Below are 72,089 nucleotides of genomic sequence, written 5' to 3'. Positions count from 1 at the left end.
GGTAACAAATGTTTTCTGGAGAGCTCGTTTGTTATTGCTTGGTTGCCCTGCAGCTGAACATGGAATTGGTGCTGCAAACAAGCCAGCAGGTTTTGGGGAAAATTCTTTTCCCCAAAAAGAATTTTTTGGGCTGTCACCGTAAACCCACCCTCAAGTCTCTCAGTCCAGCAGTGTCAGTGAGGGCAGGGGACGAGGGAAGAACTCAGTGTCGAGTGCCAACAGTCTAGTTGGCACTTGAGTCAACCATTGCTGGCAGGAGTGTCTTCACCAGGCTGTTTAGTCAGAGAGGGTTTAAGCTACATACCTTTTCTTCCTCCTTAGTGTTGGTACTCACCTACATCAGGTAAGCAGGAGACAGAAGAGATGCAAAACAAGGGGGAGATGTGAGCGGGCCAAATGTTGGCAGAAATCCAGAATAGTGTAGTATTCATGAAGGCTACGGAGGAGAGAGTTTTAAGAGAGCCAGTTGTATCAATACAGAAGACAGATAGATGGATCTTCCTTTTGTTCAGGTTTGTACACAGAAAGTTAAAATGAATGACGTGAGTATGTATTTAGGTCAGGATAACTTCAAGTTCGGTCATGAAACAATACGGGTTGTGTGCTTATGTTTTCATGACTTGATAATTTTTCACAATAGGAAAAAAGAATTGTTTGGGGCCTCAAAAATAGTTGGATTATGATTATTTGAAACCCTCTGTCTCTTTCTTTTTGTAATCTATAGGAAGCAGGAAAATTACTCTAGCACTTTAAATTTCAAGTGTTCTCTATGAAAGGTGGATTCTTTTATAGGCAAGTCTTGTGTTCTTTTTCTTGTGGGCTATGTAGGTTTTCAGATTTTGGAAAAAAATTCTAGGGAAAGTCAACTCATCTTCTCACCTTAAGAAGAAATTTGGAGATTCTTCCAACATCCAGAATGGACAGGAGGAATAGAGAGGAGGAGGGGGACAGTATGATGCTAGGGAGAGGAGAGAGGGCTCCACGCTCCAGGATGCCGCATACCTTCCTCCGTTTCTGAGGAGATTGAATGAAACACAAAAGTGCTTGCTATGAGTGGGTTTCTTAGGCACAGTGAAGAAAGAGCTGTGTTTTGCCCCAGGGCAATGTGGTATAGAATGGAGGCAGTTTGTGCTAAAGGAGGAGCCCATGGGGGAGCAGGAGAAGGAAGGAGAAGGGGAAAAAGAGGAGGTGGGGGAGGAGCTAAGCGCTCCTCCAGGCTGTGGGGTCAGCACCACAGGGCTCTCCCCAGATCCTTTTTTCAGTGCTGACACACTCATCCCTCAGGGGCTGGGAGGATTTGTGACCCACAGCTGAGAGCCCAGTTTCCTCATCAGGACAGTTGTCCTCTGCTGGAGAGAGCTGTCTAGGTAGCACCCGTTCCTGAGGGCAGACCACATCCACAGACTGGCCAAAGTAGGGGTAGAAAGGTCAACTCTATTATAAAGGTATAGTGGTTGCACTGCAACCTGGTGTAACTGTGCACGGTCATTCCTCCCCAGAACTCCCTGTGGGATTGTCTGAGACCTCTGTTGAGATCATCTTCTCGCAGCCCAACTTCATGCTCTTCCCAGTACTGTTTCCTTTATTCTCTCCCAGATGTTGATCCTGGAAGCATCAAGGGGAACTCCATCTGTGAAACCTGGAGGTCCTCTCAGGATTTGCAGAAATCTAGGGGAAAAGACCCAGACCTTTATGGATTTTAGGGTTGATGAGGTGGAGTCACAGCAGTTTTACCTGGATGTAATGAGTGGCAGAAAACGCCAGGTGTTAGTTATTTACATAATTCTAACCTGGTTGCTCCAGGCAATCTATGGAATGAGCCCCAAATGCATGTAGGCAGTGTATCCTACACTTACTCCTGAATTTGCTTAGAGCAATATTCCAGAATCCTTCCCAATATAGTCACCAGATCATGGTGCTGGGCTCAGGTAAAAAAAAAAAAAAAAAAAAATATATATATATATATATATATATATATATATATATATTACAGATCTGTTTCCTTGACGTAGAACATCTTGAGTTTATATCTTGAATAAGAAAATAACAAGGACTTTTTGGGAAAAGGGTTCAGAGAATGGTTTCAAATTTAATTTGGAGTCATAACTTTTCTGGAAGGCACTGAATATGGAGAGAGAAAATAAGGAGGAACAATACTGGGTTCTCTCATCTAAAGAGTGGGTTCTGGGCTCTCATCAGAAAAATATACTTTTTGATGCAAGTTTTTGATATTTTAAGTAAAAAAAAAGCTAGATAAGCACAGGGTGTGGATTGCATCCTTTATATTGCTTCTAACAACATCTGGATATGGCTCTTACTATTAGAAGTTATAAAAATAACACATACATTAAATATGAATTCTAAATTTCTCTTCAAAGAATTAATGTCAGTATGTTCAATTCTTTGCCTTCTACTTTCAAACTTAACTTCATCGTAAAGCAACCTGTTTTGATTACCTACTCCACACTGATTCATTCCGATTACCTACTCCACCCTGACTCATTCCAATCACGTGCTCCACCCTGACTCATTCCAATCACCTACTCCACCCTGACTCATTCTGGTTACCTGCTACCTGCTCCACCCTGACTCATTATTCTCCACCTGCATAACCTTTTTTTTTTCCTGCCAAAGCACTCATCCCGTCACTCTCTTTAAATTAGCCAGTCAGAATTAGTTTAGCCTGTTCTGTCTAACCCTAGCCAATAGGGGAACGACACAGCAGCAGGGACCAAGTGTGTCAGGGATAAGAACCCCTTTTCCTCCCTTGTCCAGATGTTCACTCACCATTGCTCCATCTGTGTGAGGGCGCACCCTTCTATAGAAGTGCCTTGCCTTGCTGAGAATTAAAAAGAAATTTTGTATTCGAGTGCTATTTCTTTTGCTGCACCGAAACTTTATATATAACATATAGTTCAAGGGAACAAAAGTTAATTTTTAATTTCTGTAAAATTAGTCACCTACCCCCAGTAGTTTTAAAAAATACTTGGTTATATGAATAACAGTGGCAATTTTTATGCTTGTATGTGATAAATAGAGGAAGTGGTTATTTAGAATGTATAATTCTATGTATTAAGCACATAATGATTTATATTTTACACTGAAGATATTGTTATAAATTTTACAAAAAACTGTGGATATAAGAACATAAAAACTAAGTCCAGTGATGTGTTAATTGAATTTGATAAGAAAAAAGTTGAGAAGATTGTTGGACTTGAAAACATCCATTGGATGAGCCCCATGAGCATCACTTCGGGGTGAATGCTCACACAGGGCACAGGGGCCCTGCCTCACATGAACCATCGGGTAGTCCCTGTCAAGTAGAAGCAGCAGGAGGCGATGCATCAGATAGTCAGGAAAACATGGGGCTTGATGGAGCAAGAATTCTGAATAAATCAAAATATGAAGATACTCCATTCCTTGAGGAATTTTTTGCTTCCCACCATTAGCACTGGGCACTACTATTTGAGAACCATTGAACTGTCAGTGACGAGGTGAAGAATTCATTTTCTGCTGCATAGTGTGGGCCGGAATTTCTCTAAGAAAATATCCTGAAAGTCTGTTTTTGGGAGAAGATGAACCTTTGCAGGAAAGAAAGGATGTCTAATATTCAGAAGGGAGTAGTTAATGAGATGAATGGCTAGGGTGATAGGGGTGAGGAAATAGAAACTGGGTTTGCTTCTCCAAGGGAGGTAGAGATAAAAAAGGAAAGGATGCAGAGAAGGAAGGGAATGATGTGTGAGATGGAGTGAAGTCTGGCACTGCATGGAGTCCAGAGGAGAAATGTTCCAAGGGACAAATGACTTTTTGAATCAAAGATAATCCTTAATGACATAGCATGTTAGTATGCTGTTGAGTGTGTGTGTGTGTGTGTGTGTGTGTGTAACTGGAGTTGTTTCCTGTCTGTTTCACATGGAATATGGCGTCTTATAGCCATGGAATAATATGGCATCTTACAGCGTGGGGTAGTGAGATAATAATCTCTAAATTGAACTGGAAAAGCGGATGGTCAAAACTAAAGGAGACCATGAACACATAAGCTCCTCAGGCTTCTGTGGAAATTTCTGGAGATCTTACACTGTTTGAGGGAATCTAAGCCTATCTTATCTAAGGTTTCAGTGGACCAAGAGGTCCTCATTGACATCATAAGGACATTGCTGTGCCTGTCAAGTACACCGTTGGGTGACTCTTATCTCACAATGCTGGATAAAACCCTTACATCACCAAGCTTCATTGAATTGGTGTCATGCTCTTGGCTTTTAAGAAGAACATTCTAAGAACAACTAACTAAGAATCAGGCTGAAATAAAAAATGATGCTTAAAAACGATCCCTCTGTGACTCTATGTCTCTATCCACAGTGCCACATGAGAAATTTCCTTAGGAATTCAGTGTCGAAAAGACTGCTCCATATGGGGACCTGTTCTGCAATTGCTTTGATAAAAAGAACTGGAGATTTAGTGATGCCTTTTCAACCTGGCTGCAAGAAGTTCTGAACCCAATATTCTTATCTGTCACAACACCTTTTTGTCTGTATAGTCAATGGTTTTGCTTCTTCCTTTTTGTGATTCGTCGGTCTGGTTTCTTTTTGTATTACCCTGTTTTAATGTGCTTTTCATTGAAAGTCACTCAAATTCCCTATGGAAATATTTAGAGTAAAAATAAAATGCACCTTTGATTTTGTTCAATAAAAATTTTCATCAGACTCATATTAAATGCTAAGATACCGTAGAACATCCTGGTGGAGCAGCCAGCAGCACCACATGCTTACATGTTTCATTTCTGCACTTAGTGTCTTCTCTGAGGATTAGTTGCCCACTGGAACCCACACCTTCATTTTGTCTCCCATGGAAGTGGGGTTATAACCCTTTAGGTTTATGCCATGCTACCAGCTGCCTTTGTTCCTAACATTCATGAGTGAGTTTAAAATAAACCTTTGCTTTTCAGAAGCTTAATAGACTTGTCTACTTAGCCCCAGAAATGACACTGTCCCCCCACCCGTTTCTTTAAAACATAATTTCCCCATGAATTAGGTTATCTGGATGAAGTTCACGTGCCATGCAATTTGAGAAAGAGAGTGGGAGCACAGGAAAAAGAGAGAGGGAAAGACACTTTAGAGGTTATAAAAACTGCGAGACTGGCAATTCATTATTTAGCACAATTTACTGCAGCATTCACATAGCTTCAATGGTGCTCTTCCCTTCCTCATCTGCCCCAGGGACCCCAGCCTTGGCACTGCTGATATTTTGTACCAGATAGCTTTTTGTTGTGTGGGACTGTCCTGTGCATTGTAGGATGTTTGGCAGCATCCCTGGCCTCTACCCACTGAGTGCCAGTAGTACTCTCCTCTTTCAAGTTGTGACAATCAAAAGTGTTTCCAGACATGGCCAAATGTCCCCTGGGGATGCAATCACACTTGGTTGGTTTTTCGTTGTTTGTGTTTCTTTCTGAGACTGAGTCTCGGTCTGTCGCACAGGCTGGAGTGCAGTGGCACAGTCTTGGCTCACTGCAACCTCCATCTAACAGGTTCAAGTGATTCTCCTGCCCCAGCCTCATGAGTAGCTGGGATTACAAGTGTGCGTCACCATGCCCAGCTAATTTTTTTTTTTTTCATATTTTTAGTAAAGGTGGGGTTTCACCATGTTGGCCAGGTTGGTCTTGAACTCCTGACCTCAAATGATATGTCCACCTTGGTCTCCCAAAGTGTTGGGATTATAGGCATGCACCTGGTCCACACTTGGTTGGGAAACACTGATCTATGTCTAAGCCCAGCTTTCCTGTCATGATAGGCTACATAGCTACTTTCTGATTCATCTTGACTTCTGGAACTTCCATCATGTTATGATCATTTCCTCAGCCTTTAACCTAATTGCTTTTTTTTTTTCTTCTTTTAAATGTTTTGGGTGTAATTGCTCCTTTCTACTTGTTCTGCAGCCAGAAGTAAAAGGTGAAGCAGTAAACATATTTAATCTTTTCTGTTGCAACTCTCTCCTTACCTTTCATGGTCTTAAATAGCATCCATTTTGAGGTGGTTTTCAATGATGCTGCTACAACTGTCCTTAGGACTCATGGTATGATCATAACATCTTTATCCTCTGGGTCTCTGTGCACAGTTGAAATAAATCACACTTTTGTTTTCATTATTCCAGGTCTATTCTTCACCAAAATCTGTTGCCAAACCTGAACTCCAAACCTTAAAAGGAAATCTTTCTCAGAATATAATGTAGTTTCTTTAAAACATATATATATATATATATATATATATATATATATATATATATATATATTTTTTTTTCAAGGTTTTCTTTTTTTTTTTTTTTTTTTTGAGGTGGAGTCTCGCTCTGTCGCCCAGGCTGGTGTGCAGTGGCCGGATCTCAGCTCACTGCAAGCTCCGCCTCCCGGGTTCACGCCATTCTCCTGCCTCAGCCTCTCAAGTAGCTGGGACTACAGGCGCCGGCCACCTCGCCCGGCTAGTTTTTTGTATTTTTTAGTAGAGACGGGGTTTCACTGTGTTAGCCAGGATGGTCTCAATCTCCTGACCTCGTGATCCGCCCGTCTCGGCCTCCCAAAGTGCTGGGATTACAGGCTTAAGCCACCGCGCCCGGCCTAAAACATATATTTTAAAGAACATCATTCCGTTAGGCTGTAAGAAGTTAAAACTTTGATATGAAAATTAATTTAAGAATTCCCTTTCTCCTCCCATTTAGTAAGTGCTGTCTAAATTCTTGGCTGCAGAAAGGACCAGAGCATTTAACTAATTACTGTGACAGTTAACAGTTGTAGCCTGTTTATTTGCTAGACCCAATATAAGCTCATCCGAAATCACATTACAATAAATGTAAAATCCAGTGTTATGCTTTGTAAGATCAATTACTGCTTTCCCTTAGTGAGCCCAATTTTCAAGGACAAAGACTATTGAAATTCTATCTTGAAATCCGGTAAGATTGGTTTCAGACAAAGTAAAATAGTATTGTATTGATTCTGAGTAAATAGGCTTGGACAATATATTGGAAAGTACCTGCATGACTCATATTTTGTAATGCCATTTTCAGGGGTCGGGGAGAGGTGAGGAGCAGGAAAGCAACATAGCTTAGCAAATAAGAGTACAGATTCTGGAGTCAGAATGCCTGATTTCAAATGTCAATACCAACATTTGCTAGTCATGTTACAATGGACTGATTATGTAAAATCAGTAAGTTACTTATTTATTTATTTATTTTGGTCTCATTGGATAATAACAGAGCATGACTGGTTGTTGTGAGGATTAAATAATATAACGCATATAAACAAAGAATTCTATGCCTGTCCTATAATCAGAACTCAATAAATGATAACTATAATAATTGGGCAGAAGATTAAATTCTGGTGGATAATTTTGACAGAAAACCCATCCCCAACTTGTTAAGATAGGGAGGTCTGGAGGACAGTGCAAATTTCTAGCATAGAAAGTCAACTCTCAAATGATGTCATAAGGACTTGATTCATTTCCATTCTTTGTCCAGTCTTTCACTATGTTAGCTCCATACTTACAGTATAAATATACACTGTGACAACTTCTGGAAACCCCACCTCTCCTTTGGAGTGACAAATATTTACAATAACTCCTCACATTTACCTAGGTTCCATAGAGTGGGAAAGAACAAGCTTTTTGTCTGACAGCTGCTGGCAAAACCAGGAAATTCACCATAACTGGGTTCGTTTAGGTTATGTGCCCAACTCATTGCAGCTCGAGGAATATGATGGATTCATTTGCTGAAGTCTTCTCACATCCATGGTCCAAATCATATAGTTTGCAATAATGGGAGTTGAGCCCCTATACAAATTCTGCAGCAAGAGTGGGCATGCAAATTGTAATAGGGGACAATTTCTTGAAGAAGGTGAAAAAGATAGGGAGACTCAAGAAATAGCTATAAATAAAGGTGATATCATCAGTGGAAAGGGTTTTTTTTTTTTTTTTCTCCTACTATCCACTTACTACAAGAATTACTGAGAATAATGATTGCTTATTTGAAGAATTGCCTATATAGCCTCTGCTTAGCTTTGTGTGCATTGAGTACTGCTTAGAAACTTCTCTGTAACAGCAATGGCCGGAAGAAAGCCACCAGTCAGGACGGATCCGCATCTGTGGGTTCTTGTGTCACATGGTGCTGGCTGATTCTCAGCAGATCTGCTCTGGCGTCTACAGACACGATGCTCTCCTCTCTGCAGTGAACTCTAGGAGGGCTTATCTCTGTTGGGTAACACCAGCTGCTTTCTATCTGCCATTTTGGAGAATTGAAGCTTATTTTTTGGAAAATTATCATTTAGCAACTGTACATGTCCATATGGCACAGCAGAACTTCGTCAGGCTTGGGAAAAAGGTCTGTGAGATACATCCCAACTCACTGGGAGGTTGAGCCAGGCTCCCTATTTCTCATCTTGTTCAATTTTTCTAAAGAATTTTTATAGGACATGGAATGAATCAAGAACTGGGCTCAGGGGCATATTTGGCTCATCATCATTTGGATACTTGAAGCAAAATAATCGTAATAGCAAACTGGCTTTTAATAGTTGTAAAATTAACATCAATTTTTCATCAAATTTACATCTCTTGTGCATATAGATAAATATTTTCTTATTACACTGCTTGAGGGGTAAATCTCATGGTCTTTAAACTCATAAAGGATTATTATACAAAGCTTCCTAGTATATGAGTGATTTAGAATTAAATATTACTAAAGCTAAATTCTCTTATTCTCAGCTTCTGGAAAAAAAAAAAAAAAAAGTCTCATTTCTAATTCTGGCATTCCTGATTGTTGAAATGCATCTTTTCAACTTCAGTTATATAATTTCTCATGTAAGGTGTGTTAGCTTGGTAAATGAAGGCCTTTTCCATTGGATTTGGGCAGGTTTGGATGCTGTGCTCACTGGTTCTATCACTGTCACTGCCACTGTCAAGTAAAGAGAGGTCACTGTCAAGTAAAGAGAGCCCAGGCAACATGCAAGCCATGCATTTGGGGCCTCAAGTGGTGAGGAGTACTTATTTCCTCTCTCTGCTTATGATTTCATGGTCCAAATCATATTTTTTATAATTGTTCTTGCAACAGAAGAGTATTTTACTGCTGTGCCATCTCAGGGAGAGACCTCAGTTTACAATAATTTACAGTAGTAGATAGTATAGTAGCCTCAGCCTCCTCTCACTGTTGGTCCGTCTATATCACCACACCTCTTCCCCCTTAACACACACTATTGAATGTGCTGGCTCTTACCATCTCATAAGGAGACATATGGAAGTGGGGTAGCACTTGTGACCCCTTATTAAGATAGGGACCAATAAGTTTTGGGATGTAGACGGTATCACTCCTGCTGGGTGGCCAATAGAAGATGCGCTGGCCACTACAAAAGGGAAATTCTTATCGATCATAAGCGGGAAGAAACACTTGCAAATCTTAGCTATAGATCACTGTATTGTGGTCCCTTGATTGGAGAGGAGTGGGCAGGGATATAGCTGTACATAAGACGCAGGTAGAATCAAGGATTCAAGCATCTCCAGGGCTCTCTTGCCTTTTCTATTTACTTCACTTTGCATGCAGACTAGCTTCTTCCACGTGGTGAGAGATGTGGCTGGTTTTGGTATCAACCTTACATCCCAGAAATGCCAACACTGGGGCCAACTCTTCATCAGCATCTGTTTGAAAAATCCTCATGAAAAGCTATGATTGGTCCACTTCAAGCCTGGACCAATTAACTGTGGCCTGGGGATGGAGTTAGGTAGGAAAATGGTTCATTCTGAGGTGGTGCTTTCCCTGAGTAGGGCAGAACATTCATGCGATGAGGGGAAAATGGACACTGTTCAGATGGTTCCATGGGTGTTCACTACACAAGTAGACAAGACTGGATATAGTTACAGATGTCATATGTTAACTGACTCAGTTAAATTTTGAATTTGGAAAATTTGACTCTCTGATCATTAGCTCCAATATACAGTCATAGAGCCTGAACTCTACAAAATCCATACGGTTAGGGCTTGGCCCATACTATTCCATCTACTGTTCATGGCTTCTTCCCACCCTAATATTTGGATTCCCTCTTCCTCTGGTTGGTCTGAGTCCAGTGGATCCAACATGGTCCTGGGGCCCTGAACATCTGTGTCAGCTCTCCTATGAGGTCTGAACCCTGGCCTTGTGGGCAGTGTGTGGCCGCTTCCAGCCTCCTGTCCACTCAGTCTCTCTGTATCTCTCTTGCTTTGGATTTACTTTCTTTACCCTCAGGTATCTCACTCTTCATACCAAGTATCTGAAATTCCTTGAAACTTGTTTTCTTCACTCACTACTTTTGTGACCTGCTTCAACCTATTTTCTCTTTTTGGGCTTCCTAGAATGGCACATATTGTTGGGAAAAAATGCACCAGTATACAGAGTTATGAAACTGAAAAATCTGTGGTATCAAAACTCTGAGAGTCTTTCCATGATTTGTAATCAAGCTGCTTCTCACTTGGCTCTCCTTCAAACTGCTCACAGCAACTGAGCAACACGTTTATCCTACACACTAAACTGCTATATGTTACACAACACTTGTTACCCAGCACAGAGTAGGGAAACAATACAACACTTATTAAATCCATGAATGAGTGAATTATTAACTAAATAAAAGTCTTCAGGCTGGGTGCAGTGGCTCACACCTGTAATCCTAGCACTTCGGGAGGCTGAGGCAGATGGATCACCTGAGGTCAAGAATTCGAGACCAGCCTGGCCAACATGATGAAACCCTGACTCTACTAAAAATACAAAAAGTTAGCTGGGCATGGTGACGGGCACCTGTAATCCCAGCTACTTGGGAGGCTGAAGCAGGAGAATCGCTTGAAACCAGGAGGTGGAGGTTGCAGTGAGCCTAGATCATGCCATTGTACTCCAGCCTGGGCAACAAGAGTGAACTCCATCTCAAAAGTAAAATAAAATAAAATAAAATAAAATAAAATAAAATAAAATAAAATAAAATAAAATAAAATAAAATAAAATAAAATAAAATAAAATAAAATAAAATAAAATAAAATAAAATAAAATAAAATAAAATAAAATAAAATAAAATAAAATAAAATAAAATAAAATAAAATAAAATAAAATAAAATAAAATAAAATAAAATAAAATAAAATAAAATAAAATAAAATAAAATAAAATAAAATAAAATAAAATAAAATAAAATAAAATAAAATAAAATAAAATAAAATAAAATAAAATAAAATAAAATAAAATAAAATAAAATAAAATAAAATAAAATAAATAAAATAAAAAAAATAGCCCTCATTCACCAAGTCAACTCACCGTACTTGAAAAATGATGTCATTGAAGTCCAAAAAGATGAATTTCCACAGTGAGAAAGAGTCAGCATTAGAAATCTAACTAGGCTGTTATTCCCCCCAAAAGCTTAGAATGAGGTAAATTTTAATATTACGTATATTGAAATTTACACCTCAGAAGTGGGTGTAAATGGGTATATGTTGAAGTATATATTTCAATATAGATGTAGCTTTTGCATTCTGTTGGGCACCTAGATCTCTATGGTAAATATTTTTTTCTGTATGTATTTTTTAAATGTACCAAAAATAAGGAGTCTACCTAACCTGTAAATATGTTCATGAAGAATACACAATGGCATCCTATCCTAACATTTTGGTAAGTAGGGTCTCAACTCCAATATTAGGTTGATCTCACTGAAAACAAAAGAATAATCATCAAGGTTAGTAACATCTATTTCACAAGTGAGATGGGATAAAATCCCAATATAATTTAATGAAATTAAAATGAAAATGAGGCATGGAACATGTTATTAGCACCATTATTAACACATGATATAGGGGATATCTAAATACAATTATCTATCAGAAATCTTGTCAACTATAACGTATGAAATAGTTCAGCAAGTTTAAAATGCTTACAATCACTTGGATTAAAATGACTATTGAGCAGGGCATGGTGGCTTACACCTGTAATCCCAGCATTTTGGGAGGCTGAGGCGGGCAGATCACCTGAAGTCGGGAGTTTGAGATCAGCCTGACCAACCTAGTGAAACTCCATCTCTACTAAAAATACAAAAATTTGCCAGGCGTGGTGGTGCGTGCCTGTAATCCCAGTTACCTGGGAGGCTGAGGCAGGAGAATTGCTTGAACCTGGGAGGTGGAGGTTTCAGTGGGCTGAGATCACGCTACTGCACTCCAGCCTGAGCAACAGAGCGAGACTCTGTCTCAAAAGACAAAACAAAACAAAACAAAACAAAAAACGAACAACAAAAACAAACATACAAAAAAATCCTCAACTACTGAAAAAGAAAGAAAGAAAGAAAGAAAGAAAGAAAGAAAGAAAGAAAGAAAGAAAGAAAGAAAGAAAGAAAGAAAGAAAGAAAGTTATAAAGCTGACCTGGAGGCATTTCCTATAGGATGTTTATGCTATAATTTGGGATAAGGTAAAATTTATTTTTTTGAGGTGATCGTTTGTGAAAATAGTAAAGGACCTTTGGGATGAGTGCCTGGTATTACATTAATGAAATTAAAAATAATATAAATTATATAAGGCATATGGAACCATATTTATTCACAAAAACTTTATATTTAGGAATGTGAGAATAATGTAGTCTGCTTTGTGGAAATTCTGCACAGTGGCCAAGGCCTCTCTCTGAGGCGACACCCCCTGGCCCACAGCGACCATCAATTATTTTACGCATAACTCCAACCATTTCGCCACAGTTTATTGGGCCGTTCAGTCTGCCCTGTATGAACTTCAGGAGCTTTGACATCCTTTAGAAGAATGAAGCAACTGTCCAATGGGAGCAGAAATGTTAAAGTACAATTTTCAGGCACAATTGCATCCTGGCCCTTGCATATAGCAACTGGATCCTTATAGTAAATCTCTCTTTTCTGCTTAAATTTAAGCTGGGTGTGGTGGCTCATGCCTGTAATTCCAGCACTTTAGGAGGCCAAGGTGGGAGGAGCACTTGAGGCCAGGAGTTTTGAGACCAGCTTGGGGAGTATACTGAGACCTCCATCTCTATAAAAAGATAAAAAATATTAGCCAAAAGTGGTGGAGCAGGCCTGTAGTCCCAGCTATTCAGGAGGCTGAGGTGAGAGGATTGCCTGAATCTAGCAGTGGGAGGTTGCAGTGAGCCGAGATCACACCACTGCACTCCAGCCTGGGGGACAGAGTGAGACCCTGTCTCAAAAAAAAAAAAAAAAAAAATTAGTAAATACCCCATGCTGACAACAGGTAGTTAGAACATTAAAAAATGTTCATATGTGTATTTTAGTTGCACCACTTCTAGGAGTATGGGAAATTTCTCAGATTCACATACTTGAATGCTCATCTCACTGTAATTTATAATACTGAAAAATCAGAAAAAAGCTCAATTTTCCAGTTTGGTGACTAGTTAACTATATCAGGATATGTCCATATTTTGTAGTATTATACAAATATGAAAATGTTTTAGAAAAATATTTAATTGGGTAGGAAACTACTATGCCATGACATTAAGTGAAAAATCTGTATACAAAGTACTATACACATCATGACTTCAATATCAGGATAGACACATATATGTGTGTATAATGAATGAAAAAAGTAGAAAAAAAAGTTCCCAAATGTTAAAATAATGATTTTTGACTGGGGAAGCTAAACAGGACTTTTATTTTTATGTTATTCTATATCTTCTAACTTTCCTGCAATGATAATATATACAACTAGAAAAAATCTGTTATTAAATCACTAGTAAAATAATGTATTGTTCTAGCATTATAGCAAGAGTTAATTTTTTTCTTTGTTATGTGAAAAACTGAAAAATTCAAAATGATGTGTTTATTCCATGTCATGCAGTAGAACAAAATGTTTTTTCTTTATCGTTTCAATGTCAGGATAAAAAGTCTATAACCAATAGTATTAAACTATCAGTTGTATAAAAATTTAAATAAAAATATATTCATACTCATTCAAGGTAGTCTTATGTTAAAATAAATTAGTATCTATTTTAAGTAATGAAGATAAATACATTGCAATAAAATTATTTTATTTTAAAGTAAATATAACTTTGCCAAATTTCAATCAATTAACAGCAGTTCAGATATAGATATACACATATGTGTAGAATATATACTTTTTTAAAACAAGAAGGCATACTTTATGATATATAATCTTTTTACCACAAACTATATACACTTCTCAGATATTAAATCAAACTAATGTACTAGGAAGACACTACTACTTGGGACCCACGCAGCACCTTTACAAGTAGTTTAACTTTTATATGTGACTTTAGTAACACCATTATACAAATAGGCCATCTTACGGGCATTTTTTTGGCAGTGTAAACCTATAAGACACAGGTTGAATTTCACAAAAAGATCTGAAACTTGACAACTACTGCTTAGCAAATCTTTGTACAAAATGTGCAGTAATAGGTGCAAGTGTGGCACAGTTGCTAATAGCTAAAAACAGGCACAAAAGCTTTACTGCCCTTTGGAAATTGGACAGAACAATCTTGAACTCTCATTTCCTGTTGCTCCTTTAACAATTTAATACATTCTAAATAGCTTTATGTGGAAATAAAAAAATAACAGGACAAAAGCAGACTAGGGAGATTGCATTTCTGTCAGTAAAATTTCTCAAATCAACACATTCAATGAGTTTCTGACATTGTTCTTCAAGCAGCCATCATCTGTCTAATGCAAAATGTGGCTTTGCTGTGTCTTGTTGCAAAGGGAAAGAAAAGCTTTTGTTCAGAGCTTTAGAAAAGTCAGTTCAGTCCACATAATCCATTTTCTCCTTCAATTCTGAAAAGTAGCTAATGCTCATTTGGTAGTGAAGTGCTGCAGAGGAATGTTCTCTTGCTCCTTCTCTCACAAAATTACTTTATAGACAGGTTTCGAACATGTCACTCAACCTCAAAACATGGTGCAGGCTTCTTCGTGGATGAGCTTGCATTATCTGAGGGGCGGTAGGAAAGCGTGCTCATTTTTGTTGAAAGGTTTGAGTGGGATTTGGCTTTTGGGGGAATGTATTTTAGAAGCTGGAGAAAATATTTTTTGAATTTTTTCCCCAGGAAGCCATAAAAAAGAGGATTCAGGCAATTGTTAAAATAAGCTATACAAATGGTGATGGGCATGGCTGTGTCCACAATATCTGCAATTCTACAGTCACGTATGATGCCTAGTTGAATCAGTACATCCAGAAAAGTGAATATTTGGTGGGGAATCCAGGAAAAGAAAAAGAAAAGCACAATTGCCATAATTATCTTAAAAATATCATCATTTCTTGGTTTGTTCTTCTGGATTTCATAAGCCTTCTTTAGGGCCTTCCAAATAAGAGTATAACTTGTAAGAATGATCAGAAAAGGAAACAGGAAACCCAGTATATTTTTGGTCAGGCCCAGTCCTATCGGGAGGGTTGAATTTTGGGACTCATAATGGAAAGCACAAACTGTAATATTGGTGTTCTCAATGAAAAATACATTTCGATGGATGATAGCTGGCAAACTGGCCAAGCCTGCCAGCAGCCAAATGACAATGCAGGTGACTTTGGCTACAAGCATTGTGCGTCGAAGGCGGGACTTCATTGGGTGAACAATAGCCAGGTATCGATCAATGCTGAGACACGTGAGTAGAAACACACTAGCATACAGGTTGAAACTGACGCTGGCTGAAGCAATCTTACATAGGTAATTGCCAAAGGGCCAGCGGTATTCCATAGCTGTGTAGACAGCCCATAGTGGCAAAGTCAGTAAAAAGCATAAGTCAGCCAGTGCTAAATTCAAAAGAAAAACACTGGCCACAGTCTTCAGCTTCATGTAAAAGTAAATGACTATCACCACCAAGCTGTTTCCAAATATTCCCACCACAAAGATGATACTGTATAAAGTAGGAATCATGACAAATATGTAATTATGCCTTCCAGCTTTGGGACAATCATCTTGGATTCTTTTAATACCATCTTCGGTAGAAGAGTTGAGAATCATTTTGATCTCCTGGTTCGAATTTGTCACAAACACTATATAAAATGCACCTGGGGAAAATAAAAATAAAATGATAAAAAAAAAAATTCTTGTTGTAAACAAACAAACGAACGTTCATTTCTCAGTCATAAACGTAGTAACTCAACTTTTGTCTTAGGAAAAAATACTGGATCGTATTTCCTAAGGAAACTCTGTGAACTGATAAAGCCTAAGAATGCACATTTAAATTTTAGAACATAATTGCTTTTGTAGAAAATGGTAAATATCATCCAGAGAAGTGAAATTGGGGTTCTATGTGAATAAACCTATCCTTTTCCTTTTCTCTATAAGTAAATCTTAGTTTCCAAATTGATTAAAAACATAACCTAAATCTTAGAAAATACTACTGAATTAAATTAGTTTTTCAGAAAGACTTGAAAGTTTTTCCTGAGGTAAGCAGGACCAGTTCATTTATCATTAACCTTAGAAGTGTGACACATTCATATCGTATTCTTTAAATCATTTCTTTCCTCTCACAATCTTTACTTAGGTATAAAGATTATAAGTATTCTCCCTTAAGTGGTCAGAATAGCTGCCTTTAGGTGACTGACAAATTGGTCACTGTGGCAATTGATTTAAGAGGGGTAGGAGGTAGGGCTCAACTTTGAGGAACAGGATTTTTTCCATTGTTTTCCAGGCCTCTGCAGTCAGTAACTATGTATTCTTTAACTTCCAACTCAGTCTAGCAAAAGTGCACGAATCTTCTAACCTTCATATCTGCCAGCCATTTCTGAAGTTAACCCTGTGGTTAACCATTTGTGTAACAAAGATGTCAGATGAACAGGTTTGGCCAGGATTATCTAGAAAGCATGTCTTTACTGAGGGCTTGAGAAAGCAGCAGGTTTTCTGGAATTCTGGGAAGAATCAGATGCTCAGGAATGAACTGCACAAAGCCATGCAAATATTTGCTCTGATTTTCTACATAATCAACAGTCAAGCTATTCATTTATGTGATTTAGAAAATCAACACATTCTGTCCTGGATAAGAGTCCATCAGGAAGTCCCAGGACGGAGGCTGAAAGTTCAGCGAGAGTGACGTCACCAAATGTGGTACAGCCACACTCAGGTGAAGGTTAGCATTGGGCATAGGCCAGGACAGCTAGGTGAGCAGTGGTGCTGGGCACACAGATCCTATTGCTCTACCAGGAGCAGGTCCCCAGATGAACATGGCTGAGCATTCTCTTGTAATAGCATGCCCTGGGGAAAAAGAGCAGCAGAAATAAGACACCACTGCCATGCCAAGCATGGTTTGCTTGGCATTCAGGAGAGCTGAACACATGTTCTTAAAGTAGTGTTCACTTCGGTGCAAAGGGATGCTGTGCAAGGGATACAACTCCAGTAGTCAGCTTTAAAGAGAGAACACACGTGAGAGAGTTCTTAAGTGGCCTCTTCGCCTTCCGTGAGTAAATGAAGTTGTTCTCCCTATGTAAGTTTTTGGTTGCATGTCCTGGTTATTGGTCCTTTTTGGTATCCAGCTTATATAATGTACATCTTTTTCTTCTTTGACTCACGGGGACATTGGTACCCACAAACAGGTGCTATCTACCCTAAATGTCACATCTTTGGTAAAGCCTTCCCAACTTTTCTGAGCCCTTTGACACTTTGGATGTAGGTTTGACACTTTTTTTTTTTGAGACAGAGTCTCACTCTACTGCCCAGGCTGGAGTGCAGAGGTGTGATCCTGGCTCACTGTGACCTCTGCCTCCCAGGTTCAAGTGATTCTCGTGCTTTAGCTTCCCTAGTAGCTGGGACTACCAGTGCGTCCCACTATGCCCAGCTAATTTTTGTATTTTTAGTAGAGATGGGGTTTTGCCATGTTGGCCAGGCTGCTCTTGAACTCCTGACCTCAGGTGATCCACCCGCCTCGGCCTCCCCAAATGCTGGAATTACAGGCATGATCCACCACACCCATCCTTGACACTTTATTGTAATCATCTGTTGACATATCTGTCTTCTCCACTGGTCTGTCAGTTGCTTGTGGGGAGAGCCTGTTTAAAATCTACTAGTGTTTACTTGTTTCCTTGTTTACTGGTGTAGGTCCTGATACATTCCAGGAGGCAGATGACAAATGTCTCATGAATGAGTGACTGAATGGACAAATGAATGGGTGAGCAGCATAGAACTTACAGCTATGAATGCAGCGTATCGAGACTGATTTCTGTGAAATCACGTGTTGCTCCTTGAAGAGTTTCACAGAGAATATTCAGTGTCAACCTGGGCCTCACCTTGGAAAGAAAACAGAAACAAAAACAAAACAAAATAAACAGGGAGAAAATTCCTTGGTGCTTTTAGAAACTTGTGGTTTAGAAAACAGAAGATGAAAAGAAGAACTAACAGAAACTAAGGCTAGGCTTTTAGGGAGGTATGACTAGTTCTTCCACACCCAGAGGATTTTCCTATAGCTTGTAGATTTTCTAGTTCATCTTATTATTGTTTCTGAACTTATGCCAACTTAGAAGTATACATTCATTTATATAAACACAGATTCTTTATTAAAAATTAATTAGTCATTAAAGGGTTATGGCTAGCAGTCATTTGTGCCTTAATGTGGATTAATTTACCTATTTGCTATCCTTTTAACCATCTAGTAGAGATCAGCTGGATTTTACTTAGAAAAAGAATTAGTAATGTAAAGGTTAAGGAACCTCGAAGGTTGAAAAGGGCCTGGGTGAACTCCATAACTGAAAATGAGGGCAGAGGTAAATATTTGGTTCAGCTTGGGAATAAGGGCAGTAAAAAATAGAAGGGAGTACATTTTATGCTGTAGAAACCCTTGGGTGCCCTGTGCTGTGAGAACAGGGAGGAAATTTTCTTTTCCTTCTTCTCTCTCCTCTTGACTCTACTTTGACAGCACACAACTCATGTGGGTTCCATTAATCCTATGTTTGGAGTGAGTAGAATTGTATTAACTAGTCTCAAACTATAACTAGCATTCATAATACAATTTCTATGAGAAAAAGTCTGCCTTTGTGAGGATCAATTTATAAGCATAGTTCTGTACTCCAACTTCTTCACAAGCTATCAACCTTTTTTTCAGTTACCATTGATTCATATTGACTGGTATTTAATATATAAAAGTTTGCTTTGAACAGCTAGGGGATCATCTCTGGAAACTTCGGTGAATTATTATTACCTTAATGAGAATTCACTTGAAAGAATCTGGACATAGCATGGAATATACCAATTAGAAGAACATTTTACATAAATGTTTGTATAATTACCAGGACTCCCTACCCAATAAGGAAACAAATTTTTTCATACTCGAGGGTAGAGGAAAAAGGCACAAGTATTTTAGACGATGAAAACAGTGGAAGGAAGCACAAGGAAGGAGCAAGGCAAATAGCACATTCAGTGGGTATTCATCAACTCATCATATATTCACTGAACACCTACTATGTGTGGGTGTCCAGGATGCAAGGGGAATAAAGTCACAGTTCTCCTTTAGGAGTCTAGCCGGGGGGACAGGAGCCTTAAAGGCAGTATTATCTTTAGTGTGTTGAATGTTATATCAAAAGCATGTGGAATACTCTGTGTTTATCACTGACCCAGATTGGTGGGGAGTGTGGGGTTTGGGGGAAGGATGGCGAGAGGGCAGTGGGGGTGGGGAGAGGGATCAGGAGATGGCACCTGGAAATCAGCCAAGGTGGAGTAGAGATGGTGTCATTGCTTGAACTTTCCCCTCCTTACTAATGCCTCCAGCATCATCTATGGGAAATAGCTCTCATAAATTAATAGATATTGCACAACCCTCTTGGGGGTGTGGGATCTGGATGTGCACTGGGTATTTCTAGATGGGAGGGTGACATAGGTCATTTCCCAGTCTGCACTTCTGCTACTGATAAGCTTCCCTCGAGAAATTTGTTTCTAAGGAAAGAAATAAAGATGGGACTTTTGTGATTGGCAGTTACTTTAGATTGATGATAAATGACTGGGAAACAGTGGGCCTCTTTTTTCTTTGAAGCTGAACAGATGCTGGTTTGGTGGGAAGTCGAAAGAGAGAGAGATGAGATTGACTAGAAAAACCAAATTTGTGAGATCTAGAAAGCAGCTATGCTTCAGTCACATCCTGCTTCTTTTCCCAGAAGAGTTATAGGCAGGTAGAACACTGATTAAAAACAAAGGAGGATCCACCTCTTCCTATTTTTCCTATTTTTGGTCTTACTATTCCTTTTATCCAAGCTCTGTGGCTTACATGAATTACATAGTACCATTTCCCCTTAGGGAAAGGAAGATGAATTTGGGGTTGGAAGACTTGAAATGGAATCTTCCTTTGCCACGTACACATCTGTATGGCTCTGGGTAAGTCATCCAATTTCTCTGAAAATGACCCTCAGTTTTTTTTTTTTTTTTCATCTGTAGGAAACAAGAACAGTGATATTTATTGCACATGATCTTTGTAGAAATAAAGTGAGATAATGTGAAAGCACTTGGTATATCTTTCAAATAGTGCTTAATGAATATGTTTTACTCGAATCTTTACTATTATTTTTTGAATGCAAGGCAAACATTGACTCAGAACAGCCATGGGTTAAGAAAGCATGAGAGTAAAGAAAAATGTTTATCATAGGTAAGTTCCTTCCGTTGCCATTAAAAGTCTAAAAATTCCAGGCTGCTGTTCTTTTGAAGTATGAGTGAAAAATAATCTTAAGCAGCTGAATAAATTTGCCGTGAGTCAGGTGGGAACCTAAGTCTGTGGCAAACATAGGTGTTGGCTCATTGTGGCCAAACCACATTTATTTAACAATTGCTTTTGTAAGAGTTACCTTACATCCTTCGACAGCTTTCCTGGTTCTTAAAGCATAAGAACGAAGATTTTCTTTCCTTTTTTTATTGTAAGAATGCTTTCCCAAGACTTTTGATTAGAATATTAATACCTTCTTAAGCTTTTAGGCAAGCCAAAACCAATCTAATTAAATTGTTCATTACAAGCTCTTTTTAAAACTAGTTTGCAATCTAAAGAAAAAAAATTCCCCATAGTTTCCTATGATAATAAAGAGAGAACTAAAAGACCAAGTAATTATATTTTGGAATAATCTTCTATCAAAGTATCTCTCTCAAGCATCAAAAAGAGTAGGCCAATGTTTGTAAGCCATTTGCTTATAGTGCTGGACAGCTCAGTAAACCATCCTGTTCAATAAACTATTGTCTTTATTGTTCCTATTTTATAATTCAGACGTAGAAAACAACTGTTTCTGCTCTTATATTGCTTCTCCTGCCCCCATCTGCCAAGTAAGGCCACAGGAAATAACTGTTAGGTATTCACTTGTGAATTCATTGACTCATAGAAATTGGCACTAATATTTTTAAGGTTTTTACTCGTTTCTTTTTCAGATCTACTTGTTCTTATTTCTTAGCCCTCTGTTCCTATTTTACAAAGTCTACTTCTTCTTTTATTTTCCTTAACATTTTCAATATCTGTCTGTTAAGAGCCCCTACCCAATTGCTTTACTATTTATAGTTCCTCCAGTATAAATTCTATTTATTGCACCTATGGACACTGTTTCTTGATAATGGACTTTCGCTTCGGTTTTGTAATCTTTGACTGTGTTCATTTTTGGTGAGAATTAACTTGCTTGGGAAGACTGAATGTCTGGATGATGGTAGCTTGTGAAACTTCAGCTTGGGGGTGCAGCACTCCCTTGATCTGGAAGAGTTTTTAATGCTCATTTCTGAGCTTAGTTTTCAACCTTATATATATATATATATATATGCAGATACTATATATTTGTAGTATTTAGTAGTTTAGTATCTATACCACTCTCAAATTCTGTCTGGTCTTCAGAAGTTTTCTAGTCTTTCATCATGAATAGGCAGTGATTTTTCAGTTCCTTTAATCGGGAAACACAGCTTAAATTGCCTTCAGTACATGTGCCTGGTGGTCCTGACTTTCACACTGCCAAAGTCACTGGAACTTTATCTCAGCTGTGTATCTAGTGTTAGTCCTGATCTGGCCCAATGTGGTCTTAACTTTTATTGAGAGCTGTGATCTGGCATTTTGTATTTAAGGCAGGAAGGGCAGTTTCCATGCCTGCTTCATCCATTTCATCTCTACTGAGGTTGCCCTACATGTTATTTGAAGGTGATAATTTCCAAATAAGTTGCTTAAGCCTAATAGCTTTGGATTATAGTCATGGCTTTTGATGAAGTATTTGAGCCTTTACAGGTTATATTTACCTCCATACGGGAATCCTGGCAGCCACGAAGAGGTAAGCATGGCAGACCACCTGGCACCATGGGGCAAGAGACAAGTATTGCTTTTAAGTCAGATACATGGGAGAATGCCATGCTCTTGGTTGGTAATCCTAGCCTAACTTCATGTTAAATGATTTATTTGGAGATGATTTTGTCCACCCCTGCAATTTCTGAGTGAATAGTTCTCAATGCAAAACATTTTATTAAAACTACTAATATCATTCTAATTAAGTACTTAAGATCCAATCTCCTCAAACTTAATAAATGACTCTCTGATATGTGTACATGGTAAATAGTGACTTCTGGTCCTCTTCCCAAGTCAATATCATCCACTGTCGTCTGACCTCACAAGAAATAAAAACAAGGCAAGCTGCTTTATTAATTCTGCATGTACCAATTGTGACTAACTGTAGAGACAGTGGTTACATGTTCCATCATATCCAACTAGCCCTCCCCTTTGTTTCATCCGAAATAACTAAGAACCCAAAGAACCCAGTTTTATGAAAGGAAATTCAGAAACTTTATAATTTATAATAAAATGTATATTCAGGATATGAATTACAATGAAAGTAAAATGTTAATCCCACATTTTAGCTTCTTGGGAATTATTCAAGACTACCGCCTGATAATGAAACTCTAAACTACAATTAAAATTCTCTAAACTCTAAAAGTTCCTACTTACTATAAATTAAACAACTCAGTTGTGATGAATGTCCCAATCCCTCCCACCCACATCACTATCCCAAATTCTTAGCTGTTTTTGTTGTTTTTATTTTATTCCAAAAAGTAAAGAGAAACAGGTACCAATGAAAGATATATGATCAAGTCTAATTCACATGCTTTAAACATCTTTCTTCGACATGTTGGTGTTAGTAGAAAATACTCTTATGTTGATTATGAAAGGCCATGAATGGCTTTCCAGGGTGTCTGGAGAGAGGAGACTCCAGAGACTAGGAGAAAAAGAAAATAAAACCTAACTTGGAAGAAGGCCTGTAAGTAAATGAACCCCTGTCCTCTTACACTTCTAAATTCTGCAAACTTACAGACTCAGAATTTTCTCACAAGAATTATCGCCACATTTCAATGGATTAGTATCTCAGCCATCATGGGAAGGAAACATCATTTTTAATAATACGGCTCTTGGAGACTACTCACAAGCTATTCTTTTCAACAGAGAAAAGGGCAGCACCAATGTGGGCTTAGTCAATAACAGTTGCTTCATCCAGCTTCTGAGCAAAACCACAGATTTTGTATATGACGCCACCTCACTTTTATTTCTCTGAAACTTTAATTCAGCAGCAGCAACTGTTTATCTCATTTCAAATTCCATTTTAAGGGGCGTGAGGAAAGTTATTGGGCAGGAAAAGAGGTACTAATTAATTTGCATCCTTAAGAAATTATGATAATATTAGAGAATTTATATGTATTATGAGTTTTATGTTAGGGTTATTGGCCACATGACAATTCATTTTAGATTAAAGCTTTTAACATGATACAAGCCACATAACCATAAATTTTAAATGAAGCTAGAATATTCAATATACTGTACATGTTTCTCCAAATTGTTCAATGTTCTGATTGCAAAAGAAATATTCTTTAATGATAGTCTGCAAATTGGTGGAAAATGTGGGAGCAGACTGAGGTTCTAATTTTAGCTTTCCCACTCACTAGCTGGGTGACCCTGAAACAATCATTTAGCTTCCCTAGACCCCTGTATCCTCAGGGAGTTGGTTATACTCTTAAAAAAAATTTCCGAAGCATGAACTTCTATAATCCTTCGTTTGAATAGATATGCATCTTTTGAAGAGAAGGGCAAAATTGCTTGACAAGTAGAATAATAACAATTTCAAGAATTATAACAAGGCAGTTGATTAATGCTATCATATATTGTTAAATCAACTATCTATATAGATATTTTTAATCCCACACTGATTTAATAATATTCTATATGAAACACAAGAACTTTTTGTATTAAAACAACAAGGAGAAAAAAAATTTACTGTTTACTCAAGATGAATAAAGAAACTCAACATAAGATGATCATAGTCACAGGTTTTGTTTTCTTTCTTTTAAAAAAATTAACTATTACTCAAAGAAATATTTTCCAGGCACATTTGGATAGCTGGTTGTGGTCCTAGACTAATGAGGTCAATGTTACGAGTTTGGGCCCTATCTGGACTAGTTTGTTTCATTCCATTTATGGCCAAAAGCTGTAAGCCTTTCAGACATCCCTTCTGTTATTTATTGACACTACCAGGTCAAACAATACAGTTTGGAACATGGTTGAAAATCAAAACTAAAAGCTTGCCATGAAGTTAGACAGTTAAGATTATATGGTCCTGTGAAGAGGGGAGCACAATGTGACACTGTTAAAATACCATAGAAAATCAACCTATTCTCAAATTCTTTGTAAGAAAATACAGCTTTTTAAAGTTTAGCAATTAGTTAATGTGGTCTCATTGCCCATATAAAAACACAGAGGTGAGGGCAGAGTATTATAAGAGAACTTCAAGAGAAGGTTTCAACATTCTGAAGAGTTAAAGGGCCTCTGTTCTAAGAAAACTAAAGCTGTAAAGGTCATGTTTATTTGATTTTATCACATAGTTTCCTTTTCTTCAAACACAGTTTTGTATGCATTATAGTTCTTTACTTTTTATTTATTTATTTATTTTTTAACATAAAAATGCTGTAAAAATTGAGGAATAGCAGAACAGCCTGGAAGAGAAAGCACTGGACTGCTGTCCTGGCAAAGAGTCTGCTCTGCCATAACCGGCAACACAATCTAACATTTCACTTTGTTTTCCTTTAAATATTACAAGATATTTAGAATGGGAATACCAACACCTGTTCTCACCTCTATTTCATGGACTGCTAAAAATAAAAAGTAAGTTCTTTGGAAGACATAAAAGCATTTTAAAAATGTAATTGTTCTATAATATAAGGGTAAGTAAAATGAATTAAATAAAGCTTAGACTTTCAAAATATTACTAAATTTTTTTTATTTGGAAGTTCAGCAGAAATATTTTTCATTATTATAATAATGCTTCTATTTGAAGAATTATAACAAGGCACTTGATTAACCCTGAAAGAAATGTAAAATAGTAGATACTGGATTGCTTCTACATTTAATACTTGTGGCAGCAAATATTTGGGTACAAACTGACCCCTTAGGGCAAATCTGATCAATGTATATATTTTCTTTAGTCCTCAGAGTATTACAGCTTTTGGGACTTGAATTTTCTGTAGTTCACTAATATCCCCTCTATTTTATGGTTCTGTAGTTCAGTGCTGTCCAAAAGAAATAGAAAGTGAGACACATATATAATTGTAATTTTTCTATTAAAAACATTTAAAATGTAAAAAGAAACAGGTAAAATTAATTTTGATAAAATATTTAATCCAGTATATCCAAACTATTGTCATTTCAACATGTAATCCATATAAAATTATTAAGATATTTCACAGTTTTTGTACTATGTCTTCAAAATCCAAGGTATAATGTATGCTTCCAGGACACGTTAGTTACACTAGCCACGTTTCAAGTGCTCACCACTCTGGGGCTGGCTGCTGTATTGGAAGCACAGTGTAGGTGCTTTTACTCACAGAAGTCCCCTAGTTGGCCCCTCTAGCAATGGTTCTGAAAGTGTGGTCCCGGCCGGGCGCGGTGGCTCAAGCCTGTAATCCCAGCACTTTGGGAGGCCGAGACGGGCGGATCACGAGGTCAGGAGATCGAGACCATCCTGGCTAACACGGTGAAACCCCGTCTCTACTAAAAAATACAAAAAAACTAGCCGGGCGAGGTGGCGGGCGCCTGTAGTCCCAGCTACTCGGGAGGCTGAGGCAGGAGAATGGCGTAAACCCGGGAGGCGGAGCTTGTAGTGAGCTGAGATCCGGCCACTGCACTCCAGCCCGGGTGACAGAGCGAGACTCCGTCTCAAAAAAAAAAAAAAAAAAAAAAAAAAAAAAAAAAGAAAGTGTGGTCCCTGAAACAACAACATCAGCATCACCCAGGAATTTGTTAGAGATGCAAATCTCTGGCCTCACCACAGACCTACTGAATCAAAAACTCTGTGGGTGGGGTTCAGCAAGCTGTGTTTAATGAGCCCTCCAGGTAATTCTGATACACGCTAATATTTGAAAAGCACTGCCCTGTAGGCAACTTAATTTGCAACTCTGGCTTAAATGCTGATAATCCTGATTAACAGGCAAGACTAAATCCAACAAACAACAAAAGTACCCTCAGCTAAAATGTTTTCACTTAACGTTTATGAAGCATCAAAAACTGAATATGAGAAACGTACTCATTAAACTGCATATTTCTATTACACATTCAGGACTGGCGTAAAGTGTGCCCAGCAGGATGTCATCTAGTAAAATCCCCTTTGCACCTGCTCACAGATATCTGAAATTCCTATAATTCAGGTAGGGTGGAATACCCACCTTCATACCTTCTCAGGCAGAACTAAGATCTACCTGAGATGAAACACAATGGCTCAGGTGAGAACCAGAGTTAAGACAGTGGGAAGAGCATAGTGATGGGAGCCAAAAGTTCTCAATCAAGCACATGATTTACCTCCTATGACCTGTGGAGCCATTGGCCTGTCACTTGACTTGTGATTCACTTTGTTCATCTGGAAAATGATGATGATAATAATAATGTTCATGATGAGGATGATGAAGTAGCAAGCATGTGTCCAGTTCGGTGCAAAACATTGCTGGAAACACCGAATGAGAACATGGGTCTGGAGGTGCTCTGAGACTCTAGAGCTTTGGGACTTTTGTGGGTGTTATTAGGTTCACACTGTGGTGTAAATGACTAATTTAATTTTTTTTTTTTTTTCCCTGTGAGCAAATTTGGATAAGAGAAATTGGGAAACTGCACGTGGTGCTAGAAGTGGAAGAAACTAAAGTAGGAGCAAGGGGTGAAAAGACTCAGAGAGGGGAGGCTGAAAGGCACTGCTGAGAGGCTGCTTGGACCAGACTGTTTCGCCAGCTCTGAGAATTCCTTTTGAGTATTACATAATTTTTAAACATAAATTACAGTGATATTACATCACTGTAATAAAAATATTTAGACCATTCTATCTACTATTATCTACCACTCCATTTCTTTTCTATGTTAGGCTACTTGCGTTTTCTAATTAAATAGCCTGTGATAAGAGACACCGATGCCAGGCCAATGAAAGGTAAACAACACTTTGCCAACTGAAAAATAAGATGAGCTACTGATGACTGCTGCTTCCTGTGAAAACTTCATTAGCAATAAATGAGTTACCAGATGTCACACATCAGATTTGAAATTAAAATATATTCCCAGTAGTTGTGTGCTGTCTGAGCAGAAGTTAAAAATGAACTCTTTCCAAGAGAATTACATAAAATAATGCACCAGTTTTTGCCTTCTGATTGTTTGTTCCTCCTCTAAATGTAAAATAAAATGCACCTCCTGGGTTGTGAAGTGGAAATACAGCATTTCTGCATAGAAGGCTATGTAGGGAAGTGGCACATTACTCATATAGCAGTAACTCCTTAAGGACAGGAGAATTTTTTTAACATCCTGTGCCATACCAAGACCATCATCTCCTCTTGTTTTTAACTTTGCCATTGCAAATTCTCCTTTTCTTACCTTCACATTCAGCATGTGACTTCTGCTTTTATTACCAGCAACAAAACTGTTTGAGTCAGAAACTGTCAATGTTGACTCCACTCGTCCTGAATGCTGCTACAACAACCCTGTTAGTGCTTTTCTTTCTTCAGGAGATACTGAAACTCTCCTCTGTTTCTTCCAGCTAGCTAAGCTGAGGCTCTTCTTGTTCTCAAAGTTACAAGTCTCCAATCCAAAAGTAATTGTGGTCAGGGAAGGAACCCCACAGCAGGAAATAGAAGAATACAATTTCATTTGAGCCAGCAGAAATTTCAGATAAGCTAGTGTGATAGAAATATCTAACACTCTCTAGTTTTTATAAACAAATAATTTTGGCTGAACTTCTTCAGCCCAGTTCCTTTGCAGTTCCAAAATTTTTGCGGTTACTAGTTTCAGCTGAAGATCATGGTCACTTGAAATCATTTGTTTATTTTTTTCTCCTCAGTTAATTTTGGTTCTTATCTCCTGCCAGATAGGTGAAGCTTATAAATCAAATTAAGAGGGTAAAAGTGAATTATCATTCTCAATCCACCTCTTGGAGAAATATTTACATGGAACTTCTCTATATGTAGAAATTCCCTGAAGCATCTAACAGTTTATTTCTGGATCATTAACTACTCATCAGATGCTGGGGATGTGGAAGGTGCTGGCCTTTGGCTTTCACAAGGAAGATGGAGCATTTTTGAGATGATTTCTATCAATGGGGAAAATGTCAATTCAATCTTTTCAGCTTCATAACTTTAGCACAAAATGACATACAAGTGTTTAAGTTTTTTTAATGTACCATTATTTTATACTTCTTTTTGTTTCTGCTGATTAATAGAAAGGACTTATAATAGTGGCTTAATATTAGCAATAGTAACACTGATCACTTATTATTAATTGGATGCTTACTATGTGACAATTGTTGCATTAATTGCTTTCATTTCTACAAGAGATTTACGAGGGAAGGCATCATTATTCCCATTTCTCAGGTGAAGAAACAGGAATAGAGAGCAGGTCCTTACATTTTTGACATTCTGTAAGTAATGGTTTAAGGCTGTATTATTATTATTTTTATTTTTTGGTATGGTCATCTCTTCATACTCCAATCTCGTGCATCTCAATCAGAGTGATTTTGTACTCCAGGGATATTTGGCAATGTCTGGAGACGTTTTTGACTTTCCCAGTGTGGGAGAAGGAGGTGTGAGGGTATTACTAGCATCTAGCAGGCAGATAAGTGATACTGCTAACCATTTTACAATGCATGAGACAGGCTCCCACACCAAAGAATTATCTAATCCAAAATGTCAATAGTGTTGCTACTGAAAAACCCTGCTCTGGTCCCTAGTTTTTGTTTAAACCTTTGATAATTTGTATCTCTCACCTTGTATGGAATACATTAACTGTACTGAATTTTATTGGAGGCTTTTATTTCATGCATTGTATCTTCCCAGGAAAACTACAGATCCCTCACAAAAGATAACATCCTATTGGATAACCAAAGTCTAAAGCTGTGTTGGGTGCTTAGTGAGAGCTCTCAAACAGGGAGTTTACTAAATATCTGCTGTGTTAGATCATTCTAGAAATTACCCTCCATAAGCATTTTTCATAACTTCAGGATTCTGCACAGATAGAGCTGAAGAGGGAATTTGAGCTCAGATTCATCATTAGGGTTTCAAGAGATTGATGGATGTTGTAGTGGCCCCAAGGTCTACACTGAAGGGATGAAGCCACCTAGTCCGGAAGTCAAACCCTGCCCTCTTGTGGTATCACTGCCATAGACACTTCAGGGAATCTGGCGGAGGGTCAGAAGCCATTGATCTGTATCCTTCCGGTCTGAACTGACTGCAATATTTAAGTGTAAATTCAGCTGTGCATTCACATTAGGCCTGTTCTTCTTTGTGGAACAGTACATTAAATATAACATGTAATCAAGGCTTTCATTAGAAACCAAGTAGAGATAAGCGAGAAAGACAGAGGACAAACATACCATACCTAGTTACAAACGTTACTTTCTGGAAGTTTGACAGAGAGTTTCACTTACTTAGCTTGATTCTCTGTTACTTGCCTTCTCTACAAAACTGCTTTTCTGACCAATAAAGGCATGGAGTAGTTTTTGTAAGCAAGGAGAAACAATTCAGCAAAACAGCTTTGTAAGGAGCAACATTAATAGACATCTATGCCCAAAATTTGATGCCTGTGGTATTTTCCGTACAAATGTCTTATAGGTTAGTTCAAGGAGAAAAGTACCATAAAGTTTGAAAGACCAGCTAAATCAGTGGAAATTATACTCTCCCCATTTCCCATTAGGAATTCTGTTCTCTTACTATGAGAACACCACTGTTCTTTCTTATCTCAGAGTGCAGGCTTTTCTGTATACTGATGCCAAATGGGTAACATTTTAGTGAGACATTTGAAGTTGTGATATGCAACTCGGTGGGGGACAAACAAGGTCATTTAAAAGGTCTCTTCATTGAGAACATCAGAGTTTTCAAAAGATGCACACAGCCTTTCCTGGATAATTGGGGGTAAATGAAGAAAAAGCCCATAAACTACAAAAATTAAAAAAAAATTCAGATGGAAACACTCAGAATTAAGAGTGAAAAAATATTATGAATGCTGATGCTAAATCTTAATACATAAAACCAAAGGAAATGAGTAAAAGAGCAAAGTAACTTAAGAAGCTGATGAACATAAATCAGTTGACTGCAGGCCAGGCACTCTGGCTCATGCCTGTAATCCCAACACTTTCTGAGGCCAAGGTGGGCAGATCACAAGGTCAGGAGCTCGAGACCAGCATGGCCAGCATGGTAAAACCCTGTCTCTACTCAAAATACAAAAATTAGCCAGCCATGGTGGCATGCACCTGTAGTCCCAGCTACTCGGGAGACTGATGTAGGAGAATCGCTTGAACCCAGGAGGTGGAAGTTGCAGTGAGTTGAGATCACACCACTGCACTCCAGCCTGGGCAACAGAGCGAGACTCCGTCTAAAAAAAAAAAAAAAAATCAGTTGACTGCAGGATTTAGGATTTAGCAACGGATAAAAGAAACTTAGAACTAGAATTTGGGGATTCTTCTTTGCTTCTCTAGAAATTGAGATCTTGGACAAATCATTAAATCTTCACTGAACTTTGATCTGACAAATGGAAATGATATTAATACTATGAAGCCTCTACCCTGCCCTCGGAAGAGTGTTTTAAGATTATGTGTACAAAATAATTTCTTCAAAAGACAGTATATTATACCCATTCAGTAAGAATACACTAGATACAATAAAAAACAAGTTTACTAAATAGCTGAAGTGCAGAGCTAATTTATAGACCAAGAGATATATATTCAGCACCTAGAATCTTAAAAAGGAACATTAATTTAATTAATGTTAGCAGAGTCTATTATCTGGCTGGCCTCATAAGAAACAAACTAACCTTTGCAGTCTCACAGGTCAGGGTTAAGGACCTGTCTCTGGCCGGGTATGGTGGCTCACGCCTGTAATGCCAGCACTTTGGGAGGCGGAGATGGGTGGATCACTAGAGGTCAAGAGTTTGAGGCCAGTCTGGCCAACATGGTGAAACCGTGTCTCTACTAAAAATACAAAAATTAGCAGGGCATGGTGGCGGATGTCTGTAATCCCAGCTATTTGGGAGGCTGAGGCAGGAGAATTGCTTGAACCTGGTAGGAGGCGAAGGTTGCAATGAGCCAAGATCGCGCCACTGCACTCCAGCCTGGGCAACAGAATGAGACTCTGTCACAAAAACAATACAAAACAAAAAGAACCTGTCTCCATCTCTAACTAACTGTATAACTGTCCAATTTTTTCACCCTCTTTGAGCCTTAGTCTCCTCATCTTTAAAATGGTATAAAAACAGACTCTATGCTGTTAACATAAGGTTTAAATAAAAGTTGGGTGGGGGAATTGCCGTATATTACATAATAAATATTGTTACTATCATTATAAATATTTTCAATATGTATCCATATGTCCTCATACATATACTAAGTAAATTGCTTCATAAAATTTTACTTTACAGATGCAATTTGTTGCATTATTATATATGGCCAAGAAATTGATTAGAATGAGGTTAGAAGCCCTAATAATACAATAATATATAATGATACAATTTGTTATTAATCCCATAAAGCAATTTAAAGAATTACTTTTGGGGAAGAAGTGAAAGAATAAACACATAAAGTGCAGATGACTTTAAGTTAACTTTACGATGGAGGAAGAAAACATATCACACTATAGACCTTTGGTTGGTGAATCAAATCTCAACTAATTAAATGACAGAAACTTTTTTCAAAATGCAGGATTCAGAGAAAAATTTTGTTGCCTACAGCTCCCCTAGTATTCATATAAGTCTCTTCTGTGAATTATCTGACTTAACATGTGGTAATTGTTGTTTTTTAATAGGATTTCATGAGTTCACTTTCTAATAATTATACAACACTGTATTGTTTCTGGTAATAACATTTTTGGTATTACTTTATTACTATATAAAATAATGGAAAAACAAATTAGGCTAAATATTTTTTGTACTCAGTATAGAGCAGGCAGATTTGTGAAGTTCATTAGGACTTTGTGAGAATAACATAATATGCTAATAATTTTGGATATTTTGATATGAAAAAGATTCCAATTCAGAGAAAATACATTTTTGGAATCAGTCTATTCCAGTAGCTATAGATGTATAAATAAGTCAATGATCAGCTTAGAGCCATTCCCTAGATAAATTACATGGTGTCTTTATATCTTATCAGAAACTAGTATGTTCTCTTTACATAAAAAGTCATTCTTCAACTTACGGACTTTTGGTTTAGGTTTGGAGGGTAGCTTTATCTCCTGTGAGTCAGGAAGTCATAAAAATGTCTGCTATAGAAAGAAATTTATGGGTCAAATTTATTTATTTTCTTCTTCAGAGAGATACAAGAATATATGTATGCCCTTTGTCCGGTAAACATACACAATTACTATATTATCAAAGATGTTTTGGTTGTCAGGTTATCCAAGTAAAGTCTATTTTAACCTAAAATGTGGTTGAACTACTGTTCTCTACAGTCTTTTGTTTTCCTTGTAAGTCAGAGATTCATAGCATTGTATTGTTATTATGGTCTCTAGACATTCCATATTCAAATACATATATAGGCTGGGAGAAATAGCTGAAGTGGACATGGTGGTGAATGGAGGGCCCTCCCCCTTTCTTGGAGGGGGACCAAAGGGTCACTTCTCAGCTATAGTCAATTGTGCCAATTGTAATGAGGTGGGGGAAAACAGCTAACTTTAAAATATAAACTTAAAATTTCAAATTTCATGTGAAATATCCTATTTTAAAATGTTTTCTCTCTCTATATATATACCCAACACTGTGGAACCTAACAGAACTCTTCTGCAGATTAGATTTAGTTAAAAAGGCTGCCAATTTTGAAACTTAGGATCCAGGCCAACCATCTCATTTTAGAACTAAGAAGAGACTCCAAGCCCCAGAAAGATGGTGCAGACCCTCGTTCCAATGTTTTAACTAGACTGAAGACTTGAAGTATGTTTCTGTTTATTAGACATTCCCCCTTCCATTCTACATTTAGCAATTCATGGCTGAATAGTTGGAGGTTATGGGAAAACACAGAGATGTGATGAGACGAGGCTACTGTCTACCTTGATCTCACACAGCCAGCCTGCACAGTCTGCACTGCGTGAGATGAACCTAACCCAGTCTGAGAAAGCTCTCAGAAAGGCAGCCTGAACTTCACCCCATCCCTCATTGTTCTTGCTAGCAACTTATTTTTCCCTTTTCATTTTTCTAGCCTGTGAAGCATACTGTTACGTCTCTCAGAGCTGTTGCTGCTGTAAAATGCTCCAAAGTGATGTCTCTATGTGAGTGAATGCAGAACAGAATCCATGATTTGATTCTTCCTGCATACTATTTTGACATTTACTTGACAAATATTATCTAGTGTTCAAAAGGTCATCAGTAGTGAAAGGAACTGAAGCTATCTCATAGAGCCACACTCATTCAACGGCCCTGGATATATGACTGGTGAGGAGTTTACATTTCAAAATATTTTAAATAAATACTGAAAACATTTATTTTTAAATAGTTCTTGTCAAGTGTTTCTGAAGTGAACACTGCTACAAGTATGAAATTATCTGTACATTTATGTTTTAAGGCTACATTTGTATTTTTGATACTAATGTATTTTCTAAATACATTCACTGAAGATTTGGGAACACACACACACACACACACACACATACAAAATGCATGAAGAGAACATATTGCTACACTGACTGAGGGAGTTACACAGGACTAATCCTGGATGAATATGGAGTGTTTCTGATTAATAGTAACACTTGGCTAGTGCATTCATTGTTTGGGATTCTATCCCGAATAAAACTTCCTGGACAAGCAAGTTGATTCTTCAGATTTATTGAAAAATAGTTTAATTCTCATGAGCATATTTCAAACTCTGTACAAGCACAACATGGACATGTATACTTTGCTTAATTGCTTGGCTGGCTGGAAGAACATAGTTCATGATTTCATACACAGCTCCTTAGATATGAAGCGTTGGGAACTGCAAAAATGCTGACTTCCTTATCAACTGTATTTCATGTGAAGAGATAACATGTCATGATTTTTAACTAGAGTTTTGGGGTGAGTCAGAAAACAGAGATGGAAAATGGTGGTCTGATGATGCAAACTCTTGTAACTGACTCAGAAGGTGTCATGTTGAGGACTGCTGATGGCTTGATGGCTACCTCGTGAGGAGGGTCAGTCTAGAGTGGAGTATCAGTGCATGAAGGGAGTGGAATCTGCTCCAGGCCAGCAGGGACCAGAGTGAGATGAGAAAGGGGCTACAGAGTGGCACCCTCCTACCGCTTCTTAGAATGCAGGACTTTTTCTGAGAGTTCAGCATTAAGAAAGTATTAAGCATGAAGTATTCAGCTGCTGGAAGGAAACTCAGTGTCCAGGGAAGAATGTTGTGGGGGATGTGAAACAAATGTAGTCTTAGCATCTGAAGTCCCAGTTTAAGTTTTCATCTCAGACGTTGTAGTTTTCATCTCTAGAAGTTCAATTTCAGTCTTTTTTAAAATAATATCTCCCATGTCTTTAATATGTTCAAACTTCCATCAAGCATTTTGAACACATGAAAATAGTCATAATAACCATTTAATGTCATAGTGTAATAATCCTATCATCTGTGTCATTACTGACTGTGTCTGTTTCTATTCATTTTTTTTCTTTTTATGGGTTGTACTTTCTAGCTTCTTTGCATGCCTGGTGATTTTATAATGGATGCTAAACATTGTGAATTTTACTTTGTTGGATATTGGATGCTTTTGTTTTCCTACAAAAATTCTCCATCTGTTTTCTGAAAAGCAGTTGAGTTACTTGCAAATAATGTAATTCTTTTGAGTCTGACTTTTAAGGTTGCTTAGGTGGGACCAGAGCAGCAATTAGTCTAGGGCTAAATTTTTCCCATTCCTGAGGCAAGAACCTAATGAGTATGCTACCCTGATGCTCCATGAATTATGAGACTTTCCACTGTGGCTGGTGGAAATAGGAACTGTTTTCTAGCTCTTGATGACCTCTGGGGCTTGTTCTCTCTAATATGTTTGAGTGATTATTTACCCACATGCACTGAAGCACAAGGGGTACCCTTTGCAGATCTCTGGGTTCTCTGTGCAGCTCTCAACTCTCTGGTACTCTGAACTCTAGCCTCCTTGGCCTCTCTGGACTCCCAGCTCCATTTCCTCAACTCAGGAAGGACCCCGAGTTCCACCTGGGTGTACCATCCCTGTATCATGCCTGCAAACTCCCTCCAGGCAGTGGGCTGGGACAATCCCAGGTCATTTGTTTCCTATCCTCCAGGGATCACTGCCCTTTGTTATCTGATGTCCACTCTCTTGAAAATCATTGTTTCATATGTATGTCCAGTTTTTAAAATTGTTTTAGATGGGGAGGTAAATCTAGTCCCTGTTATTCCATCTTGGCTGGAAGCAGAAGTCTCTGGGTTTGAGTTTTGCTACATCTTACATGCTACTTGATTTTGGAAGAACTACTCAGCCTCATCCTCCTCTCTGCCCATTTATGAAGTGGGGATAATACTGCAACAATTAATCGATGTAGTCATATAGGGGAAAACATATTATAGTCTAGATGATTAGGCAAAGGAACACTCATACACTGAGAGTGGGCTTTTACCAAAAGGACTGAAGCTGAATGAACCTACTCTCTCCTGGACAAGATCACCTGAGCCCTTTTTTCTTGACCACACAGGGAATAACTACCTTCTTTGTTGCACTCTAGCCAATTAATGACCTTGCCCTTTTACCTTTCTGAACCTGCTGGCAAAGACCTTATAGGACAAATAGACAACTCACCTCCTCCCAGAACCCATGAGGCAAAAAACAAGCTTATCTGAAATGTTTTGCCAAAGCTACACCTACACAGGATTATAGTACCACCAACAAATTCTGTGTGATTTATAGTAATCAAAAGCTCATTTTTTCTTATTTACACCTTAATTTAAAATAATCATTTTCACTAAACTGTGAAGTAGAATGAATAAAACTATTAATTGAGAACATCTGCCTACAATTATAAATATATGGAATTCACTTAGTTATAATCAGTACATTAACATTTGAAAAGAAAATGATTTTTTAATGCAAAGATATCTTTCTTCTGACATATTAAAATTCCAACATACTAAAGTAGTAACGTGAGTAAAAAAATAATAAAATCCTATGGCTTTTTTATTGCATGTTTATTTAGGCCAAACCAGTATGAGGCAGCTAGATTAATTACTTTTATATTGTTAAGTACTGTACATAGTTAATTATTTCATCTAAGTTGTGTCTGAGCCAAACCTGTGAATTACTATTCATGCAGGGCAACGATGATAATTTATGTACTCCCTCTATGCTACAGCTTGTTAACATATTATTTTTGATTTGAAACTAGATGTTAAAAGTTTGCAAAAGCCTTTTAAAGACTACCCCATGACATAAGTTCTAAAATTACGGATTTGAAAAATAAGGTTGACCACATGCTATGATGGGAAGTTATTTAGATGATAGAATTTTAATAGATTTGGTATGAAAAATACATTCTCCCATGCTTTCTTCTGATCTGTTGACACTTATGCTTTGAGCCTGTGTGTGTGCGTGCGTGTGTGTGTGTGTGTGTGTGTGTGTGTTATTCTGCTTGATTTTATGATGTGGTTGTTTTTTGGGCCCTTAGCTTCCTACACATCTACCACATGCACAAAACCTGTTTTAACCCACTCTCCCAATATGGCTAATCAGATATTTAATTGTAGCTACAAGTGCCCAACAGCTTCAAGCAGTTAGAGAGATGCTCACAACTATCAAGAACTTTTCAAGATAAAGAAATGACACTGAATCTGTATTTAAAATGTGAGATCAACCTCTCAAAACTTCAATAACAGATTGCCAGAAATACTTGTGCATAGTGAAGTGAAAGAGAACTTTATATCTTTTACAGATCCAAATATTAAAAATGTAAGAGATGTCATTAAAGTAAAAGGGCAAACAAAAAAGAAATGAGTAAAAACAAAAAATGTAACTAAAAAATAAAGAGAGCTGTCATGGAACCAGCTTGCTGCTCCGGGTGGCCCTGGATGGCCAGCGTTAGCATCAACTGGGAGTTTACCAACAAGACAGCCTCAGGCCTCACCGCCCCGGACAGAATCTGCATTTTAAGCAGATTCCTCAGGTGACTTGGGCGTTCATTAGGGTTTGAGAAGCACTAGTCTAGAGGCACATGGAGTTTCCCTCTCATATAGACTAAAGAGCCATCCAATCCCTGAGCTCACTGAAGTGTGGCTGCCCATGGACAGAACCAGAGAACAGGACAGGCAAGTTGAGGTGGCTGGAGATTCTGTTTTCATGGGGAGCCCCTGGAGTATAAAGGAAGCAAAGCTCCAGTGAGGTAAAACTGTGTACAAAAATATATGTTTCACACAATACAGAGACCTAGCAGCTCTGTTCACAGGATCTTTTAGAGAAAAATAATACAGATCCAGACTTCTTGCTGTGCCTTTGGCCAGAGTTTTTTTTTTGCTTATTTAGAGGAACTGAGGAACATCTAAAAGGACAGGAAGCATGCCACCTTCCCTTGAAGCCCATTCTGGCTTTTTTTTTTCTATGAAATATGTGAATTTTGTCATCTGAATAATTTTAACTAAATTTTCCCCTTAAAATGCAGGCACTTTCTGTACAATTTCCTTTTCTTGCAGAGGCTTTCAAACTGTTCAACCACTAGAGGTCTGTATTACCTATTTTAAAAAACCATTACTAGCTGGCTGAGACTTTCAGCTTTCAACTTCAATACCTAATTGCATGTTTTAAGATTTAAAATCTCAAGACATAACACCAGGGAATAAAAAATCACAACACTTTAAGAAATGAAGGAGAAAACCGAATAGGAGCCCTTCCATTTGGAACAAGACTGAATCTCCCCTGTTATTTCTAGTAGACAGCTGAGCACACCTTCATACTCTTAAACACGGAAATCAATGGCCAAGCACAAATCATGGGAACAAAATTTATTTTTTTCAAAATGCCTATACAAAACAGTTTTTATCTCAATATATTTAAAACCCGTGTTTTAACTTCAAATTTTAAAGCATTTATTTTCCTATTGGAACAAAAGGAAAAATTAAAGTGGTTGAATTCCCATTTGGTTTATTTAAAACACCAATTTTACTACTTTTATGAGGGTTTTAAAATAAAATTTCATTTAATTAGTCATACTATATCGGTTTAAAAACTAATGTCCTAGGCCGGGCGCGGTGGCTCAAGCCTGTAATCCCAGCATTTTGGGAGGCCGAGACGGGCGGATCACGAGGTCAGGAGATCGAGACCATCCTGGCTAACACGGTGAAACCCCGTCTCTACTAAAAAATACAAAAACTAGCCGGACGCGGTGGCGGTCGCCTGTAGTCCCAGCTACCTGGGAGGCTGAGGCAGGAGAATGGCGTGAACCCAGGAGGCAGAGCTTGCAGTGAGCAGAGATCGCGCCACTGCACTCCAGCCTGGGGGACAGAGCAAGACTCCTTCTCAAAACAAAACAAAACAAAACAAAAAAAAAAACAAAACTAATGTCCTTTCAGTCTTATTTTATAAGGCTCTGTTGCAATTTTATAAACTAATACATGAGACTGAGCTTGCCTGGTTAAAGTTATAATAGAGGTGACACTTGCTGGTGGCCTCAACTGCAAGTTGGATACCTCAGCTTTTCACTGCGTTCCACGTTCACCTGGAGATTTTCACTAGAGTAGTCCATTTGGGTCTATCCTCTGTCAGTAGCAGCCCAGGTCTGAGGCTTCCAGAAACTTGAACATGAGGCGTCCCATTTACAGGGTCATCCTGATTAGAAATGACGAAACCTTTCCCTAGCATATGGGCAGGCCTCCTAAAGAACTCCACACTTTTCCCTAGCATATGGGCAGGCCTCCTAAAGAACTCCACACTCATATATTCACATATTTAAGTAGAATGGTTGAAAATATTAGACATAAAAGCTGTAATTTACTGAATATTGCATAGAGGTTTGGGATTCTGATGCTAGATTTTCATAGATTCTAATTACACCCGCATTTCACTAAGTGGTTACATTTGTTGCCAGGCAAGGTGTAATACTAGGAAGCTCACTTTTTTTAAAAGGCATTATTGCATAATGTTCCTGCCCTGTAACGCCTCTAAAAGCATAAGGACGTTTAGTGTGGCTTCCCTCTCAGTCTGTCACTTTATTAAAACACAACAATTTCCAAGTGTTATTTGGCAGATCAGCTGGGTTCATTTCAAAGGCTAATATTTAACAGAGGGGAAAATAACTCATCCCAATCCTTTTAAAAATTGTTTTCTATGTATTTGCAGGCAAATTGCCTAGTGTTTTATATAGATCTCAAAGCTGGGATTCAAGAATAATTTCAGTAATGTCTTGCACTGCTTGTCTACATAATCAAAATGATCAATTCTACAGCAGAAGGAAACTAATTCACAGCACAATAATTTGTACTACAGACCACTGTATTTAAAGTAGTTAAGTTTTTCTTCATTTCCTGTTGCATTTCTGCCGATGGCTGGTGGCATATGAATTAACAATTGTCCTCACTGAAATGTGACAGAAAAATATCTGCTTTATTCTATCCTGAACATTCCTCTCAGAGCTGCTGACTCTTCTACTATAATTCAAAATGATGTTAGCTTATATTTGCACCCAGTATCAGTATAAACCTATAATTAAATACTAGCACAGTGCTCATTTATATTTTTTTAAAATGCTGTAATTGTAGCAGTTAATTAAGATCTTAGCCTCTGGTGAATTTGGTGGGTTATTTCTGGGAGAAAAATGGTTGGAACCAAGGTGTCAGAATTACTCCCAAATTTGAGTTGCTGGCCCTGGCATTGGTTAGCCATTTGGGAAATTTAGGCTCAGTTTCTGTAAAGAAAATGGAGCCAATAAGATAATTTAGCCTATTTTTTTTTTGTTGGATTAAATAAGAAAATGCAGATGGAGTGATTGACACAGTGCCTGACACCAGTAAGTGTCCAATTAATGGAAATTCACTATTATTTTCTCTGATCCTTTCTGTCTTCCTTTATAAAATGGCAACACAATATAAAGGCAACAATTCCAGTTACGTCTAAGTGTTGTGAGCAATAGATAAGAAAGGCCATGTGTGTGAAACAGTACCAGGCACCAGTTGCTCTCCCAACAGTTTCCCTAAAGTTTTTTGCCCTTAAAACTAGATCACAAGTTGGGAGAATCTCAAAGATGATTCATTCTTGGATTTGAGATTTAGTTTTATCTTTATTTTTTGAATAAGGAGACTGCCATTGAGATTAATTCGTCTCTCTCTCTCTCTTTTTTTTTTCCCCTCATCTGAATGATGGCTTAACTCTGTGACTCTACCAGACAAAATACTGCATTGAAACAAGAGTCCATCAGGTACAGAAATCATTTTCAGAGCAGTTAAAAAACTAAGGTTAAGAAACTATTCAAATTCAGAGAACTTGAAGAAAAAAACATAATCTTGCTTAAAATGCAATTTTCAACCCTTTGTTTATTCCACTCCTTGTGACTTAGAGATGTTTGTTTTCTCTAAAATGCTGTATAATATCTCTTTTCAGGAGAGAAATCAGTGGCAGAAGGATTTGAAGGAAGCTGTGATGAACTAGTTTTTTGGTTTTTTTTTTTTAAATTAGGAATGAAAACTTCTTGTTTAAGGTTATGTATTGCATATTCTCAAAATGTTCTAGTTCCTTACATGGCTGGTTTTATGGGATGTTAGTAATATAAAAGGTACTGGGAAATAAATTCCTGTATAGTTATAAATAAATAACTGTATTTGTACTAGTTATAAATAAATAACTGTCTTTGTACTATTAACCAGCCTTGGGACCTGAAATTTAACCAGCCTTAGGACCTAAATTCTACTAGATCTTGTTCTCTTTGGATTATATTTCAATTTAAAGAGCCCCACATCTCTGTCACTCAACACAATGCCATTTCTAGGAGCCTCCTTTTTAGTTCTGTGAGACCAGGGCTTCTATGAGAGAAGTAAGGTTCCCCTGTGGGATAGGGGAGACTAGGAAAGGGAGTATGGCTGAGGAGCTCTGCCGAGGAGGACAAGGGCACTGGTGGAGTGCTCTGAAAAGGGCCTTGCTGAGGACCACCTTACCCCTTCCCTAATGTTGCTTAGACCTGCAGATCCCTGAACACAATTCAGTTTAATTTGCTAACAAGGCATTTTGACAGGATACAGTTTGGGGGTAAGTGCCCCTGTTGCATAGTGTTTAAGTATACAGCTGTGATCTGGGTTAACAAAATTCTGGATTTCCATCAGGATACTAGTTGTTTGAAAGTTATCCAAGTCACAAACTCGCTAACGGTTAGAGAAATCTGAAGATTAAATTAAATTAATTAATATAGTCACAGGTTCTCACTAAATGAAAACTATTTTAACTATTTTTAGCACGAAGCACATGTATATATGAATACAAGGGTAAACTAACTTTCTTATGGTCCAATTTTTCTGATATTAAAATACTTTCTAATGATAGTGTTTAATTACCAATTTACTTAGATTTATAACAACTTGAAATACGCTTGCTAAAATCTTATTTGACTAAAACAGTGGCAATAAGCAAGAATAAGGGCATTTATTTTTATCAGAAATTGCATTACTTTCAAAGCCCTTTAGGCCACAGAACTTCCCAGCATCGAGCTACTATTGCTTTTCTCCAATAAAGGAAGCTGCATTTTTTTTTTTTTCTCATTCTACTCATGATTATTTCTTATTTCTTACTCTGGGGGATGTCTCTAATGGAGGCTGGTGAGGCAGCTACCCATCTGGGGGAGGCATGACATCACAGATGCTTGTCTTTTCCTTGGCTCCCATGTGTTGGAAATAGTAACTAAGTCCTCTGCCTAAGCTGGTAGGAGAGGAGCTGTAGAAAATCAAATTAGCAGGAGAGAAACTATTAGTCTTCATTTTCTTGTTTCCAACCTGTGAACACAGATTGTTAAATACGCCTATTTCCTAATCCTCATTAGGAAATCTTAAAGAATAGCAGGACATGAAAAAAGCATGGGGATTATGAGAAAATGCTACCACTGAAAAATAACACAAAGTGAGGATAGTTTTCTCTCATTCAGATTATTTGCACATTTTTAGAGTTAGCCTATTTGAAATTTTCCATTAAGTAATTTTATTCCTACTTATATGTGGATGGATGACACACACACAATGCCAAATACATAATTTTATTTAGAATTTTCTTATTAGACTTGAAGATAAAATAATTTAAATGGAAAAACTAGTACATGACATTTTGCATTCAGTGCTATCCCTAGGACTTGTTTGAATACATTGCTGTATTTATCTAAAAGGGCAAAGCTTTTATTAAAAATAATCTAGTGGCAATGTTGTACAGCTCTAACTCTCTACTAAATGAAAAGTTATATTTTCAGGCCCAGAGACACAGGATTACAGGTCAGTGATAGGCAATGCATATTTGAAGTATACCAAAAGCACCAAATAAGGTAACTGAGTGTCCAGAAGGAACTGACATAAAATGCAGGTGTCTAATTACTAGAGTCATTGCCACAGTACCAGTCATTGATGACTAAATTATGCGCTTGGTTTCTTGGGAAAAATCTGCAGTTTTGGGAATATTTCACTACATTTCAGAGCATTTTAAGTCTTTAAATCATTTAGCTTTTAAAATTCCACCCATTTCTCCTGTGCTGGCATCCATTCTAAATATGTCTCTAGTTCCTGTCAGTTCATACTCTTCAATACTTGATTTCACTTTTGTTATCCACTCTTCTCTGTGGTTTCTGAAGACCCTGGCATACTCGCTGTGCCTTGACTATGCCAGCATGTTGCTGCCTCAGGGAATTTGCATTTGCTGTACCCTCTGTCTGGAGTGATCTTCTCCCAGATGTCCACATAGCTTCCTTCTTCCTAAAGAGAATTTCCCTAAACACTCTTTTAAACCTGAAGCCTCCCTTCCACTTTATTTCCATTTTCCATGCCATCCAACATATTATAAATTTTACTTGATTGTTGTCATCTTTATGCACTGGAATGTAAGTTCTATGAGGCCAAGCATTTTTGTCTGCCTTGCTCACGACTTTGTGCTCAATGCTGAGGACAGTGTCTGGCATGTAGATATCCAAAAACGCGTATTGACTGAAGCACAATAGAATCTGCTGCAAACTGCAGCCCTAAGTAGGAATACCCAGTGTTTAATATCCTCTCTCAAAAGTATTCCTATCATCATGACATTTCTTTGATATTCCTATTCTAGAGGCAAAGGGAAGAAACTTTAAGGTACCTCACAACTGTTCAATATCTAACTTCTAGGTCATGATAGTTGCAAACTGAAATGTCATTGGGATTTTGGCAGTTAAATAACTGTGTGAAACACCCAGTATAAGGCATTAAAGAGTGCTAGAGTCTGTGACAAATAGGAAAGTTTATATTTTGCTCTACGTAAAACCATTCAGATTTGAAAGAGAAATTTAAAACATAGCCCTGTCTGAACAAAACCTGTCTACCTGTGGTTTCAAAGCCCTTTTTGGCTGCCAGTTGTGGCCAATAGGACCACAAGGACATTTTCTAAGTCATACTGGGTTTTATCCTACCTTCTTTCAAATATATTCTCAGGTTTGGGTATGTGACTGACTCCATATCAGGACAGGAATACTCAGTTGATCAAATCTAATTACATTTGCTTCCCAACTAAATTGTATATCACCTTCCCCTCTTGTGAGAGGAATGGTTCCTCTTGGGTCCTCGGCATCTGATTATTGCAAACCTAATTGATTTGCGACATTTCATTAATAAAGTTAACTAAAACTAATTATACATATTGAGTAAAAGTTTCCTGTGAAATGAATTTTTCTATTTAGCTTAAGGGTTCTTAACTGTTAGACTGAACTGCTGAGGAAGACTGCAGAATTACTTTCTCTTGGGAGATATATATATATATTCGTTCCCTCCAACCAATATGGATTGATGGATGGTGATACCATAGAAACCAAAAAAGAAAAAGAAATGATTAAATATGAAAGTTAAAGATACTAAAGCATTGTCCTAAGAAAATAAAACTGCAAAATAGGCCACATAGATCTATTTAAGATGCTAAATTAGGTCTGTTATATTTGTCACATTATCTTAAGGAGTTAAAAATTCAAATTTTCAAATTTATTCACATTTATTGTTTTATTCACAGTGTAGATTTTTCCTTCAGTTAATTGGTGAATATTGTATTTCTCACTCTTTCAGAGAATATGTTTTGTCTAATTCATCCGTCTATTTAAATCTAAATTCTAGCAGAAGTCCAGGGGGAGCATCCTACTACCTCAGTTGCCTCAAACTCAGCTGATAGACTGTGAGCCAGTATTTTTCACAGGACCATTTCCAGCGCTCCCTCTTTGTTTAGTCATGTATAGATAAACATTATGTAAGTGAAAGGAAGACTAGCATTCATTAATGGTTCAGTGTTGAATAAAATATGGCTGACCCATTACTGCTATACAATAATTCTGCATATCACATGAGATGCTCTTATGATTAATGATCTGAATTTGCATTGCTTTCACTTTCCCAAAGCAGACTGGATTTCTTGCTTTGCATTGTTAAGGAAGATACTTAGCTGTTTTATCTTCCCACTCTGTTCACTGACCAGGCTGGAGGGACCAGGAGGCAGCAAACTGCCCATCTTATTTTTCCTCTTCGATATGGGAGTATTACTGAGGAGCAAAGGTGCAAGCTCTAGATCAAAAGACAGCTCTTACCCCTGACGGGTTTCATCTACAGTGGCTCTGTTTTTTTATGGTGTCTATACTGTGTGCAGAAGTATCTTGGCCTTGGCTAGAGGTGGGGAGGAAGAATTGTGCTTTGGATTGGATTTTGGACTTGCAATACCACATTGTTCCTGTTGTCCCAGTTCTCTGGGTGAGTTGAACATTTGTTTAGATTCAGGAAAGGCATTAAGGCCCGGTTTCAGATAAATAATTATTTTCCACTGGGTCTGCACTGTATTATTACATTTCTGAGATATACTAGATCTTTCTGGCATTTAAAAAATGACTCATACATTTAAATCTTCTTAAAAGTCTTAAAAGGAATGACTAATTGAAGGGAAAAGACAACAGCACTCTTGATTCCAGCTAAAAGCTTTTCCTGTCAGCAAAACAGGGCCTCTAAATTTAAAAGCTATTTCTTTGAGTTTTTTCAATTGTTAAAAATATTAATATTGGTTGGGTGCAGTGGTTCATGCCTGTAATCTTAGCACTTTGGGAGGCTGAGGCAGGAGGATCACTTGAGGCTGGGGGTTCATGAGCAACCTAGGCAATGTAGCAAGATCCCGTCTCTGCCAAAAATTAAAAAAATAATTAGCTGGGCATGGTGCATGTGCCTGTAGTCCTAGATACTTGGGAGGATGAGATAGGAGGATGGCTTGAGCCCAGGAGTTTAAGGCTGCGGTGAGATACGATCACATCACTGCACTCCAGCCTAGAGGACAAAGTGAAACTTTGTCTTAAAAAATCTGTCATCTATCTATCTATCTATCTATCTATCTATCTATCTATCTATCTCTATCTAAATCTAATTTAAATTATTATTTTCTATAGAGTTATGTGTTAAGCACATCTGGCTATATTATTTAAGCAAAGAAAGAATGTTACTGAGAATTGTGTGAATAGTAGGTTATTTGGAGTAAACATGTTTCATAAAGCAAGCTTCATTTCTGTTTATTAAAAAAAAAAAACCCAGACACAAATGACTAGCATTTATCTTGCTTTTGTTTTCTGTTAGTAAGATTCTGAGATTAATATTTAAAAATTCCAAACTGGTTCCAAACTTATTTTATTTATGCTTTCATTGAAAAATGATACTATTAAATGTGTAAAGGAAATACCAGCTGGATATTTATATCCCTTTTTCACAGCTAGTTATATAGCTATTTCAAACCCTTGATGCTTTGATGACTCAAAGACAAATTTGTTTTTAATTTTTTGCCTTGTGTAACACATGATCATTAGTCCAGGAACTAAATGTAATTGAACTGCTAGGTATAAGTGACTGGAAAGTAATTGAGACTCACATTTTATTAATGTTATCACATTAGTGACAAATAGTGACTAAGAACTTTAAGAATATAGCAGGATCATTATATTGATGAAAAATGCAAAACTACTGTTATCTGTGACTGTGTTAGTCTATTCTTGTGTTGCTATAAAGGAATACCTGAAACTGGGTAATTTATAAAGAAAAGAGCTTTAACTGACTCCTGGTTCTGCAGGCTTACAAGGAAGCATGGTGTTAGCTTCTGCTTCGGGTGAGGCCACAGGATGCTTACAGTCATGGAGAAGGTAATAGGGAACCAGCATGTCACATGGCGAGAGCAGGAGCAAGAGAGAGAGGGGGAGGCATCACAGTTTCAGAGCAAGAACTCATTCATTAACATGGGGAGGGCACCAAGCCATTCATGAGAGATCCGCCCGCAGGATCCAAACACCTCCCACCAGGCCCCACTCCAACACAGGGGATCACATTTCAACATGAGATTTGGAGGGGACAAATATCCAAACCTTATCAGTGACATACAATTTAAATAAAAATAAAGGCTTCTAATATGTACATTTTTATTAAAAAATAAAATAAGAAGTATTTTAGCTCTTATTGTGTTTGACTTTCCAACTGCTTAAAAAATCAATTAATTATGTCTGTGCGATGGAGAAATGTTTATCATTATTGGAAAACTCAAGAAAATCTTACAGAATTTTACAGAAGGTTATGAGTAAGGAAGAAAGTATTGGCCTTTAAAAATGATCCTACATCTTTTTTACCTTTGCTTACTTGGAGCTGTCAGCAATGTCAGTAACCAAGCCAACAGCCATATATTTTAGTTCTTAATATAACTGTGGGTACTTCTTTTCATAATTTTAAGAAATCAAGAACTGCCACTTTAGAAAAGCACATGAAACATTTAATCCTATGTATTTTAATATGCAAACAAACAGGAAAAACAAAAAGTGGTCTGTGAGAGCTGTATATTAGATAATCTAATACTGAGGAAATTGGAATTTCAAAAGTATTAAAAATTTCCCAAATAAGTTTAAAAGAGCAGAAAACTTTCTTACCAAGTGGCCATGAAAGTCTGCTGCATTATTAATAAATGCGTTGACAGCAGTACTGTCCACTAATACTTCTTATGATAGAAATGTTCTAAATCTGTGCTGTCCACTAACCACACATGTCTACTGAGCACTTGAGATGGGGGTAATGCAACAGAGGGGCTGAATCTTTAGTTTTATTTAATTTTAATAAATTTATATTTAAATATAAATAGCCACATGTAGTAAATGGCTACCATATTGGATGATGCAGGTCTATAAATTTTAAGCCATTGAACATGGTTCTTTATTTATTCGTTTAAATGTACTAATCAGGTTTTTCCCATGTGTCATGAGTAGATTTCAGCATAAATTTTTTGGTCCTATAAAACAACCTCTGAAGTGCTGTTTACACATCACTGTTTAAATCAATAAGAGATCAGAGTTCTGTAGTTTTAAGTTGGTAAAAGTTTTAAAGGGAGACTGCAAAGTTCAGAAGGTCCTTTTGCGAACACTTTTTGTATTTCAGTATACTGCCCACGGATTGAGATAGGGCCTTGGAGATTATTTTACAGGAAAACCAGGGAAAAGTTGATAATTAATATTAGAACTGGTATAACATCAGTTCTTTGATGAACAAAAAATAGCTTCTTAGAATTAAGTATGTTTTGCTTATTCATCTGAAACTTAATGGTTTGAAAAAGTTTAAAATTTCACAGAATGTTTTCTTCCATGTTTTGTTATTCCTAAATACAACATCATAGTTATTTGGGAAGCCTTGCTACAGATGTGTGAATGTTAGAAATCAAATATTTCCCAAATACAGTAGAAGGAAGGCTGATTCCAAGAATCATTTCCAGTAAGAACCCCCTGGGTAAGTGTCCTGCTTTTCCTGCTATTGGGCTGATGGGGTATCATGGACAAAACTCCTTCTGTTCAATACTTTTAAGATGTGAAATAAAGTATACTGCCTTTGTGTCATCCTAGGATATGTATCTTAACACACTCTTTCCAGAGTGGATTTTTTGCGGAAAATCTGCACAGTCCAGATTCCCAAGCTTAGCTAGACCTGAAAAAAACAAAATCAGAAAAAACCTCCCAAAACAAAACATCCCTAAAGATATCCATTGACAGGACTCTGTAAAGCATTACTATTTTTATCTCCCAAGATTAAAGGCATTCTAAATAGTTTTCTAACACCACCACTGTGGAATACCTTCCAGAAAATGATTCCTACTTGCCAATCTATTACAGCAAAGAAGCAGCATCCCCTCTAATATTAACTACCCACTCAGCACCTACATATCTATCCTCTACTTTGATAAAATGGGAGCACAACATATTCAGAATAGGACAAGCTACTCTTCATTTTCCCTGGAGGGGACTAGGAGAAGCCGAGGGCTTGTTCTTTGAACTGAGTTTTTGTAAGGGGGGTGGGGGATAGTCTTATTAGTTAGGTAAATCCCAGACTCTTGTTAGGAAAAATATCACACAGGTCCAGGTAACAAGAGTTAGATAGACAAAGCAGTCCTGGCTAACCCTGCTGTGCTCCACACCAGGTTGCGAGAGAGTTTAATGCCCTGCCGTGTGACTCATGCTTGTAAAGAGGCTGAGAGGGCACCTCCATCTCCAATTTCACGTTTTTTTTCCTATATCTCATCATTGGAGGAAGGTAGAAGTTTGTGAGAATGAAACTCTGAGACATTTGGGTTTTCTGAAGGTGAGAAGGTCAACGGTTAAGGTTTATGGTCTTAAGACTTCTGAAAGTGAGCACTGGGGTATCAAAGAACCCAAATGGCCCAGGAAGTAGCTCACAAGAGAGTACAGTCATTTCCCTCCTGGTCCTCTCAAGCCCTACACAGGAAGAACACTGCTCAAAACAATCACCTGTGGCCACGTGGAGTCCTTGCCAAAGGACTTTCTCCATGATTCATTATCAGTACATGAATGGAAATAACTTAGTAATTCTGATGTTATTTATGTTTAAAACCATATAAATGCATATGCTCTTAATCTGTATATTGGAGGGGATGTGGTAAGACTGGGATTTCATTATTTTCTGCTTCCTCTACTTCTTTCACAAGATAATGGTGTGTGTGGGTTCTTGTACTCTCCCCACTGCTAACACATTAGAGAAAACTGCTGACAGGCCCACTGCTGTAGATGTCAGGTATTTACCTGGTGCCGACTTTCTGGGATGGCATCAGTGAGTTATTCAGATAAAAACCCAGCCATTTTAGATCAATTTGTCAAATATCAACCTAAAAAGAAAAAAATGATTAAAGCATTTCATGGAATAGAGTCAGGATTTTATTTTTTAATTTACAGAGTAAGCTTCAACACTGCATCTTAAGAATGTTTTTGAAGGGAATGCACCATCTGGTTCACATCAAGAACATATTTTTCCTTATATAGAGCTAGATTGCATTAAGTTGTGGGCACAGGATCTCATCATCTTCCCGCCTGTGGTCAACATCTTCCCCAGTGCTCTTGTAGATATACATTAGGCAGAGAGAAAAAGAATGTTTTAGGGTAAAATAGTGCAGTCTCATTCCTAGCCATTTCTTTCTATAGACGTGGCTACTAAATGTAAGAATATGAAAATAGATTGGATTTTTACCTGTGAATCTACAGCTAAACTTGGTTAAATGATTCTACTACTTAGTATAAAGCTTATGCAAATTTTATTTTACCATAATTTAAAACATACCTTTTTAAAAGATTACCTTTTCTGTTTTTCTTTTTCACAGAAGTAATGCTAACGTGTTGTATAAATGTCAAGTTACAGGAGGATGTAAAATAAAAGTAAACATATCCTTACCCTCTATTACTTTTCTCTGCATCTACTTCCCAGAGGTACTACTAATAGTTACCTATGTCTCCTTCTAGGACTTGCATACACATGCATATAAATATGTATAATCATAAAAAATGCATACACATGCATATAAATATGTATATCTATAGTTTTTTCTTTTTGTACATCATAGTGTTTTCTTCTCTGCTTTATTTATTTTACTTATTATGGCTAGCAGATTTTCTACATCAGCATATATAAATCTATCTCATTCATTTTGATGGCTGTACAATATTTCATTCATTGTGCTGATACATAGTTCATTTAACCAGTCTGCTATTAATGAGCCTTAATCTGTTTTTTTCAGTTTTCCTTTTGGCTGCTACAAAAATGTCTCAATAATAATATTTATATATATATGAATTTTTGTACTTATATGAATGTATCAGTATAATAAATTCTAAACAGATTGTTGAACCAAATTGTTTGTATATGCTACATTTTTGATAGATATTTACAAAACGTCCTCTGTTAAGGTTATACCAAGTTATAATACCAAGAATCTGGATTTTATCAAATCATTTTTTCTTTATCTGATAAGTAAAAGGGCATATCTTTGTTTTGACTTGCATTTCGTTCATTATGAATGAGGTTGAACTTCTTTTCATTTTCTCACTGTTTCCGTAGTAATTCTTCTACTAGTTTGCTCAGCCATGGCTCTTGCTCATGTTTCAATTAGGTCGATTATTGCTTCTCACATTAAAGAGCTCATGTTATGTTAAGGAAACTGGAATTTGACATGTAATGGCTGGCAAAGAGCATTCCCAGGTTTCTTGTTTAGATTATAACTTTGTTTATGGTACTTTTTACTGTATAAGCATTTATTTTTATGTAGTCAAATTCATCAATATTTTTCATTATATACAGGAAGACTTTTTAAATAAGAATTTTTATTTAAAGTTGAAGATTTATTCAAGAAGATTGTATATAGGTTAATTTTTAAAACAACTTTAGCATACCAACTTGAGCATTTAGGCATACTAACTTTAGCATTGTTATATAGAATAATGTTAGCATTGGAAGGATCTATTAACAAAAGAAATTTCCCATAAAATGATTTCTTCTATAAAATATCATGACAGTGTGAATTCTGTGGACTCTTTGTGAGACACTAGTGTACTGTAGAAAAAAAAATTACAGAAAGGGTCAGATTTATAGTACCAGTCTCCAGAGAGTTAATAATAGTTGTCTAGTACTTAAAATCTAGAGTGAATTATAAATAAAGTAATAGAAATTCCAAGACAAATAGAAAGTAAAACATATAAAATCAACAGAGATCCATTATAGAAAATTTTGCAGGTACATACAAAAGAAAGAAAAAACAAAACCTCAAAAGCTCTTAAGATTTGTTGTATATTCTTCCTAATTTTTCTTATTGACTCCATAGATATGCATGCATTTAAAAAATATGTAAGTGATTTTACTAACAAATCAATCTTAACAAAATTAAATGAATTTCATTAAGATGCCAATAACCCAAGACCTTAATGGCACCTTGACAAGCATCTACCAGGTATACACATACACGGGATCACACTTATGATTCATGTGTTATACACTGATGTTTTCACTTACTATTATCTTTCCTTGCCACTAAATATTTTAAAATATATAAATTATATATTAATTTTATATTCATATAAAATATATAACAACTGTAATGTTCTATCATATGGCTTAAGTTAATGGAAATTAAAAGGAATGGGAATAATTGTGTGTTCTCTCAAAAATCCATTCTGGTAACTCAGTAGATAATAGGCCAGGACATACTCAAGAAATCATTACCCAAGAATCACATCAAATTCTTTTTCATTCATGATAAAGTGGCAGCAATTAACTGTGTAACTGAGGGCTGGGAGACATCACGATACAATGTGTTTTATATGAGGTGACATCATTTGAATGGGAAAGAGAGTTAGATTATTAAAGCTGGGTTAATGGAAAATTCTCATTCTAAGAGCAGGAGCATTTGAATTGACGGCAAGAAGACTTTGAGTCAAAAAGTAAAGTATATGTGCTGATAAAATTATAAGTGTGAAGGGAAGATGTATGTGCTGATAAAGTTGTTAAGTATATGAAATTTACTAGAAAAAATGCTATGCTATGAGATTTTTTTCCAACTGTTAAAAAGGAAACCTTGTGCAGATTGCATTCAGGCACAGTCACAAATATTGGGGCTCAGTGAAACCAGGGGACTCTTAAGGGCTATAGAGGGTGATCACTGGTACTTTATTTTTTATTAGTACTAAGAAACTCTGCCTGCTATGTGTAAGATATCTTTTGGGTATTTCTCCTTCTCTCCAACTTCCACTACTTGTCATGATGGCAGCCCTGGATTGATTTTGCCCTAACCCATAACTTACAGATTAGATCTTGTAATGTCAGTGCTACCTGAATATCCACAGTTCTAGATTCAAGCAGCTGGTGAAATTTTATCTTCTACAAATTTTCTCAATACCATTGAAAAAGTGGCTGCTCAGTCCTGTTGGCACAGGTTTCCCCTCAAACATGATCCCAGGGAACTCATACACACCTGTCTTGACCAACATCAATAAGCCCCTGTCAAAACAGGAGATATTTGGACAGATCCAACTGATGGCTGCCAGAGAATCTACCTGCACTGGGTGAAGTAGTTCAGGGACTGAATCATGTGGGGAGTCACTGGTTTAAAATACATCATCACTTGCTTGAGCATTGACTGGTTGGTAACTATATTCTACCACATTTTTGTAAACCATGCTTGTAATAAGTAAGCATTTATATTAAAAGCTGAAAAAGTAATATGTAATTTGAGTTGGAATGCTGAACAGTCTATGTATATGTAGAAAACAGAAAATAACTACTTGTTCAATCCAAGAGAGAATTTACTTTATAGCATGAGAGTACCAAAAGGTAAACAGAAAATTTTGGATTTTTTATCAGAAAAAATAGAGATATCAAAAGTTATTATTATTGCTATTACTATTATTCGAGACAGGGTCTTTCTTTGTTGCCCAGGCTGGAGTGCAATGGTGTGATCACGGCTCACTGCCACCTTCACCTCCCAGGCTCAAGCGATCCTCCCAACTCAGCCTCCTGAGTAGTTGAGACTACAGGTCCCAACTACCACATGGTGTGTGCCACCATGCTCAGGTAATTTTTTTTATTTTTTGTAGAGATGGGGGTCTCAGTTTGTTGCCTCAGCTGGTCTCAAACTCCTGGCCTCAAGTGATCCTCCCTCCTTGGCTTCCCAAAGTGCTGGGATTACAGGTGTGAGTCACCACACCTGGGCTCAAAAGTTAATTTTTAAAAGTATGTCATCTAGTATTTTTTTAAAAAGCTGTATTGAAGTATAATTGATATATAAAAAGTATGCATATAAAAATATATTTTAGTGGATTTGGACAGGCTGTCATAATTTTCGTATTTTTTTCAAACAGTTAAAGAAGGAATTTCTAGAATTTCCCATTATTGCACTTAAAGGTAAGATGACAGGAAAACATTAGACCAAAATGGAATAGATCTTGTTTGCTTTTTTTAAAAAAAAAAAATCTATGAGGGAAACAGATTTTGATCTCAAATTCAAACTTTAAATAAATTTTCAAATAATTAGTTGGCCTTAAAAAGTAGGTAGCCCAGTATAGAGCAGATACTGTAGGTAACAGCTAAGAGAACAGGCAATGGAATTAGAATTCTTATATTTACATCTCGACTATATCAGTTACCGCTTTTGGGTAAGCTACTTATCTCATTATTACTCAGTATCCCAATCTATAAAATGAGGATAAAACAGTAACTATCTCACAGGGTTGTTGTGAGGATTAAATAAAAAAAATTTAAAGACTGAATATTGTGTTTGGAACATTTATTAAAAATGTTAGTTAAAAGTCAAGAAAACACCTCTTCATAATTATTCTAAACAAGCCACAAGAACTGTGTACTGTGTTTCTTTTCCCTTAATGTGCATCTGAATCACCTGTGGATCTTGCTAAAATGCAGATTCTTATGCAATCAATGGGTCTGGACAATGTCTGAGATTCTGCAGTTCCAACAAACTCTCAGGTGATGCCCATGAGGCTAATATGGAAACGGATACGTGAGATGTTTTCTTCCTAATTTGTAATACAATGTGTCTCAACAGGGGGAATGAGGACGGGGGAGAAAAGAAGGTGTGGATAAAATGTACAGATTTCATATGCCCTTTGGGTGATTCCAATATTCTTGTCGTCTTAAGAACCACAGGTTTGATATTTCAACCTTTTATTCTTTTTTAAATTTTTCTTTCCTTACTCTTTTCTCCACTTTACCCTTACCACTGCTGCTGTAGACTGAAATACTGTATTCACGCTTAGCTCTTCAATTAACCAGACAAAAGCATCAAATTCGTCATTGTGTGTAATAGGATGGTATACCTAAAGTAGATTAATTATTTATTTCTGAACTTTTTTTTTTTTTTAAATATAAGGGTCTGAAAATGTATTTAACATTTTCTATAGTTTTAGCCAAAAACAAACAGGCAAGCAAGTGACTTCGTGGAACACTTAGTAAAAGGAAACAAGGATGCGTTAGGTGCCGTCTGTACTATCAGAGGAGTTATAATCTCACGAGGAGGGGAAAGGAGCAGTGCTTATTACAGAAGTGGCCAGAACCAAACAGTGTGACCACTTTAGACATTCTGTCTGGTCTGAAAGGCAGGACAGAAGGAGGGGCCATTTTTAAATGGCTTCCTACCCTACTAGCATTAGACTATTAGAGACGCATGCCAAAATATGTGCTTAGTTTGACTACTGTATCTCTACGGCAAAGACCATTTTTACACTTTGGCGTGTGTCCTCAGGGCCTAATATCACTCAGATCCACAGTATTTCCTCTGTATGTATCTGCAACTGTTGTTGATATATTTTATAGGCATAATTCTTCATTTTCCAAAGTAGATAAGAGAAGCTTTGACTAATATAGAATGAGAAAATAACTAAATAAACTTAGCAAATTGGCAACAACAAATTCTCTTTAAAAGTACACAGTCAGGCCGGGTGCCGTGGCTCATGTCTGTTATCCAGCACTTTGGGAAGCCAAGGCAGGGAGATCAGTTGAGGTCAGAAGTTTGAGACCAGCCTGGCCAACATGGTGAAACCTCTTCTTTACTAAAAATATACAAATTAGCTGGGCATGGTGGCATGCACCTGTAATCTCAGCTACTAGGGAAGCTGGGGCAGGAAAATCACTTGAATCTGGGAGGCAGAGGTCGCAGTGAGCTGACATCATGCCACTGTACTCCAGCCTAGGCAACAGAGCAAGACTCTGTCTCAAAAAAAAAACAAAAAACAAACAAACAAAAAGTACACACTCATATGTGTATTTCTCAATATTCTTATTTCGTAGTTAAGCATACAGAGTACTTAAATCCATTGATCTAAATAAAATTTCTACATTATTTGGTGAAGATGAAGGCATCTATGTGTGTATAAGTGGACGAGAAATCACATAAAAGTTGACTTAAACCGAAGGATTATTAATTCTATGATTTTAAGTTTTAAGAACATCTAGAATTGGGACTTGATATAGGAAGGCACATTGTAATAATAGGAAACAAGACACACTCATTTTTTACCCATTTTCCAAACTTTTAAATGTTAAAAAAATAATTAAACGTGAGATTAACAACACAATAAAAATATTCTTGGTAATAGGAAGGAGACTGATAATAACTGACAGACTGTAGACGTTTGTTTCTACTTAAGACAGTTAGAGAATGCACCTATTGAGGAAAGAAATATAAACAAAACAAAAACAATTCAAACCCTTCTAAATTAACTATAAGAATAACGTAAAGTAATGTAATCATACAGCATTTATACTACATAATGAATTTTTTGTTACTTAAAAATTTTGGAAGACAATTTTGATTTTCATATGCAAGAAATTTTTTCGAAGCATCTGCTGTGATAAGAAAGAAGAAAAATCAGATAGTAAATATTTTAATGTTAATACAACCACAGCTAGCAGCAATAGTCACTAGTCCTTTTATGACTGTTCTAAACATATACCCTTTTCTATTTCCAGTTGTCTAATGTGTCACTAATGTAATAACTAGGGAAACATCTGGCAATTTATAGTTCTTTAAATTATAAGACTTTTTTTTCTGTGATTGAAACATTGTATTTTAGAGCTTTAATAGGATTGTGGTAGTCACTTGCCACTTCAGTGGAATACTACCTTAAGTCATACAGATATTCCTTGATTTAAGATGGCTTTATATATTAAGCTATTAAAAAGTTGATTTTTAGAAGCTAAAGTTCATATTATGAATAAAACAAAATGTAAAGCGACAGATAAATTTAGGATACAAATCGATCAAATTTACTGTTGCTTATCAGAGACTGAGTATTCTGCTTTAACAAGCACCTACGTGAAAAGAAACACAAACTACATAATCCAATGATGTTAGGCAATTTTGAAAAAGAAATATTAAGACTATTTTGAAGAAAAATAATAGCATTTTCCAATCATTACGAGTTGGAAAGCTGATTTGTCAGTTTGCTAGATAACATGGGAGAAAAGTGTTCCTAAGCTAGGCTTGGACACTTGGTCACATTTTGTTGCTCTGGCTCCGTATTTGTTTATTGCCACAGCATATCTTCAAAACAGCATTTTAATCTTTACAACACTTGGGCTTACTGCAAACTTCTAAACACCATTCATAATTTGGTAGCCTATTTGGGAGACTCTTTGGCATTCTCCAGTTACGACCGAGCAGAAAAAGGGCTAGGTAAACTAATAGGCATGGGGCTAGAGGGCAGGAGCTTACATTAAGCAGCCAAAACACATAAATGTGAGGGGTCACTATTTTTGTCCCTGTAACAAATTCAAAGGCAAAATACATCAACTCTCAGTTATCTGCTTGAAAGGACACTGTGGCAGCACAGATAAAATGACAGCAGACATGCATCATGCATTTAAACTATGAGTTTTAAATTCCTTCTCAGCTAAGTATTTTACCTGGGCTTTGGGTAAGTAGCGGATTAAACTTTTCTTCCTTAATTTTCCCTCTAGCATAGGGGAAAATGAGTCATTAGTATTAATTAGTCGAATCAAAATAACAACAGCAGTCGTAAGTAGCAGCAGGAACAAAAAACCAAAACAAAATTATATACACAAATACACAACTCTGATCCCAAACTAGAAAGAAGGAAAAGAAAAGTGAGAAACCTGAGCAACCCACAAATCTGCCCTTCTTTGAATACCGACCCAGGGTAAGAGAGAGAAAGATTTAAGCTTAGAACGCTGTGGGACAGCAGCATTGCCGCAGCACCAGTGACTGAAAGACATTTTGCAAATCGCAAGGAAGACAAGTCTTCCACTGGCATCAGTGGAACCGGTGGAAGAAAACCAATTTTCTTTTGAGTTGGATGATGGAACAGTTGATTCAGTTTAAGGTCAAAGAAGAGCAGAACCAGAAATCAAGGCCTCAGGATGGGAACAAAGAACAATGAAGTCAGGGAAAAAAAAGGTGGCGGGGATAGAGAGTGGATAACAGACTAGAAACTAAGAATCACAGAACTTAAGCAAATGTTGAGACCTAGCAATTATGACGGGCAGTTTCTATAACCTAGCCTTAAGCTTAGACTTTTATTTTAAAGCAATAACCAAAAAACAAAAGAAATGAAGGAATTATATCACTGTAGGGGACCTTATGGGCAGAGACTTGAGGTCCAGAGTTGTGAAATAATGCTCCTACTATCACACAGCAAGTTAAATGGAAGTCTCCATTTCCCTTCTCCCCATGCTTTCCTGCTCTTACACTGTCAGGAAGGGTGGTGGAGAGGAAGGAGAAGGTACCAGGGCACCCAGGAATACATCACAGCCTGAGGATAGGTCATGCAGGTGGGGCCTTTATAGCTGGGGAAACACCAGAGAAGACAAGGGAAGTATGGCAGTTCCTTTCTTAGAGAAGACTTATAAGAGGGTTAAAGCATATGCTATGTGAAATAAACACCTGGAGATCCAAGAACCTCAGGTGGTAACTAACAAGAGAATCATGTTGGGATGCAGCAGCTTCAAGGGGAAGCACAAGTTGCTCAACCAAGTAATAAATTAGATCAATAGGGTGCCAAATTGCTTGCCTCTTACTATTACTTTATCTTCTCAGAATGACACAGGAAATAAATGTAGCCAAGTCCCAAATTTGATCCCAGGGGAAAGTGAGTACCCAAACTTTCATTAGGAGAGGGTTCCTGAGTGGGGGAAGTAGGTTTTTAATACTTTATGAGGCTATTAGTAAACAAAGAGAAGAGGCCCAGGTGAGCTCAATAGCCAGGTCACAAATGGTTGCCCCAAAAAACGGTGAAGAAGGAGACACTTTGGCGAAGAATTTCTGAGGTCTTCAGGAGACTATAACAGGCTGGCACTGTGGAGATGTTTACCTGGACATTTAACAAAATCGGAGGATGGAGTTGGGTGCCGGGCAGTGGCCAGCCAGAGGCTCTGTTTAGTCCTGTGAAACAGAAGACCTTTTGCTAAAATCCTGTCTCAGTTACACATATGCATTGGCTGAGGCTGTAGGGATTGGGGTGTGGAGACATCTTGCTTCTCCTTCCTCAGTTTGATCATTCAAAGAGCATCTGGGAACCCTGAGGGTGGGAGAGTTTGGCCCAGGTTGGAGGATGTCCCGTGTCTAGGACCCACCGCTATGGTTTGCAGGGAGAGAGCTAAGGGGAGGTGAGCAGCGCAGGGACATCGTCTGGGAAGCAGAGGGCGGGGATGGGGACACTCTTAACTTCACCTCAAAAGTAGCACAACTTTTAAACTAACGCCTTGCAGAGTCGTATGGGTTTCCGACTCAGATGATGGCTAAAAGACAAGAGTTAACTAAAAGCCTCAGGAAGAAAGTTTATTGAGTTGCATCTTATTTCTGTAAATTTCTTGCTTACAGTAGGAAAAGTTTGGTCAAAATGGATTGAGAATTTCGAGGCACGTGGCAAACAAATCTACCTTGTTCCCTCCCGTTCCAGAAGCCCCTCACCTGATCTGGTGAAGTGTGGCCAGCTCCAGGGGCAGGCGTTGACCAGAACTACGGTCGCTCTTTCCTTGGTCCCAGAGAGCTTCCCAGTATTGAGCCAGCAGTTAGGACACCGTGACATGAAACTTAGCACCCCACCCCTGAAGTCTCCCAAGCGTGCCTGGCGGTCCGCGCGGACTCACCCGCGCCCCGGGCGCTGCGTCACGTCCCGCTGAGGGCCGGCTGCGCTGGTGCGGTCTCCCGCCCGCCGCCTCGGCGTCCCGGCTGTGCGCCCTCACTCGCTGGGTCCGCTCCAGCAGCTCCCCATCGATCACTGCCGCGGCCCGGCAGAGCTGCTAGCGGCGTGCCGGTCCAGACGCCCTGTCACTCGCTGCTGCCTGGGGTCCTGGCTGTCAGGAGCTGGAATCATCGGCGAGGAGGCAGCTCCGAATTTATAGTGAGGGGCGTTGCTGCTGCTTGGGTTCCGGGGACGAGGCTCTGTTTTGCATTCCCTCCTCCTTCGCCCCGCCCCGGGAGACCCTCCCGGCCCAACCTCCTCCCTCTCAGGATACTGACGGCAGCAAGGATGGTGCCACAGTCGTCCCCTGTCAACTATCAGATCAGCGCTCACCTGGCCCCGAACCCCGCCTAGCAAGGGGTCATGAGGGACAGCGAGCTGCGGGTACAGGAGTATCATTTCCTGCAGAGATTAATGTTCTTCAACATTTTTTTTTTTTTTTTTTTCTGAACTTGGAAAACTTTTAAGGACGAATTAGAGAACTTCTTTCTCTTTCCTATGAGTAATTCGAACTTTGGTAATACTGTTGTGGATCATAGATTACATGGATTAATTCCAGGGTTATGAAATTAAAGGGTGAGCACTCATTTCTTCCTATTGGACATGCTACCCAAGTTGCATTTTAAAAAATGTATTGAAAAAACCCAATAAATATTTAAAGAAGAAGTAATATCAATTCTTCACAAACTCTTTCAAAAAATAGAAGAGTAAGGATGATTTCCCAACTCATGCTATGAGGCCAGTATCACCCTGATAACGAAACCAGATAAAGACATCACGAGAAGACTACAGATCAATATTTCTTATGAGTATAGATAAAAATTCTCAACAAAATGCTGGCAAATTGAATCCAATAACATATGAAAGGGACTACACACCATGGTCAAGTGAGGTTGATGCCAGAAAGTAAGATTAGATTAGTTTACCAAAAATCAATTAATGTTTGATAGGTGAGTAGGGTGACTATAGTTTACAGTAATCTATTGTATATGTCAGAGTAGCTAGGAGAAAATAATTTGAATGTTTCTAGCATAAAGAAAAGACAAATATTTAAGGTGATGGATATCCCAATTGCACTGATTTGATCTTTACAAATTTTATGAATGCATTAAATTATTGCATGTACCTAAAAAATGTACATCTATTGTGTATCAATAAAAATGAAATTAAAGAAGTAAAAAACAAGAATAAAGGACAAAACCTACATGATTGTCTAAAATTTTTTTCAAAAACTATTGGATAAAATTCAACACTTTTTCATGCTAACACTCAACAAACTAGGAATAGAAACTTCCTCAAACTGTAAAGTTTATTTATGAAAAACTTAACTAATATCACACATAATATTGAAAAACAACGTTTTTATGTCTAAGATCAGGAACAAGACAATATATCTAGTCTTCCCATTTCTATTTAACTTTGTACTAAAGATTCTAGTGAGGGCAATTGGACAAGAAAAAAAGATAACTGGCATCCAGATTAGAAAGAAAGTAAAACAATTTCTATTTGTAGATGACGTGATTTTGTTTTAAAAAGCCCTAAATAATCAATTAATTAACTATTAGAACTAAGAAACAAGTTGAGCAAGCTTTTAGAATACAAGATCAATATACAAAAATCAGTTGTATTTCTATACACTAGCAATAAACAATCAACAAATGGAATTAAGAAAACAATTCCACTGTTTGCTTCTCACTACTTGCTGTGTGGGTCTGTGTCCTCTCCCGCCCGACATGCTGCCATGCCTCAAAAAGTTAAGGAAATCAAGGACTTTCTGCTTACAGCCAGGTGAAAGGATGCCACATCTGCCAAGGTCAAGAAAAATAAGGATAATGTGAAGTTTAAAGTTTGATGCAGCAGATACCTTCATACATTAGTCATCACAGACAAAGAGAAGGCAGAGAAACTGAAGCAGTTCTGGTACCCTGGTTTGTTAGAGAAAGAGATGAAATCAGACACGCTGATTTGAACTGTGTTAAAAATTTAAAAATTCAAAGATAAAAACAATTTTACTTACTATAGATCAAAAGAGTAAAAATACTAAGAAATGGCCAGGCGCAGTGGCTCACTCCTATAATCTCAGCACTTTGGGAGGCCGAGGCAGGCGATTCACGAGGTCAGGAATTTGAGACCAGCCTGGCCAACATGATGAAACCTCGTCTCTACAAAAAATACAGAAAAAAAAAAAAAAAAAAAAAAATAGCTGGGCGTCGTGGCGCATGCCTGTAGTCCCAGCTACTCAGGAGGAGGAGGCTGAGGCAGAAGAATCACTTGAACCGGGGAGGCGGAGGTTGCAGTGAGCTGAGATTGTGCCACTGCTCTCCAACCTGGGTGACAAAGTGAGACTCCATCTCAAACAAACAAACAAACAAAAAACCCCTAAAAAATAAATTTAACAAAAGGGTATAAAACTTATACCCTGAAAGCAAACAAACAAAAAAGAATTGTTGAAATAAAGTAGACCTAAATAAATGGAATGACATTCCATGTTCTTGGATTAGAAGATTTAATATTGTTACAATGGCATTAATCTTCAAATGATCTACAGTTTAAACAAAATCTCTATCAAAACCCAGCAAGCTTTTATTGCAGACATGAATGGAGTTATCCTAAAAACATGTGGCAGTGTGAGGGACCCAGAATAGTCAAGACAATTCTGAAAAAGAACAAACTTACCAATTTCAATATTTACTATAAAATTACAATAAACAAGACAGTGTGGAACTGGCATAGGAATAGATAGAAAGATCAATGGAACAGAATTGTGTCCACAAACTAACCCTTACATGTATGAGCCACTAATTTTTTTGATAAGGGTTGAAAAAATGTAGATGAGTAATCTTTTAAACAAATGGTACTGGAATAATTGGATATCTACACACAGAAGAATGAAGTTGGACTCCTTATAATACCACACGTAAAAATTAAGTCAAAATGGATCATAGACCCAAGCTTAAGAGAAAAATTATAAAACTCTAAATAGAAAACATAGGAGTAAACCTTTGTGACCTTGGGTTATGCAAAGCCATCTTAGATACAACTCCAAAAGCATAAGAAATACAAGAAAAAGTAGGTAAATTGGATTTCATCAATATTAACAGCATCTGTACTTCCAAGGGTATCAAGAAAGTGAAAAGAAAAAGCCAAGAATGTGTGAAGATATTTGCAAATTATATATCTGATAAGGACTTGTGTTCAGAACATATAAAGATAATAAAACACATATAAAGATAATAAGAAAAACCATTAAAAATGGGCAAAGGATCTAAATGTACATTTCTCTAAAGAAGGTAGACAAGCACATTAAAAACCTCAACATTATTAGCCAGCAGGAAAATGCAACTCAAAGGAACAACTAGGTATGATTTTATGTCTACTAGGACAGCTATAATAAAAAAGTCAAATAGTAACAAGTGTTGTCCAGAATGTGGAGAAATTGGATCCCTCATACATTGTTGGTGGGAATATAAAATAGTACAGCCACTTTGTTGAGTGTTAGCATGAAAAAGTGTTGAATTTTATCCAACTTTGGAAAACAGTGACACTTTGGAAAACAGTGACAATTCTTCAAAATGTTAAACATAGAGTTACCAGATGGCTCAGCAATTCCATTCCTAGGTATATACTCATGAGAAATGAAAACATAAGTCCACACAAAAATGTAGACATGAAAATTCATATCAGCATTATTCATAATAGCCCCAAAGCAGAAATAAGTCAAAGATCTATCAACTGATAAATAGATAAAATGTAATATCTCCATACCATGAGATACTGTTTGGCAATAAAAGGGAATAAAGTATATGTTACAAATGGAAGTACCTTGAAAACCTTGTACTAAGTGAAAGAAGCCAGTCACAAAAGAACACATATGATTCCATTTATATGAAATATTCAGGAGTGACATAACTAGAGAATTTTGGTTGCCTAGGCTGAGAGTGGAGGGGTAGGAAGGAATGGTAGTGTCTGCTAATTGGAAGGTGATAAAAAATTGTACATTTGATTATGGTGATCATTACACAACTTTGAAAACATGCAAAAAATAATTGAACTGTACATCTTTGTTAAAAGACAAACCTAGTCAAATTAAATTTAACAGTGTTTAATTGAGCAAAGAATGATGTCCAAATTGGGTAGCCCCTCAACTGCAATAGGTTCAGAGAGACTCCAGCGCTGCCTCGTGGTTAAAAAAGATTTATGGGCAGGAAAAGAAAAGTGATGTACAGAAGACAAAAATGAGGTACAGAAACAGAATTGGTTACAATTTGGCATTTGCCTTATTTGAACACAGTTTGAACAACTGGCCACCTTAGGTATGCTTAAACTCTGTGATTGGCATAAGAGTAGGTTAGAGTCTTTTCAACACACAGTTAGGTTACAGTTCACTACATACTGAGAAACTTCTAGGCCAAATTTAGAATATGTAAGGAAGCAGCTTTAGGATAGACTTAATTTAATTCTTTAAATGGGTGATTTATATGTAGATTTATATGTAGATTATATATAAATAAAGCTATTTTAGAAAGGTAAAATATGAAATTTGTGTAGATGAGTAAAGACATGAATGTATGACTTTTGTTTCTTGCTTCCAAGTTTCTGAAGAAAGAAGAGGGGCTCAGTTCCTATCTTTCATGCCCTCCTCTGCAATGGCTAACACCTCTGTGCTAGACAACATTGTGGATCAGGAACATAATATAAATTATGATTAATTAAAACCTATTTTTAAAATAAAGGATTTTATTTAGCAACATACCATATGTTGAAATGACTTATATGTTTTGAATTTTCATAAAATTAAAAATGGCAAATTTACTCAAATATAATCAAGCATGTAGTAAGCATAGGTTTCTGCAGGGGAACTTTCTCAGAATGCAAACCTGAGGAAGACATGGCTCCTGAGTCCTGAGTGTGGTGACCCAGGAGGGTTAGCATCCCCTTCTCCACTAGATTGTGCCTCTGAGACATGGCTGTCTTATCAGTTCACTGTATTCCTGGGCTAAGAATCCCCACAAACACCGACAAATTTCTCTGATATAAGACTGACTTTTAGTTCACATGAGAACTCTGTCTTGGAGGAAATGTTATTTGAAATGGGTCCTGAAGGATAGATAGCATTATTTGAACTGAGGAACAAGGAAACAGCCTATGTAAAAGTACCATGGCAACAAAGTGTCATTTGTGTGGGAACAGATTGTTACTGAATTTCTCTAGAGTACATAATTAATAATGACTTATCATTTACTGGATGCTTACTATATACATCAGGCATCTTATTAAGCTTTTCATATCTATTAACCTAATTAATCATTATAGCAAATCTGTATATAGAAGTTACAGATTTTACAGATGAGGAAGGTAAGGTACAGAAATTAAGCTACCCAAGGTTACATGGTTTGTAAGAGGCAGAGACAAGAGTCCAGGTTCTCTGGCATAAAAGGCCATGCATTTGCTATAAGAGGGAGTGGTAGAAAGAGCTAGAAAGATGGATTATCATGAATGTGGAGCTCAGAAGTTTGTAGAGAGGTTTGAACTTAATTTGGTTCTTGAGGAATGGCTGAGGCTTATGAGTGAGGACAGGCATGATGTGTAGGGTGGATTAGAGTGTGGAGATGTTAGAAGTAGGAACACTGTTAAGTGGACCAGGCTAGATGTTAGAAGTAGGAACACTGTTTGTGTGGACCACACACAAAACCCACGCCAGTGAAATTAGGATGAGAGACAGTGTCAAGACAGAATACAGAGAATTTACAAAAATAACTGGGGGTTTGGGGTAGGGGTTCACTGAGCTTGTAAGAGGCAGCTGATCAGCTTCATCTACTGAAGAACCTTGCACAGATGTCACACTGGCCATATTGGAAGAGAAATGGGCCTCCTTTGGAGAGCTTCAAGGTATTTACTTTGTTGTTGATTTTTTTCTTGGTGAGAATGCTTGGTTTTTAGTTTAAATGGCTAGAAAAGATATACACAGGTTTTGGTGGCTTTTAAAGATTTGCATTTATATTCAAGACCAGGGTAACCAGGAATTAGATGTGAAAGTCTCCCATTAGGGGAGAGAGCACTGGAATCAAGAGATGAGTGGCGTGGTAGGGAACTGAGAAGGAGGCAGGGGTGGCTGCAGGAATGAACCTTCCAAGAAGCTTGGCAGTGAAGAGAGGGCATGATGGAATCAGAAAATAGAGAAAGGGTGAAGCTACAGCGAGATTCTATGAACTTTTTATGGGATTCTGGGCATTTTTATTGCCTTTCAGCATTGATGTCCTAGCCTTGGAGTATTCTGTTTTAAATAGACAACACTTTCTTGGACGTGACATCTCCCTTCGTAACGTGCCTGCTAGAAGTCAAGAACCCACAGTGTTAGTGTTTCTTTTGGTTTTACGTAACATCTTCCTGTTTATAAAGTTTTCAGTCATCTCTCCTGGGTTATTTACTTAGCAGATGTTTATTGAGCTTCTTTGTATTTCATGCTATGCTAAGTGATGAGGGAACAGAGATAAAAGTCACTGCTGGTCTGCACTGAGAGGAGACTCACAACATCCAACTCTCCTATATGGTGTAAAGCTTGTCCTAGGCATTCATTTATTTCTCTGATCAGTTTTGAAATTGGACTCTTTGTGAGACTTACCTCATACCATCACAGATATTTGAAACCATTTATCACAAGTCCTTTGTAGAAAAGCCAGAAGTGAGTGACAACCAAAATCTAGAATCTGTGACTGAAAATAGAAAATGCTCCTCTGAGTATTAAGATTCAGGGGATCTTTATATTTTTGAACCTATTTACTGCTGAAAATTCCTAACCATAGTCACTTCTATACTAAATTTCAACTTGGTTTTAGAAATAACCATAGTACGCCAGGCACGGTGCCTTATGCCTGTAATCCCAGCACTTTGGGAGGTTGAGGCAGGCAGATCACGAGGTCAGGAGATCAAGACCATCTTGACCAACATGGTGAAACCCTGTGCCTACTAAAATACAAAAAAATTTAGCTGGTCGTGGTTTTGCACACCTGTAGTCCCAGCTACTCGGGAGGCTGAGGCAGGGGAATCACTGGAACCTGAGAGGCGGAGGTTGCAGTTAGCCGAAATCGTGCCACTGCACTCCAGCCTGGATGACAGAGCGAGACTCCATCTCAACTTAAAAAAAAAAAAAAAAATTACCACAGTGGAGTTTTGAAGACTGTAAATTTCTTAGAGAGTCAACTATGTTGGTAAAACTTCTTGAAAGGGCGGGGTTTGATCTCAGAGATGTTATATTATCAGAAACAAGCAGATGAGAAGAAAATGATGGTATCATTACTATTGTAATGAATTGGCTGAGTAATGGTATGTTTTAAACCCTGGACTTTTCTACTGCAGTTACACATTGGTCCTACACAAAAAGGTGTGCCTTAGAATTGTGGCTAGAGGCAGGGATTTGAAATTCAGCTTTGCTGTTGTTCACCCGGTACACTTAGACAAGTTACCACTGTGATAATGGATTTTAATATAAAGGGCAATAATGTTCCCTAAACATTTGCCAGGGCTAAGGAAAAGAGTATATGTGAAAGCTTCAGACACTGTCTGGCACATAGTAAGTGCTTAATGGATACTAGCCAGTTTTATTGAGAAGCAGGCAATTGTGCAGCCAGGTCAGGAATACACTGGCTTTTTGATACTTTTTAAAAAGGGATAAAACATCTTGGTATCTTTCTGATTATTTTGTTTCTAGTATCAAAATTATTAAATTTTGATATAATTGCAGTCCTGATGGTATGGACTCAAGTACAGGCTTTTTCTTTCACTCTCTCCCCTCTGTATGTGCCACGTGAGGCAGGATTGGATGGTGCTGTCACTGTGTAGCTGGAAGTGTGAACACACAGCTCAAGGGAAGCCAGGCTGTTGAAATGCTAGATGAGCAAAGACAGTGCCTCAGAACCCCACTTCTGCTGAGGCCAGGGCTTGGCTGGTATCAGATTCTAGATCACCTACCAAAGGCCCGACTCAAAATATCATTCTGGAAAAAAACTTGACAGGACATGCAAAAGAAATGCAGTGTATAATAAACATGAAAAAAGTTTACTCTTTCTAATAATGAAAATGTAATTTAAAGTAACAAGGTAAAATTACTCATCAGTAAAATTGACCAAGATTAAAAAGAAAAGATGATCATACCAGAATTCAGTTTTTGCAAGAATGTGGGGAAGTTTGTACTCTCATGCACACACATACACACACACGTATATATATGTGTGTGTATATATATGTATATACATGCGTGTATATATACACACACATATAGATGTATATATTCATATACACACATATACCCACACACAAGTATATGTGTGTGTGTATTTGTAGGATTGCTGCATATCCTCATCAACCAGGAACTTATTCTAAATAATAATAATGGATATGAGCAAAGATTTATATACAAGAATGTTATTTACATTGCTATGCATAATAGCACATAATTGGAAACAAACTTAATATCTCTCAAGTAGAGGGTTGGTTATAATACATCTAGAATGGAACTTAACCACTAAAAGTAATGCAATGGATATTTAAGTATATGGGAAGTGTTCATGATATGAGAATCAGTGAAAAATCAGTTTATAGAACAATATGTAAACTGCTATCCAAATTATGTAAAACGTCACAAAAACACATACACATAGAAAAAGACTGGATGTGTATTTCCTAAAATCCTTACAGTGGTTATTCCTGAATATAGGTACTATGGCTAATTTGAAATTACGTTTTCTTTTTTCTGCTTGGTTATATTGTCTAAATTTTATATAACAATTTTATCACTATAAAAAATAAGCAGAATGAACAAGGGGGCAGGGAACTTAAGACAGGATCTGCTTGGAAAGCAAGGACCATTGAGGGGAATTTTTGTTGACAGCTTTTGCTGACACTAAACTTGAAGGCCCAACGGCTTCAACCTTGTAAGTGTGCCTGTATCTGTATTTTAGGGCATTCCTCTGGTTTTGAGTATGCAACTGGTTCTCCCAAATTTTATGTCATTTCATAAAATTTCAGCTGGTATTTATGTGAGAAAGGGTATTATATACATATGTAAATATTTATCATGTTCAGGTTTCTTTCTAAGTGGAGTCCATCATAGTCAAGAGATGCTGAGAGAATCGAGCCAGGCTTTTGAGATGGATGCTGTGGCAGACAGCAATGTTAACCTAGTCTATCACTGTGTGTTCTATGGCTTTTTTTGGTCTCAGAGAAAGCAGAGGGTTAGACTGATCATATTTTATTATTGTATGTAATATTGTATTATAAGCTACTATGTAGCTTACAAATGAATTCATTACACAGCCACTGGGGATTATAAATGGGAACTCATGCAAATGTCTACTTATATTACTTATGATGAAAAAAAGAACATTTTCTATATTTCTGTTGTTTTAATTTTTTCTAAGAATATCATTAAGCTTTATGAGTTTAAATTTACAAGGAGAGTTTATTTTTGATTCCAATTTCCATCACTCTTCCCTGCTTTAAAAATTTTTACCCATACTACTAAATTCTCTCAGAGATACCTTTCATATCTTTTCAATTTTTTTCTTTCATCCTTTTGCCCAGGCTGACCCATTGTTTAGATTATCTTCCAGCTTTTGCTGTTTGAGAAACTTGCCTATCCTTAAAGACTCAGATCAAATGCCAGTTTCCTAATTTTCCTGATCACATCTGCCAGAAGTCACTACTTTCTCCTTTGAACTTACATCTTGTTTTTGAAAATAAAAAAGTAGCATTATTTTATGGGAAGAAATGTTAACAAGGACTTCAGAGACCTAGGATCCTTTTTCCTTTCTCTCAAGAGGCACCAATGGAGCTTGGTCAAAATGAAAATTGTCCAAGATACTAAAATATCTTTACATCTAGATATCTCCTGGAACTTAAAATAAGGGATTTCCAATATCCTGTTTTCTAGTTGTGTGAACTTGGGCAAGTTATTTGACACCTCTGTGCTTCAGTTTAATCATCAATAAAATGTGGATAGTGATAGCACCTAACTCAATGTGAATGAGGATTAAATGAAGTAAAGCAAATAGAACTGTGCTTGACTTGTAGTTAGAGATCAATACATGTTAGCCATTTTTATTAACTCCAATAATTCTACATGTGTGTTATCCAAATATTTAAATTCAGTCACTAAGAAATCCTTTTGATAAGATAGGAATCTATCTTACTCAATACACTTTATCAAAATTTATATCTCTGCTTTTAGTAGTTTTACAAGGATATAAAGAGATGAATATGACAAAAACAAACAAAAAACAAACAAACAAAATAAACAGTATTGCTGAACATTCTTTACTAGGGCATGTTTATAATGTTTATAGCCTCACTAGTATAACTGTGTTTTACAGGTCTGTGTATTATAATGAAGGCCTACTTGGGTGATTTATTTCAAAGTCCATATAGTATACTGTTAGAAATGGATATGTAGAGTGAGTAAACAACGACTTTATCCCTCTTATTTTCTACCTCTTACAGATATAACCTCTTAAAAAACTAAGTTATAAACTTCACAGATCATTAATCAGGCAGGATTTCTACTATTTCTTATTACCTTTATTTATAGAAATAGAGAATGAACATTAGCAAGGTTCTATAAACTTATTAGGGCAGAAGGCTATTTTAAATATTATCCAGTAAGCTGGTAGATATGATAAAATTTGTAGAGGATTAGAATAATCTAAAAGGGTAAAATGTATTATTCTAAATTATGTTTTGCTTTAACTATGAGTTAAAAATGTTTTAAATTACATAAATGTTCATGAGGAAAGAGGAGAAAACTAACAGAAAAAAGCTATTTTTAACATTAGAGATGAAGGCAGATATAGTAAATAAAGATGTATCACATTTGTATTAAATTAATTTCACTTTCTAAAAAAGGCAAGGTTACTATATTCACCAATAAAAATGTTGATAGATGATAGGAAAAGAATTACAAAATAAAATTCTCAACAGGATGGTTTTTATATTGAGTATTTTAAATTTATGAACATCATTGTTGATAACCATCAAATACATATATCATACTTTGTATAAAGGAACTAATGTACCTGAGAGTTGTACCAATTAGTTAAATATTTAACTTTAAGAGAAGAAAGCTTTATATAATAAATGAAGGTGCTGAATAATGAAGTATCAGGGAAGAAATAGGAAGATATTTAAGATGATAAACAGTATATATTTTGGCCCGTATAAAGCATCAACAGACCTTGAAATTGAACATTTTAGAAAAATGGCTGGCATTTGAAAAATTGTGTTTGAATTTAACTGACTGAGGAACAATAAGAAAGGCAGGCTGTCCCAATTATAGTTATATTTCCATTGTGTCATTACAGGAAAACCCAAATATTTTCCACCATATTTCTTATTTTGCTTCAGTTTTGGTGGGTGGCCCCTTCTTTATTGTCAAACAAATTAGTCACACAATTATGCTGGCTGTCCTTTACCCACTACAGAGGTCATGATAGCAGACTGTCCACTTGGCCAACACTTCTTTGGCACTCAGCCACCTTGAGAATGCCCCTGTTGCCCAGGGCTCACTCCCGCCTCTGCTGGTTGAGCTGCATGATTCCTGATCCAAGCAGAAGGTTCCTCTCTCATAAGTAAGTGGTAGCATGTATTTCTAGAGAGGAGATGCTTATAGGTGACCTGAGCTCCATTATGTTAGAGACAGCCCTTAATGTGTGAAGCTTCCTCTGGCCCATTTAGATAATCTTTAACTTCCCTTTGTCCAAATACTTTTAAAGACTTTGCTTTGAGTTCTTATACATAATCAAATTATCTTTAGAAAAGTAAAACTTGCTGTACCACCTATAGCCCCCTGGATTGCTAATAGCTGTCATCTTTTTAGGACTTGATTTATGCTGGTTTACATGCTGGAGGCACTCACAGAGACAGTCATATCTGGCTGGCTTGAAAAGCATGTATTAGCAACATTTATGCAACTATTTTTTGGGAGGTGGGCTAAGATTATTTAAGTAATATCAGTTGCACTCATATGCACCACTCAGAGTCCAGTGGTGGAGGCATCATTGGATTGGAAGGTGTCTTCTGAATAGGAAGGTTTTTAAATAAAATAATGTCTTTTGTAGTGTATGAGCCAAAAGTTAATTTTATATAAATGAACCTCACAGGATTATTTTAATTTATGATGCTTTTTCACATGGCTATTGATATAATTTAAAATAGACAAATTCAGGTTCCTTGGGCTGACTCTGCTTGTTCTCACAGTTTCTGTCTGGTTTGTATTCCGTAATCTTTCTACATGAACTCATGCTGCTAGTTGCTCATTAAATTGTTCTTGCCTAAGTACTTCCTGATCAATTCTATTACAATTTGTTCTTATTCTTTCTTCGTATTGATGTTAACTGCTTGGTAATTTCCTGGATCTCCCCTTTGGCACATCTTAAAAATTAGACTACTTATTATTACAATTATTTTCTTGACTCTGCAGCCCA

General features: G+C 37.2%; 1 protein-coding gene and 1 pseudogene across 4 annotated transcripts; one reads left to right on the top strand and one right to left on the bottom strand.

Annotated features, from left to right (window-relative positions):
* Positions 1–14,010: 14,010 nt before the first annotated feature.
* On the bottom strand, positions 14,011–59,777 carry AGTR1 (angiotensin II receptor type 1). Of its 4 annotated transcripts, none has more exons than XM_023215386.1 (3): positions 59,522–59,777; positions 26,773–26,830; positions 14,011–16,018 (listed from the first exon to the last, which is right to left on the bottom strand). In XM_023215386.1, exons 2-3 carry the CDS (start codon positions 26,828–26,830, stop codon positions 14,892–14,894), a joined length of 1,185 nt encoding a protein of 394 aa, XP_023071154.1. In that variant the 5' UTR covers positions 59,522–59,777; the 3' UTR covers positions 14,011–14,891. The 4 variants fall into 4 exon arrangements, with proteins under 4 accessions (XP_023071154.1, XP_023071156.1, XP_023071155.1 ...); XM_023215388.1 differs by lacking the exon at positions 59,522–59,777 and adding an exon at positions 17,050–17,204; XM_023215387.1 differs by lacking the exon at positions 26,773–26,830.
* A 1,580-nt stretch (positions 59,778–61,357) lies between these two features.
* LOC111544752 lies at positions 61,358–61,585 on the top strand (annotated as a pseudogene).
* The last annotated feature ends 10,504 nt before the right edge of the window (positions 61,586–72,089 follow it).

The sequence above is a fragment of the Piliocolobus tephrosceles genome, chromosome 2 (genome assembly GCF_002776525.5).
Source record: "Piliocolobus tephrosceles isolate RC106 chromosome 2, ASM277652v3, whole genome shotgun sequence".
NCBI lineage: Eukaryota > Metazoa > Chordata > Mammalia > Primates > Cercopithecidae > Piliocolobus > Piliocolobus tephrosceles.
The sequence above is the reverse complement of the archived record's forward strand: the minus strand, read 5'-3'. Positions and strand labels throughout refer to the sequence as shown.

What these genes read in the sequence shown, in the direction of transcription:
- AGTR1 (XM_023215386.1), bottom strand. Translation starts at nt 26,830, where the DNA reads ATGAACAAAGTGAATCACAAGTCAAGTGACAGGCCAATGGCTCCACAG. An exon ending in GGCTCCACAGGTCATAGGAG is followed by an intron (nt 16,019 to 26,772) that starts GTAAATCATGTG and finishes TATTTTCCCCAG; the next exon opens with GTGCATTTTATATAGTGTTT.